General features: G+C 50.1%; 2 protein-coding genes and 1 long non-coding RNA gene across 3 annotated transcripts; 1 reads left to right on the top strand and 2 right to left on the bottom strand.

Annotated features, from left to right (window-relative positions):
• Positions 1–33424: 33424 nt before the first annotated feature.
• Positions 33425–34396, bottom strand: LOC118476896 (uncharacterized). Its single transcript, XR_004857718.1, has 2 exons — positions 34081–34396; positions 33425–33957 (listed from the first exon to the last, which is right to left on the bottom strand). It is a non-coding gene; the product is annotated as an uncharacterized lncRNA (long non-coding RNA).
• A 622-nt stretch (positions 34397–35018) lies between these two features.
• LOC103653128 (uncharacterized) lies at positions 35019–36415 on the top strand. Its single transcript, XM_008680090.2, has one exon. It carries the CDS (start codon positions 35101–35103, stop codon positions 36232–36234), a length of 1134 nt encoding a protein of 377 aa, XP_008678312.1. The 5' UTR covers positions 35019–35100; the 3' UTR covers positions 36235–36415.
• A 3135-nt stretch (positions 36416–39550) lies between these two features.
• Positions 39551–41859, bottom strand: LOC100272255 (ribosomal protein13). Its single transcript, NM_001374568.1, has 5 exons — positions 41722–41859; positions 41553–41625; positions 41307–41445; positions 40882–41068; positions 39551–40027 (listed from the first exon to the last, which is right to left on the bottom strand). Exons 1-5 carry the CDS (start codon positions 41742–41744, stop codon positions 39994–39996), a joined length of 456 nt encoding a protein of 151 aa, NP_001361497.1. The 5' UTR covers positions 41745–41859; the 3' UTR covers positions 39551–39993.
• Positions 41860–71203: the final 29344 nt, after the last annotated feature.

The raw sequence follows: 71203 nt of genomic DNA, 5'->3' as shown, positions 1-71203 counted from the left end.
AGAAAATCTCTTAGGCATTCATACCATGCTCTTGGGGCTTGCTTGAGCCCATAAAGCGCCTTAGAGAGTTTATATACATGGTTAGGGTACTCACTATCTTCAAAGCCGGGAGGTTGCTCAACATAGACCTCTTCCTTGATTGGTCCATTAAGGAAGGCACTTTTCACGTCCATTTTATAAAGCTTAAAGCCATGGTAAGTAGCATAGGCAAGTAAAATGTGAATTGATTCTAGCCTAGCTACGGGTGCATAGGTTTCACCGAAATCCAAACCTTCGACTTGTGAATACCCCTTGGCCACAAGTCGGGCTTTGTTCCTTGTCACCACACCATGCTCATCTTGCTTGTTGCGGAAAACCCACTTGGTTCCTACAACATTTTGGTTAGGACGTGGAACCAAATGCCATACCTCATTCCTAGTGAAGTTGTTGAGCTCCTCTTGCATCGCCACCACCCAATCCGAATCTTGAAGTGCTTCCTCTATCTTGTGTGGCTCAATAGAGGAAACAAAAGAGTAATGTTCACAAAAATGAGCAACACGAGATCGAGTAGTTACCCCCTTTTGAATATCGCCGAGGATGGTGTTCACGGGGTGATCTCATTGGATTGCTTGGTGGACTCTTGGGTGTGGCGGTCTTGGAACTTGTTCATCTTCCTCATCTTGATCATGAGCATCTCCCCCTTGATCATTGCTCTCCTCTTGAGGTGGCTCAACATCTTGATCTTCTCCTTTATTATTTTGAGCCTCATTCTCATCTTGAGTTGGTGGAGATGCTTGTATGGAGGAAGATGGTTGATCTTGTGCATTTGGAGGCTCTTCCGATTCCTTAGGACACACATCCCCAATGGACATATTCCTTAGCGCGACGCACGGAGCCTCTACATCACCTACCTCATCAAGATCAACTTGCTCTATTTGAGAGTCGTTAGTCTCATCAAACACAATGTCACAAGAAACTTCAACCAGTCCAGAGGACTTGTTAAAGACTCTATATGCCCTTGTGTTTGAATCATATCCTAGTAAAAAGCCTTCTACAGCCTTAGGAGCAAATTTGGATTTTCTACCTCTTTTAACAAGAATAAAGCATTTGCTACCAAAGACTCTAAAATATGAAACATTGGGCTTTTTACCGGTTAGGAGTTCATACGATATCTTCTTGAGGATTCGGTGTAGATATAACCGGTTGATGGCGTAGCAAGCAGTGTTGACCGCCTCGGCCCAAAACCGATCCGAAGTCTTGTACTCATCAAGCATGGTTCTTGCCATGTCCAATAGAGTTCTATTCTTCCTCTCCACTACACCATTTTGTTGTGTCGTGTAGGGAGAAGAGAACTCATGCTTGATGCCCTCCTCATCAAGGAAGCCTTCGATTTGTGAGTTCTTGAACTCCGTCCCGTTGTCGCTTCTAATCTTTTTGATCCTTAAGCCAAACTCATTTTGAGCCCGTCTCAAGAATCCCTTCAAAGTTTCTTGGGTGAGAGATTTTTCCTACAAAAAGAATACCTAAGTGAAGCGAGAATAATCATCCACAATAACTAGACAGTACTTACTCCCGTCGATGCTTATGTAAGCTATCGGGCCGAATAGGTCCATGTGTAGGAGCTCGAGTGGCCTGTCAGTCGTCATGATGTTCTTGTGTGGATGATGAACACCAACTTGCTTCCCTGCCTGACATGCGCTACAAATCCTGTCTTTCTCAAAATGAACATTTGTTAGTCCCAAAATGTGTTCTCCCTTTAGAAGCTTGTGAAGATTCTTCATTCCAACATGTGCTAGTCGGCGATGCCAGAGCCAGCCATGTTAGTCTTAGCAATTAAGCAAGTGTCGAGTTCAGCTCTATCAAAATCTACTAAGTATAGCTGACCCTCTAACACTCCCTTAAATGCTACTGAATCATCACTTCTTCTAAAGACAGTAACACCTGTATCCGTAAAAAGACAATTGTAACCCATTTTACACAATTGCGAAACTGAAAGCAAGTTATAATCTAAAGAATCTACAAGAAAAACATTGGAAATAGAGTGGTCAGGTGATATAGCAATTTTACCCAATCCTTTGACCAAACCTTGATTTCCATCCCCGAATGTGATAGCTCGTTGGGGATCTTGGTTTTTCTCGTAGGAGGAGAACATCTTCTTCTCCCCTGTCATGTGGTTTGTGCACCCGCTATCGATGATCCAACTTGAGCCCCCGGATGCATAAACCTACAAAACAAATTTAGTTCTTGATTTTAGGTACCCAAACAGTTTTGGGTCCTTTGACATTAGATACAAGAACTTTGGGTACCCAAACACAAGTCTTTGATCCCTTGTGTTTGCCCCCAACATACTTGGCAACTACTTTGCCGGATTTGTTAGTCAAAACATAAGATGCATCAAAAGTTTTAAATGAAATGTTAGAATCATTTGATGCAATAGGAGTTTTCTTCTTAGGCAATTTAGCACGGTTGATTGCCTAGAGCTAGATGTCTCACCCTTATACATAAAAGCATGATTAGGGTCAGAGTGAGACTTCCTAGAGTGAGTTCTCCTAGTCTTGTGCTCGGGATAACCGGCAGGGTACAAAATGTAACCCTCGTTATCCTGAGGCATGGGAGCCCTGCCCTTAACAAAGTTTGACAATCTTTTAGGAGGGGCATTAAGTTTGACATTGTCCCCCTTTTGGAAGCCAATGCCATCCTTGATGCCAGGGTGTCTCCCACTATAGAGCATGCTTCTAGCAAATTTAAAATTTTCATTTTCTAAGTCATGCTCATTAATTTTAGCATTAAGTTGAGCTATGTGATCATTTTGTTTCTTAATTAAAGCTAGGTGATCATGACTAGCATCAACATTAATGTCTCTACATCTAGTACAAATGGAAACATGCTCAACGGTAGATGTAGAGGGTTTGCAAGATTTTAATTCAACAATCTTAGCATGTAATATATCATTTTCACTTCTAAGGTTAGAAATGGTAACATTGCAAACATCTAAGTCTTTAGCCTTAGCAATTAATTTTTCATTCTCATTTCTAAGGCTAGCAAGAGAGACATTCAATTCTTCAATCTTAGCAAGTAAACTAACATTATCATTTCTAAGATTGGGAATTGAATCATCACAAACATTTGAATCAACCTTAGCAATTAATTTAGCATTCTCATTTCTAAGGTTGGTAACAATATCATGGCACGTGCTTAGCTCACTAGATAGTTTTTTCACATTTCTCTACTTCTAGAGCGTAAGCATTTTTAACCTTAACATGCTTCTTGTTTTCTTTAATTAGGAAGTCCTCTTGAGAGTCCAAGAGTTCATCCTTCTCATGAATAGCACTAATTAATTCATTTAATTTTTCCTTTTGTTGCATGTTAGGTTGGCAAAAAGTGTGCGCAAGTTATCCTCCTCATTTTCACTAGAATTATCTTCATCACTAGAGGAAGCATATTTAGTCGAGGATCTTGATTTTACCTTCTTCCTTTTGTCGTCCTTTGCCATGAGGCACTTGTGGCCGACGTTGGGGAAAAGGAGCCCTTTGGTGACGGCGATGTTGGCGGCGTCCTCGTCGGAGGAGGAGTCGGTGGAGCTCTCGTCGGAGTCCCATTCGCGGCACACATGGGCATCGCCGCCCCTCTTCTTGTGGTACCTCTTCTTTTCTCTCCTCTTTCCCTTCTTGTCGTTATCCCTGTCACTGTCACTTGATAATGGACATTTTGCAATAAAGTGATCGGGCTTACCACACTTGTAGCACACTTTCTTGGAGCGGGACTTGTAGTCCTTCCCTCTCCTTTGCTTGAGGATTTGGCGGAAGCTCTTGATGATGAGCGTCATTTCCTCGTTGTCGAGCTTGGAGGCGTCGATGGGGAGTCTACTTGATGTAGACTCTTCTTTCTTCTCCTCTGTTGCTTTGAAGGCAACGGGTTGCACCTCAGGTGTGGAGGTGGCGCCTCGCTCGATGATTTGTATGGAGCCTTTGATCATCAACTCAAATTTTATTAGCAGTTACTAAGTGTAAGTAAATACCAAACCTTAAATAAAGTAATAGAACAAAATTAATAATAAACCCATGCATATGCAAATGACAAAATTGAATTTAAGTTCCATAATTTAATCATCAGAGAGTTCTGAGCCGCTCATGACCGTGAGCTCGGCAAGTATACCAGTTTTACACTCTGCAGAGGTTGTACCCTTTACCCACAAGTCATGTTACACATCTGCCAAGGGATCGCGACTTCCCATACACCTCTACCAAGGAGGCGAGGCAGGGTAACACTACGAGGCCTTTACAAAGTTCCACTAGCTTCAGAAAACCCGCTACAGTTTATAGGAAGCTCCAATGCAGGGTTCTTGCCTGACCGCCATCGCAGCAAAATCAACCAAGGACCTCCCTACACTGACCACTCCCCTACTGCCCTTGCCCCTTTCGGGTAAGGTAGTCCTCCACTAGCTTTCCTAATTAATCAGCCAAGGGCGTCCATAAACCCTTGTGGTGGCACATGTTTCTCAAGTTAAGCTCTATGTTCCAATTAACATTAATGATCTTGACATGAACATAAATAGAATAACAAAATAACTAGAACATAGATATGATAAATAATTATCCCAAATCCATGTAAAGCAATAGCAAACTACCCAAGTGATTCAGGGGTAAACAAGGTAATGAGATAAACAATCTAGGGTAACCTATTGGGTCCCATCAAAATTAACCTATGCATGAATAAGTGATATTAAGAACATTATTGGGTAAAAAGTGGTCAAGGGCACAACTTGCCTGGCACTTGAGATTCCAGTTACCAACTTGCTTTTCAGATGACACGTGTCTCGCGCTAGTCATAGCAATACAAACAAACATGGTATAGATAAAATTAACATCACACTAAACATAAGTACAAACTGAGTAATAATGATCTACGCGTTACTACGAGACTAACGCAACTTGAACGGATCAAATCAGAGTTAAAACGAAGAAGATACGAATTTCCTAAGGTTTTATGTATTTGATACAAGATTAATTAAGAAATAAATTTTAATACCATTTTTATGTTAAAACAGAGACACAGGGTGATAAATAACATTATTACAAAACTATAGGAACTAAAATGGGTCAATTTAGACAAAATATGAATTTTCTAGGGATTAACTAAGATTCTGTAATTATTTGTGTGCTAACAAATCATTTTCTGATGGAATTTCTGAATTCCCTATGATTCTGGACTGCGCGCATAAAAACAGAGAAACCTAGGGGTCTCTGCGCAAGAAACACCAGACACAGCGCCAAAGCCATGTACGGCGGGTTAAATTTTATGAAGCACAGGGGCTCTTTTGTGAAAACACGCGGCCGAAGGGGTATGGGTTAAACGGAGCCGTTGGATCGACAGCCAACGCATAGGATTAGATCAGTCCGAGTGTAAATCCCGCTTTCACTCCTGACCGCTCGATCACTAATCTACGGTCCTGATTTAAGAAACGACACAGCATAACCTGATATCTAATCGTGGCCACACACTTGGGATCAACGGTTAGGGGCTCATCCACTTCATCATTCTATAGCCACCGCTGATCACCAGATCAATGGACTCCATGCGTCTTCCTGCTCCCGACCGCATGACAGGGCGGCGGAAGGAGAGCTCCGCCCCGCGACGACCGGACACGGTGCCGCAGCGCCATCAATGCGCAACCCCGACGAGCACCGCCCATGCAGCCACAGCGAAGCACGGATCGAATTGCCTAATCGTGAAGGTGACGTCGCTCTACACGGTTGGGAACATACCGGCGCCCAGGTTCGAACAGGTTATCCCTGGGTGGAGCGACGGACGCCTTGTGGTTCAGTGGTGACGACGGTGCGCCGGCCCGCCGTTCTTGCGAAGCACCGGATGAATCCCCCCTGGGCAGAGCGGCGATTCACCCAGGACCGCCCCCCTGACTCCGCCCGACTGCTCTCCTCCACCCACGGCGGCGATCCCACGGCACTCACTCTCGGCCTTCTCTTTTTTTCTGCGTTCCCACTACCGGAATCCGAGGCTTTGCCGAGTGTTGTATTCTTTGCCGAGTGCCTTTTGTCGGGCACTCGGCAAAGAAGGCTTCGCCGAGTGCCGCACTCGGTAAAGTTAGGCTCTCGGCAAAGAGCCCCTTTACCGAGTGCTGAACACTCGGCACAGGACGGCACTCGGCAAAGCCAAGTTTGCCGAGTGTCAAACACTCGGCAAAGGGCCGTCAGCGGCCGTCCCAAAGTTGACGGCCGTCAGTCTTTGCCGAGAGCCAACGGCTGGCACTCGGCAAAGAGGCTTCTTTGCCGAGTGCCACATAGTAGACACTCGGCAAAGCACTCTTTGCCGAGTGTCATCTCTAGACACTCGACAAAGTATATTTTCATTTTTTTAATTTTGTCTCTCAAACTTTTTGTGGTATGTTCCTACACTATGTAGACCTACATGTATCATTTGTGGACAATTATAACATAGTTTCAATCGTTAGTAGATTTAGTTCGTTTATTTGAATTTCTTCGGAAAATTCAAATTTGAACTACAGGTCACTCAAAACTTGGAAAACCGTGCATGAAAAAATGATATTCATGTTACTTAGCATAAGTTACGACCGATTGCAGAAGCGTTCGAGCAACATGCTCACTAAACATGGCTGTGAACTTGGCATCCACATGTTTAAAAATTGTATAAAACACAAACAAAGTCAGAAAATCATGAAACTTGTCCACGTGTCATGATATCATATGTACAGGCTGTGATAAAAATTTTAGAATGTTTGGAGAAAGTTGTGAGACACTATGTGTAGAAACCTAAGAGATCCACATTGAAACTCTTTGATTTCATGTGTAGTCCTCTAGGTTTCTACACATAGTGTCTCACAACTTTCTCCAAACATTCTAAAATTTTTATCACAGCCTGTACATATGATATCATGACACGTGGACAAGTTTCATGATTTTCTGACTTTGTTTGTGTTTTATACAATTTTTAAACATGTGGATGCCAAGTTCACGGCCATGTTTAGTGAGCATGTTGCTCGAAGTTTCCGGTACGCTTCTGCAATCGGTCGTAACTTATGCTAAGTAACATGAATATCATTTTTTCATGCACGGTTTTCCAAGTTTTGAGTGACCTGCAGTTCAAATTTGAATTTTCCGAAGAAATTCAAATAAACGAACTAAATCTACTAACGATTGAAACTATGTTATAATTGTCCACAAATGATACATGTAGGTCTACATAGTGTAGGAACATACCACAAAAAGTTTGGGAGACAAAATAAAAAAATGAAAATATACTTTGCCGAGTGTCAAGAGGTGACACTCGGCAAAGAGTGCTTTGCCGAGTGTCCAAAGGGTGACACTCGACAAAGTGTAATGACAGAATCTTTGCCGAGTGTCCCCCGGATGACACTCGGAAAAGACGCCTTTGCCGAGTGCCGCATCTAGGGCACTTGGCAAAGTGTATTTTAAAATTTTAAAAAAATCTTTGCCGAGTGCCAGATCGCGGGCACTCGGCAAAGACCGTTTAAAAACCGCCAGTTAACCCTTTCTTCCTCACTCTCTCACTCTCACTCTCTCACACCGTCGCCGCCGCCGCGCCCTCGCCGCCCGGTTCGCCGCCGCGCCCTCGCCGCCCGGTTCGCCGCCGCCACGCCGCCGAGCCCCCCACTGCGTCGCCGCCGAGCCCCCCACCGCGCCGCCGCGCGCGCGCTGCTTGCCGCGCCCCTTGCCCTCGCCCTCGCCGCGCCGGGGCCGCCCGCCGTGCCCGCGCCCCTCGCCGCGCCCGCCCGGTTCGCCGCCGTCGCGCCCTCCACGCCCTCGCAAGCCCGTCGTCGCGCCCTCCACGCCGTAGCGACCTCCACGCTGTCACGCCCGTTCGCCGTCGTGCACCGTCCACGCCGAGCAACTAGGTATAAACTCATTTTGAGATTTTAGTTGCTAAATTTTGTCAAATAAATGTTTGATTGTTGTGAAATAGAGTTAGTTTTTTTGTGTGTGATTGTGTATTGTGAAATAGAGTTAGGTTTTTAGTGGTCACTTTGCTTGCATTAGGTAAGTCTTTTAATTGCACAAAATATGTTTATGTGGTTATTTAGGCATTAATGTATATGTGTGGATATGTATATGTGTGGATGTCAGCCATCGTGCTGCTACTTATATTTACAGGCTTTGAAAACCTCCCCGTGCAGGGGAGGTGCTGCCGGATTTTTTTGTTGATAGGCTTTGGTTAAATATGCTATAGGATGGAGGACCGTGAGTGGATGTACACGAGCCATAGAGGAAGGAACGATGTCACCACTGAATGGATTAGGAAGACCGATGATTTCGTGGAACGGGCATATGGCGAAGCTGCTAAAGGAGCGAGTCTAGTCCCATGCCCGTGCAGCAAATGTGACAACCGGAAAAGAAAACCAAAGAAGACCATGATAGAACATATTTGGAAGAATGGATTTATGCGGGGCTATACTCGGTGGATATTTCATGGTGAAGCGCATCGTACGAGAGAGGAGGTGCTGAGACAACGTGTCGAGGATTATGACGCGGATGCGGGGGTAGCGGATATGTTGAACGACTATCAGGAGGCACAGTACACGGGAGGATGTATGGATGACGAGCCAGAGCCGACTGCAAAGGCGTTCTACGACATGTTCGACGCGGCACAGAAGCCCCTTCACGGCCAGACAAAGGTTTCTCAACTGGATGTCATTGGGCGTGTAATGGCGTTCAAGTCACAGTACAGCATGAGTAGAGACGCATTCGATGGCTTGTTGACGGTTATTGGGAGTCTGCTTCCGGATGACCACGTTCTGCCAAAGAGCATGTACGAGGCACAGAAACTACTTCGTGCACTCAAGATGACGTATGAGCAGATTCATGCTTGTCCGAAGGGCTGCGTGCTATTTAGGAAAGAATACGCGGAGGCAAAGTACTGTCCCAAGTGTAATTCGTCTAGGTTTATGGAGGTAGACTCTGGTGATGGACAGAAGAGGCAGCTCGACATCCCCTTGACAATCCTACGACACCTTCCGTTCATACCGAGGATCCAGCGTCTGTACATGACAGAGGAATCCGCGAAACAGATGACATGGCACAAAAATGGAAAACGATACAATCCTGACAAGATGGTGCACGCATCAAATGGTGAAGCATGGAAACACTTTGATGACATTCACCGTGAGAAAGCCGAAGAGGCTCGTAATGTACGTGTTGCGTTGGCCACAGATGGGTTCAATCCCTATGGAATGAGCGCTGCCCCGTACACATGTTGGCCCGTGTTTGTTATCCCAATCAATCTCCCCCCTGGTGTGTGCTTTCAAAGGCAGAATATATTCATGTCGTTGATAATTCCCGGACACCCGGGGAACAAAATGGGTGTGTACATGGAGCCTTTGATCGATGAATTGGTACGTGCCTGGGAGGAAGGGGTATGGATGTATGACCGAGCTACGAAGACAAACTTCAGAATGCATGTTTGGTACCAGTACTCCATGCATGACTTACCGGCCTATGGGCTATTCTGTGCCTGGTGTGTTCACGGTAAGTTCCCATGCCCAGTTTGCAAGGAAGCTCTCAGGTTCATTTGGTTGAAAAAGGGTGGCAAATATTCGTCCTTCGATAAACATCGATAATTTCTTCCTGCTGACCATCCATTCCGCCTAGACATCAAGAACTTTACGAAAGGTGTCGTAGTGACAGACCGCCCACCTGCAACGATGACTGGTGCCGAAATTCGTCAACAGATAGATGGGCTCGTGGCCAATACAGAAGGTGGTTTTGTGGGATATGGTGAGCAGCATATGTGGACACATAAGTCTGGCTTGACTCGGCTCCCCTATTATGACGACCTGCTCCTTCCACACAACATTGACGTGATGCACACTGAAAAGAATGTTGCCGAGGCACTGTGGGCAACAATTATGGACATTCCTGATAAGTCAAAGGATAATGTGAAGGCAAGAGTGGATCTGGCAGCGTTATGTGATAGACCAAAACTAGAGATGAAGCCGCCAAGTGGCGGAAAGACGTGGAGAAGGCCTAAGGCCGAGTTCGTCCTAAGCAGGGCCCAGAGGAAGGAAGTACTTCAGTGGATCAAGATGTTGATGTTCCCTGATGGGTATGCATCTAACCTGAGTAGGGGGGTGAACTTATCTACTATGCGAGTCTTAGGGATGAAGAGTCATTACTTCCACATATGGATTGAACGGATTCTTCCTGCGATGATTCGAGGCTATGTCCCTGAGCATGTCTGGCTAGCGCTTTCAGAGTTGAGCTATTTCTTCCATCAGCTTTGTGCAAAAGAGTTATCTCGGACCGTTGTTGCAGACTTGGAAAGATTGCCCCCGTGTTACTGTGTAAGCTTGAGAAGATATTTCCACCCGGCTTCTTCAATCCAATGCAGCATTTGATTCTTCATCTCCCCTATGAGGCACGAATGGGGGGCCCCGTGCAGGGACGTTGGTGCTATCCAATCGAGAGATGTCTAAAGACTATTCGAAAGAAATGTAGAAATAAATGCAAAATCAAGGCTTCCATTGCAGAGGCATACATTCTAGAGGAGGTCTCAAACTTCACAACAACTTATTATGGTGACAAACTGCCGAGCGTGCATAATCCACCCCCTCGTTACAATGATGGCGACAATGAATCGAACCTTAGCATATTTCGAGGCCAACTCGGAAGCGCAAGTGGCTCGACCACCAAGACCCTGACACATGAAGAGTGGCGGCATATCATGCTATACGTATTGACCAACCTTGAAGAGGTGACGCCATACATGGAACAATTTCTTCATGAATTCTGGCGTCGATCAAGGGATCCCACTCCACAGGAATATGACGCTCTTCTTAGAAAGGGTGCGAGAAATGGGTTGCCCGATTTCATTTCCTGGTTCAAACGTAAGGTACGTGCTTAGTTTGTAAAAGAGATACGTCTTTGAACTCAATTTAGCGTCTTTTAACTTACGAATACTTGCAGGGCCAAAGAGATCCGTCTATGAGTGCCGAGTTGAGACAAGTAGCCAACGACTTTGCTTATAGGGTCAAGAAATATTCTGGGTATGACATCAATGGATACCGTTTTCGCACAACACACTACGACAAAAGTCGGCCCAATCGGAAAACAACGTGTTCTGGAGTCTTTACGCCGGGCCTTGACAATGTCGATTATTTTGGACGAATTGAAGAAATATATGAGCTCAATTTTTATGGTTCCAAACCTCTTACTCTAATGATATTCAAATGTCATTGGTTTGACCCTCAAGTGACGAGACAGACACATTCTAATCTTGGGATAGTCGAAATTCGACAAGATTCCACCTTAGCAGGAGACGATGTCTATATCGTGGCCCAACAGGCCACACAAGTGTATTATCTCCCATATGCGTGTCAAACGAAAGAACATCTTAAGGGTTGGGATGTTGTGTATAAGGTATCGCCGCACGGGAGGTTACCTGTTCCTAACGATGAAGATTACAACTTAGACCCGGACACATATGATGGAGAGTTCTTCCAAGAAGATGGGCTAGAAGGGTGATTTGAGATAGACTTAACTGAAGCTATCGGAATGGACGTAGATATTGAAATGGTTGTAGAAGAGGAGGAGGATGAGGTGCAAAATGATAATGACTTAGTAATCCTTGAAGGCAATGATGAGGTTGCGTCTTCCGATGGTGTTGAGATTGAAATGCTTGATAGTGATGATGAGAGTTATGATCCGGCTAACCCCGACACATATGAAGATTATTTTTAATCGATGTAATGTTATATGACTTTTTATTTCACACCTGTTTTTAAATACATCTTTTTATATGTGCTTATTTGTTTACTCTTAATTGCAGGTTGTTGGACAAATATGGTGGGTGGTTTCCTGAGGAGGAGGAGGGGGAGGAGGAGTAGGACGGCGGACGATGCAGAGCAGGCAGCGCAACAGGACGAGGCAGAGCAGGCAGCGCAGCAGCAGGCGACGCCTCAGGATGACGACGACCAGCAGCAGGACGCCTCAGGTTCAGGCGGCTCTAGTTCGAGGAGCATCTACCTGCGAGGCCCCGCGAGTCTCCCGCCGCGTCCCATACTTTGGGACAGACGGCCGCTGATTCGGCCGGAAGGGGAGAGGTATGTAACTTTATGTTCTTCATTCTTGTTCATATTATGTGTTCAAAATCATAATATAAACTAATACTTTTTATTTATCACTTGGACAGGTCTTGGACGGTTTTGGATTATGCTGGGGGTCATCGTCGCCCCCCCCCAACAACATCCTCGGCCTGCTGTGCAGGGAACACTTCCCTGGACTTGTGGAGTACGCCGGAGTGACGGGCCCAGCCTTCACCTTCGACCACTACGCCGTCGCCCCCGATGCAGTAGACCGGGACAGCACGGAATTCAATAACAAGGCGGAGCGGGTGAAGCAAGAGCTGTGGGTAAGTCTTAGTATAATGTAAAATATGTCGCATTCGTTGCAAATTCTTGAAATAATGTATGGATACATCGTTTTTGTATGCAGGATTTCTTCAGATGCGATGCTGGATACGAGGCTAGGGCGGATGTGGTGGCCACCACGAGCTGTAAGAAGCTCGTTGTGGACATGCACTATGAGGCCCGCATCCAGGCCATCATCACCTACCACGGCTCCGTCCTTGGGGAGAAGGTGACCAAACCTCAAGCCCGAACCATGTCGTTGACCAGGGAGCAGTACTTGCAGGTAAAGTCATGCATGTTTGGTACCAGTACTCAATGCATGAATTTTATTTTATCTTTTGATATGCACTTTATGTGTTTACTTTGCAGGTGATTCCACATTGGTGCGCCGCACATCCTCTGTGCTGGGAGCAGATGGTGGATAGGTGGTGTTCGGCTGAGTGGGACGAGGCGCACACAGCTAGCCGGGAACGGCGTTCGATGATGCAAGGCCCCTCCCACCACTAAGGCAGCCGGAGCCTGGGCCAATATGCCGAAGCATGGGTACGCCACCTTTTTTATTTAGATATATAGCACTAAGTTAGATATTATTTCTAACTAACTCGTTGGTTTTCGTTGCAGTCGGCGTCACATGGTGGCAGGCCTTGCTCCACCTTCTCGGCCTATGCTATGGCCCATAAGGGTAAGGCGACGTCCGACGTCACCTACAACCCGGATGACGGGCCCGAGGCCTACACCAACCCCGCCGTCTACAGCCGCCTCCATGACTACACCGCCATGGCGCAGGAGGTCCATGGCCCAGACTATGATCCGAGCACCGAGCTGATCGACCTCGATGTGCTCATGAGGGTCGGAGGAGGCAAGAGACATGGGCGGTACTGGATTGCCGACGGGGCAATCGACTCGTCCTCCACTCCCACTCTGTCTCAGGTGAGAGCAAGGAGCACGGGCTCGAGTCCAGCCATTCGACCTCGGCACGACAGCTCACAGCATCGCATACAGCAACTCGAGGTTAGTGCTTCTGTAACTCGTCCTTCCTTGAGTTATATACCTATTCTTTGAGTTACTATAACGTTGGCTTGTAATATTACAGACCCAACTAGAAGAAGAGAGGAGGGAACGTCACGAGATGGAGGCGAGGATGATGGCGGAGCGGGAGGCAGAGCGCCGGGCAGATCATCAGAGGATGGCGGAGATGTTCTAGTACATGCAGAGCCTTGGCGCCGCACAGGGCATCGCTCCACCACCTCCATTGTTCCCTCCAGTTGACCCTGCTCTCTTCCACACTCCTGTGAGTATCAAAATTGTAGTTAGATGTTTGTAATGCATCTGGTATAACACATGCAATCTCTTCTCTGTGCAGGGCCAATCTGGAGCGGCATCCAACAACCCTCCGGAAGGGTTCAGCCCAACGCAGCCCCGGTCAAACCGCCCACCTCCATGAGTGTTGTGTTTTCATTGTTTTAGACTTCACAACTTATGTATAGCACTTATGTTTGTGTTTGAGACTTATGTGAGACCTTGCGACGTTTGAGACTTATGTTTGTGTTTGATACTTGTGTTGAACACTTATGTTTGTGATGGATATTTATGTTTGTGGTGACGGTTTTATGTTTGTGTTGGCTATTTATGTATGTGATGTATATATGTGATATATATGTGATATCTTCTGTTTGTGTGGATGGAATACAAAAAACAAATAAAAAAGGTATATACTGGCCACTTTGCCGAGTGTAACACTCGGCAAAGAGGCGCTTTGCCGAGTGTCAGGGTCATAACACTCGGCAAAGAGCACAGACCTGGGCACCGGCTTAGGTTCTTTGCCGAGTGTTATGTCGCTGGCACTCGGCAAAGAGGTCGGCTTTGCCGAGTGCCGCACAGAACACTCGGCAAAGAGCCTGACATGGGGACCCTCTCTGGCGGGCTCTTTGCCGAGTGTCCCAATTGGCACTCGGCAAAGTCGGCGGCTTTGCCGAGTGCTGCCTGGAAGACACTCGGCAAAGATAGCTTCTTTGCCGAGTGTCACCGGGGACACTCGGCAAAGCCGCCGTCTCCGTCACCCGGCGCCGTAACGGCCGCTTTTCTTTGCCGAGTGCTCGCTGGCACTCGGAAAAGAGGTTTGCCGATTGCCCGAGAAAAAGCACTCGGCAAAGAAGGCTTTGCCGATGCACTGTTTGCCGAGCCTTCTTTGTCGAGTGTAACACTCGGCAAAGGCTTTGCCGAGTGTTTTTAAGGCTTCGCCGAGTGCTTCAGGCACTCGGCGAAGCGATTGATTCCGGTAGTGTCCCCATGGTGGCGCCTTCGAGTGCTAATCAGATGAGCGAGGGAGAATAAAGGTTGACGAGTGCGTTTATAGAGGCATGGGAGAAGAAGTCTGTGCCGAGAAGGTCGGTAGATCGGCGACGTAGAATCAGGTGTTTCTGTTACGGTGCCCACGATCCCGGCGAGGAAGACGGATGCCGGCCTGACCAGGTGCCCCACCATGCAGTCCCACGCGCACGCAACCAGGGGGACTGGCCATGCGGCCCACGCGGCAGTGCCCAAACGCGCTGACGCACAGAGGCTGACCGAGGGAACGTGGGCTGACCGCAGGACCCGTTCATCAGTGGGCGCGATGCGTGCGTAAGAGGAAGAGCAGATGCGAAGGAAACCAAGGGTGGCGGCTAGGGTTTGGGCAAGCGCACGCGTTAATGGGCCAGGCGATGGGCCAGCGATTGAAGCTAGGGTGGCCGGTTGAGGGAGGAGGCCCAACAGAAAACTGTTTCCTTTAACTTTTCTTTTCTGTTTTGTTTGCTCTTTTATTTCAAATCTGAAATTCGAATTTCAAATTTTTTTGTATCAAATTTGTACTCCAATTAAATATTAAATTTTAAACATGCCATCATGGAATGAGTGTATTTATTCATAAATTTATTTTGTAATTTATAGTATTTCTTCTTCTAAAATCCAAATTCTAATTTATGTTTTAATCCAGATCTTCGACTCTTTATTATATTTTTATTGGTATTATTGTTATCATTGTTAGATGCACAAACAAATAAAACCCCACTTGATGCAACTTTTCTTTATTTAGTATTCTTATTGGTAGTCAGGGTTAATCCCAGGATTTGTTGTATGCAAAAATGAGAATAACAACACAAGTGGTCAAATGGTCTTTTTATATCCCTCATCTCATTATTTGGGTATTACATTTTGTGGAGTGAGGTTAGGTGATATCTCATCATATCACTCCACCTAGAATAATCTTCACCGTCAAATGTCGGTGGTTTGCCTAATGGGATGGAAAGTAATGGAGTATGCTTAGAAATGCGAGGATAACATAGGGGGATCTTACTATACTTCTTTCACTCTTGGCGCTTAGAAGTGACGGACGCGGCGTCGGATCCAGATGTAGAGGGCGAGGAAGAATCGGTCTCGTAGTAGACCACTTTCCTCATTTTTTTCTTCTTCTCGTCACTCTTGTGCGATCGAATGCGTGAAGGGGATCCATCCTTCTTGTTGTTGGCGGACTCCCTTGATGGAGCCTTCCCGTGGCTTGTAGCGGACTTCTCACCGCCGATCACCATCTTCTTGGCGTGATCTCCCGACATCACTTCGAGCGGTTAAGCTCTAATGAAGCACCGACTTTGATACCAATTGAAAGTCGCCTAGAGGGGGTGAATAGGGCGAATCTGAAATTTATAAACTTAAGCACAACTACAAGCCGGGTTAGCGTTAGAATTATGAACGAGTCCGAGAGAGAGGGCGAAAAACAAATCGCAAGCAAATAAAGAGTAAGACACAAGGATTTGTTTTACCGAGGTTCGGTTCTTGCAAACCTACTCCCTGTTGAGGTGGTCACAAAGACCGGGTCTCTTTCAACCCTTTCCCTCTCTCAAACGGTCACTTAGACCGAGTGAGCTTCTCTTCTCAATCAAACGGGACACAAAGTCCCCGCAAGGACCACCACACAATTGGTGTCTCTTGCCTCGGTTACAATTGAGTTGATCTCAAGAAAGAATGAGAAAAAGAAGCAATCCAAGCGCAAGAGCTCAAATGGACACAAGTCACTCTCTCACTAGTTACCATTTGATTTGGAATGAACTAAGGACTTGGGAGAGGAATTGATCTCTTTGGTGTGTCTTGTATTGAATGCTATAGCTCTTGTAAGGTGTAGGAAGTTGGAAAACATGGATGCAATGAATGGTGGGGTGGTTGGGGTATTTATAACCCCAACCACCAAAAGTGGTCGTTGGGAGGCTGTCTGTCGCATGGCGCATCAGACAGTCCGATGCGCCACCGGACACTGTCCGGTGCGCCAGCCACGTCAGCCGGTCGTTGGGTTCTGACCGTTGGAGCTCTGACTGGTGGGGCCTCTAGGCTGTCCGGTGGTGCACCGGACAGGTCCTGTAGACTGTCTGGTGCCCCTTCTGCGCGTGCTCTGACTCTGGCGCGCACTGTAGCGCATTTAATGTGGTTGCAGTCGACCGTTGGCGCAAAGTTGTCGTTGCTCCGCTGGCACACCGGACAGTCCGGTGTGACACCGGACAGTCCGATGAATTATAGCGGAGCGGCCTCCCATTTTCCCGAAGGTAGCGAGTTCAGCGTCAAGTTCCCTGGTGCACCGGACACTGTCCGGTGGCACACCGGACAGTCCAGTGCGCCAGACCAGGGTGCCTTTGGGATGTCTTTATCTCTCTTTATTTGAACCCATCTTTGGTCTTTTTATTGGCTTGTTGTGAACCTTTGGCACCTGTAAAACTTATAGACTAGAGCAAACTAGTTAGTCCAATTATTTGTGTTGGGCAATTCAACCACCAAAATCAATTAGGAAAAAGGTGTAAGCCTAATTCCCTTTCACGCACTTCTCGGGGTTGAGGCGAAGTCGTGCGTCCCGCATGTTTGCGAACGTCTCTGCGAGGTCAGCCAGGTGATCTTCTTTATTTTTGCTTGCGACGACGATGTCGTCCACGTACGTGAAAATGTTGCGGCCCACTTGGCTCTCGAGTACCATCTTGGTGAGGCGAGAGAAGGTTGATCCGGCGTTCTTGAGTCCCTCTAGCATCTTGATGAAGCAGTACGTGCCGAAGGGGGCGATGAAGCTGGTGCTGGCCTTGTCTTCCTCCTTCATGTGTATCTGGTGGTAGCCGGAGAAGCAGTCGAGAAGTGACATGACTTCGCATCCGGCTGCACTATCGACTATCTTGTCGATCCGTGGTAGCGGGAAATTGTCCTTGGGACAGGCCTTATTGAGGTTAGTGAAGTCGATGCACATGCGCCACTTGCCGCTTTTCTTTTGTACCATGACTACGTTGGCAAGCCACATAGGGTAGGTGATGGGTTTGATGAAATTGGCCTCCAGCAGGCGGTGCACTTCGGCTTTGGCGGCTTTCGTCTTTTCGTCGTACATTTTGCGCAGCCGCTGCTTTTTTGGGTGCACCGAAGGGTCGATGCCCAGACTGTGCTCGATGACGGTGCGGCTGACTCTGACCAGGTCGAGGGCGGACCAGGCGAAGACGTCCTTATTTCTGGAGAGACAGGAGATGAGTTTCTCCTTGTCTTGCGAAGTCAGGTCTTCGCTTATTACGACCGTTTGCTTGGGTGTCGCTGGGTCGAGGGGAACTGTCTTCGTTCCGTCGTTGCTCTGCAGCTGCGCTTTCACTTTTTCGTCGGTGGCTGGGCGGGTTGCCTCGGAGACTTCGCGTTGTGTTGTAAGGCAGTGTACATTCCGTTGACCTAGAATGAAGTCTCTTTCAATGTTGCACGCAGTCTGCTGGTTACCGTAAACCATTATCACGCCTTGCGGACCCGGAATTTTCATGCAGAGGTACAGTCCGTGGATGGCCGCTTCAAATTTATTGATAGAGCCCCGACCCATTATAGCGTTGTAGGGATAGACCATGTCGACGATGTCGAAGGTGACCTGTTTCGCTTCGCGCATTGGGTGCTACGCCAAATGACAGGGGTAGTTCTATCTTGCCCACAGGAAAAGTGCCCTTGCCGCCAAAGCCATATAGGGGGTTGTACGAAGGCTTGAGTAAACTGTGGCTGATGCCCATGCGGTCGAAGGCGTGCAGGAAGATGATGTCCGCTTGGCTGCCGTTGTCGACTAGGACTTTTGTAACGCCCTGAATTTGGGGGTAGAATTTTTTATTCTTTTCTCTCACCAAATTCGGGCGTTGCTCTTTTTTCTCTTCTTGTTTCGCTCCTCCTTCCCAATTTCAAACCAGTATGGTGACAGGTGTCTGTGTCATGTATGAACAAAACCTAAGTGTCATGAGTGTTGCATCATGCCGAAGCGCACTTCTTTGTCTGATGTCGCGTGTTCGTCTCGTTCCGTTTTAGATTTCGGTTGGCGATTGATTTCCTTTAATGGTCGTGCATGTCGTGGGTTTCGATCCGCGAAGTGGCCCGGCCCAACCCAGCCCAGCCCAGCCCGGCCCGCGCGCCCCTGGCGCCCCTGCCCTCTCCCTGTGCGCCCCCCTCCTCCTCTCCCTCTCTCATTTGGATTTCCCGCACTGCAACCTTCCTCTCCCTCTCCCACCTCTCTCTCCCTGTGGTGCCCTAGGGATTGGAGACGGCGATCACCGGAATTTGGACCCTGAGGTGAGCTCCCCTCCCTTCTTCTCTCTCTCCCTCTCCCTCTTCTTCTCTCCCCCTGCGCGCGCCCCCTCTTCTCTCCCCCTGCGCGCGCCCCCTCTTCTCTCCCCTGCGCGCGTGCGTCCCTGCGCGGCGGCGTGCCCCTGCTCCCCCGTGGCAGCGCCCGCCCCTCCCCTTCCCCGCGGCGGCACGGCCCCGGCGCGGCGTCCGGCCCCCGGCGCGGCGTCCGGCCCCCGGCGCGGCGGACCCGGTCCCGGCGCGGCCTCCCCGGCACCCGGCACGGCGTCCCGACCCCTCGGCGCGGTCCCCTGCCCCCGGCGCGGCCCCTGCCCCGGCGCGCAGCCCTCTGCGCGTGGCCCTCGCCCCCTGTGCGCGCCGTCCCGGCCCCGGCGCGACTCGCGTGGCCTCCTTTACCCCCCTAACGCGTTCCCGCGTGCGCAAACCCACGTGCGCGGTGATTATTTTTGGGTTTGTAGTTAATTTCAAACTCCGTAAGTTAGCGTGCTGCGTCGCGCGCTTCGTCGCGTGACGAATTTGTCTAATTTCAGATCCTATTAATGTGTTGCGTCGCGCGACGATCCATTTTAATTTTAGGTTGTTTAATGTGTGACGTCGCGCATGTAGTCACGCGACGTTCCACTTTAAACTCAGTTCAGTTGACGTATGTCGTCGTGCGTTTCGTCGCGCGAAGCTTAACGTCTCTTTATAATTAATGCAAGTGTCTCGTTGTGCGCTCTGTCGCGCGACGAGTCGTCGATTTCTTAATTCAATTTAAAGTGTTATGTCGCGCGTCTCGCCGCGCGACAATCCTGTTAATTCAATTTAATGATTAGACATGAAACATGACTTTACTTTATGCTAAATGTAGTGTCCACATTAATGCCCTTCAATTGAACGAGTGGTTTAATTTATAATAATGTAACGTGATCGTTTCTCGACTGTCTTTTCCTCTTTCTCTCTTAACCGTAATTGCGAGCTCGCGTGTAACATCTGTTTACTTACTGCATTCTACTGTATGGTGTAATGTTCTTTGTATTAAATGTGTGGATGTATGTATGTTTGCGCTCGCAAAGAGAACCATCTGGTTGAAGAGCTCGAGGAACTCGCAGGAGAAGCCCCTGAGCAGCAGTCGGTTGTTGGAGGCAAGTGTCCCTTGACCTATCTCTGTCCTATACATTATTTAATTCACCTCCCGCATTACACAGTTATACCTAAGGATTGACTAGCTTTTGTTATCCATGTCCTTGTTTACCTATTTGGGTTGGATTATTATTGTTTAGCTTTATGCTAATGATCAACGCTAATCAATGAACATGATGAGAATTATCAATGATACACTGTTTTCCCCTCTTTTATTATGATGTTATACTTGTGTCCTTCAAGGGGGCTCGAGCGGTTTCTCGAGTGCCTCTCCGTAAGGACCTGTTCGTTGGATGACCACCCGGGAAAACGGTGCAACCATGAGGGTGGAATGGGGTGCCCTTAGCTGAATAATTAGAGGATCCAGGGTGTAGTTCGCTTAGCCATCGTGCCGTCAATGGGGCTCGGTGTATGCGGCTCGCTCTGCCAAGCTGGGGTTTGACCCTTGGGGAGGAGTGCGGTGCATTTAGGAAACCTAACGGGCGGCTACAGCCCGAGGAATCTTTGTAAAGGCTACGTAGTGATGCCCTGCTAGACCACCTAGGTAGTGGTCAATGGGGAGTAGCTCTCTCCAGGCAGAAAGGGAATCACGGCTTGTGGGTAAAGTGCACAACCTCTGCAGAGTGTTTGAAAACTGATATATCAGCCGTGCTCGCGGTTATGAGCGGCCAAGGGAGCTCCAGTGATTAGTGGTACTTGATCAGAGATGTTCGGTTTGTAGGTGGCAATGAGATTGATGGTTCTTGGTTTTGACTCTGGTAATGGTAAGTGGTACTCTTTCCATTTGGAAAGGAGTACGTTTGGGTTAATAACGTGGGTTAATTCTAAAACTTGGCTTTCTCTACTAGTAATAATAATCTGACCAACTAAAAGCAACTGCTTGACTTACCCCCACATAAAGCTAGTCCACTACAGCCAAACAGGATACTTGCTGAGTGTGTTGATGTGTACTCACCCTTGCTCTACACACCAAACCACCCCCCCATCCCCAGGTTGCCAGCATTGCAACCACTGCTCAGGAGAAGATGAAGCCGTGGAAGGAGACTTCCAGGAGTTCCAAGACTACGATGAGTTCTAGGCATGGGTTAGCGGCAACCCCCAGTCGGCTGCCTGTGTAGGCCGTGTGTATCTATGTTTCTTTCCGCACTTTGATTTATTGTAAAGACTATGTGGATGTCTCAGACATATGATGTAATCGACTATTATTTCCCTTTTAATACTATTTGAGCATTGTGTGATGATGTCCATGTTATGTAACTGTTGTGTACGTGAATTGCTGATCCTGGCACGTACATGGTTCGCATTCGGTTTGCCTTCTAAAACCGGGTGTGACATAGGTGGTATCAGAGCCGTGCTGACTGTAGGACCGCTAACCTAGAGTAGAATGGTCGTTCTAAGGATTATAGACCTATGTCCCTGCCTTGACTTTGGTATCCCTTCAAAAGTTGGTCATATCGACCAAACCTATGTTCTACTATATATTATACCTTGCTAAAAATTGTGTTTTATTCTAATCCTTCATTTATTTATGGTTCATTACTTGCTGGTCATATTAGTTCTGTTCTCACTCTTATGCTTGCGGTGTCTTTTATAGATGGCTCGTCTTAGACACACCGCACAGAAGTCTGTCATCCCCTTCTTACCCTCTCGTCTCGCGGAGCGTTCGCTTCGTCGTCCCGTGGCCAACTTGGAGAGGCTGCACCACCGCCTGCATGAGGAGCAGGAGCGTCGACGACAGGAGCAGGAGCAGCAGGGCTCTTCTTTCTCGCTCCAGCAGGAGATAGAGTCTGTGAGGAGCTGCTCCCCCTGGAGGCGCCCCCTGCACCACCACTGGGCGCCCCAGCCTCTGGAGCAGCTGCTGGAGGAGACCCAGACGACGGAGGTGGCGACAGCAGCTCGAACCACGACACCGACTTTTCTGCTGACCAGGAACCGGAAGGATGGGTTGCTCGACCCATCACTCGCGACACTGCTCGCGGGTGTCACTTCCACGATGCGCTCGACACCCTGCTACGTCAGGCACTTGACCGGCATACTTGGTCCATCGAGTATCATTGTGTGGTCTACCAGCATAGTCACGGGGTCTACCCGGGCCGCTGGGAGGCGACCTGCTTGGTGCGCCGTCCGGAGAACAGTCTCTGGGGTGCGGAGGTCTGCTCAGAGCACTATTCCATCTTTTAGCGGGACTCAGCTGAGGCGGCCATGCAAGATGCCGCACGGCGTGCGCTTTCGCACTACTGCACAGTGCTCGATGGGGTAGCTGACGGTCTCAACCTGAAGTATTACCCCCGCCGTCCATCTGGCAGCACAGGAGGCGTGATTGTTTCACCTGTCGGTGAGGACAATCCTAGGTTGAGCAGCACAGTCAACCTAGCCACCGTGCTAAACACGGAGCTGGACCATGCACTAGACGAGCTGAGTAGGGCTCGTGCTGAGATCGCCCAGCTGCGGGCTGAGCGCGCGGAGCATCGTCACCTGGACGATGGTTCCCCCGCTCCCGTCGGGACTCAGCACCCGTACCGCTCACCTCGGCGTGGACACCAGTCTTATGGCAATCCCAACTGTAATACCAAGATAGACTTAGAATCATAGATCGTCAGAGTCGGATCTTGTAATTAATACGAAAATATACATACGTAGAAGCTATAGTCTTAGTGTTAGTCTCGCTCTTAGTTAGTCTTAGTTAGACAGGGTAGTTTGCTTATCCTGTGCATTTATGTTTGTCATGATGAATTATGTTTGCTTTGGATCTTTGTAATGACTGTCACCAGAGTGTGGGTATCCCCTGCATTTTGGTTTACCTGTTATGTTAATGGAGTTAGTTATCTAGTTGGGAAGCCTTTGATTCCACTTTCCTCTTTATCTGAGAAGCTGTGTTGGTCTGTGTTGGAGATCAGTGAAGATGCTCGTCTGTTCAGTGTTGTGGAGAATTCTATACTCTTTTCTTATGCTGCAAGATTTGCAAGACCAGTTCTGATGTGTGGTTGCATTCTGCAGATGTCAGAAAACAGTCGCAGAGGAGGAAGGCGTGCTTAGCAGGAGCAAGCAGCTCAGCAGGAATAGGTACCTCAGCAACAGCAGCTGCCGCCCCCGCCCCCGATGTCCATCGAGCATATGTTCCTGATGCAGACTCAGGCAGTTCAAGCCATTGGTCAGACTCTGGCCGCCATTCAACAGCAGCAGCAACAGCCACCCCCTCAACCTCAGCCTCAGATGCCCAGAGACAAGCGTGCTGAATTCATGAGAGGTCATCCCCCAATGTTTGCTCACTCTTCTGACCCCATGGATGCTGAAGACTGGCTGCACACTATGGAGCGGGAGTTGCATATCGCTCAGTACGATGACAGGGAGAAAGTCCTGTATGGTCCCCGTCTGTTGAGAGGAGCAGCTCAGTCATAGTGGGAGTCTTATCTCGCCACCCATGCCAACCCCGACACCATCACCTAGGAAGAATTCAGAGGTAGCTTTCGTCAGTACCATGTTCCTGCAGGTCTGATGACCGTGAAGAAGGAGGAGTTCCTGGCCCTCAAGCAAGGGTCATCGTCTATCAGTGAGTACCGTGATAGGTTTCTACAGCTGTCTCGCTATGCTACTGAAGATGTCAACACTGACGCCAAGCGACAGTACCGTTTCCTAAGAGGCTTGGTTGACCCTCTGTAGTATCAGCTGATGAATCATACCTTCCCGACGTTCCAGCACCTGATTGATAGAGCAATCATGACAGAGAGGAAGCGCAAGGAAATGGAGGATCGCAAGCGCAATCGTCCTCGTTTCTCAGGCAATCAACCTCAGCAGTTCAGGCAGAACCAGCGTCCACCTCCGCAGCAGCAATTCCAAAGGCAGTATCCTCAGCACCAGTATCAGAATCGCCAGAACAATCAGTCAGGAGGAGGTCAGTTTCAGAGGTAGAATCAGCAGGCACCTCGTCTTCCTGCCCCAGCAAACCAGCAGAACAATCAGGCAGCACCAGCTCAGGTTGGAAACAGAGCATGTTTCCACTGTGGAGAGAAAGGCCATTGGGTGATGCAATGTCTGAAGAAGGCAGCTCAGCAGCAGTCAGGCCCCAATGCCCCAGCAAAGCAGAATGTGTCTCAGCCTGGAGCAGGCAACCGCTCTCAGCCGCGCTATAACCATGGGAGACTGAACCACTTGGAGGCTGAAGCAGTTCAGGAGATCCCCGGCATGATAGTAGGTATGTTCCCAGTCGACTCCCATATTGCAGAAGTGTTATTTGATACTAGAGCAACGCATTCATTCATTACTGCATCATGGGTAGAAGCACATAATCTTCCAATAACTACCATGTCAACCCCCATTCAAATTGACTCAGCCGGTGGTAGAATTCGAGCCGATAGCATTTGTTTGAATGTAAGTGTGGAAATAAGGGGGATAGCGTTTCCCGCTAACCTCATAGTAATGGGTACTCAGGGAATAGATGTCATCCTAGGGATGAATTGGCTAGATAAGTATCAGGCAGTTATCAGTTGTGATAAGAGGACAATCAAGTTGGTGTCCCCACTAGGAGAGGAAGTGGTGACCGAGTTAGTCCCGCCTGAATCAAAGAAAGGAAGTTGTTATCAGATGGCTGTTGATAGCAGTGAAGCAAACCCAATTGAGAGTATCAAGGTTGTGTTTGAGTTCCCAGATGTGTTTCCAAAGGACTTACCAGGTATGCCACCAGAGCGGAAAGTTGAATTTTCCATAGAGCTTCTTCCTGGAACCGCCCCCATCTTTAAGAGAGCTTATAGAGTATCTGGACCAGAGTTGGTTGAACTCAAAAAGCAAATTGATGAGCTGTTAGAGAAAGGTTACATCCGGCCAAGCACCTCGCCTTGGGCCGCCCCTATCTTGTTCGTGGAGAAGAAAGATGGCACCAGAAGGATGTGTATCGATTATCGAGCTCTGAATGAGGTCACCATCAAGAACAAGTACCCCTTGCCCAGAATAGAAGATCTGTTCGACCAGTTGAGAGGAGCCAGCGTGTTCTCCAAGATAGATCTGAGGTCAGGTTATCATCAGCTCAGGATCCGACCTTCGGACATTCCGAAGACGGCATTCATTACCAAGTATGGGTTGTATGAGTTCACTGTGATGTCTTTCGGTCTAACCAATGCACCGGCCTTCTTCATGAACTTGATGAACAGTGTATTCATGGATTATCTTGATAAGTTTGTGGTGGTATTTATTGATGACATTCTGATATATTCACTGAGCGAAGAAGAACATGCAAGTCATTTGAGGATGGTATTGCAGATATTGCGAGAGCACCAGTTGTATGCAAAGTTAAGCAAGTGTGAGTTCTAGATCAGTGAAGTCCTGTTCTTGGGTCACATAATCAACAAAGAAGGATTGGCTGTGGATCCAAAGAAGGTGGCAGACATTCTGAACTGGAAAGTGCCAACAGATGCTCGAGGAATCAAGAGCTTTATTGGGATGACCGGATATTATCGGTGATTCATTGAAGGGTTTTCGAAGATTGCGAAACCAATGACATTCTTGCTAGGCAACAAGGTTGAGTTCAAGTGGACCCAGAAATGCCAGGAGGCCTTCGAAACGCTGAAAGAGAAGTTGACTACAGCGCCTGTCTTAGTCTTGCCTGATGTGCACAAGCCCTTCTCGGTGTATTGCGATGCTTGTTACACCGGTTTGGGATGTGTGTTGATGCAAGAGGGAAGAGTTGTGGCTTACTCATCCCGACAGCTGAAGGTTCATGAGAAGAATTACCCAATCCATGATCTAGAGTTGGCAGCAGTGGTTCACGCATTGAAGACATGGAGGCACTATCTGTATGGACAGAAATGTGATGTCTACACAGACCACAAGAGTATGAAGTACATATTCACTCAGTCAGAGCTAAATATGAGGCAGCGAAGATGGCTAGAGTTGATCAAAGACTATGAGTTGGAGATTCATTACCATCCAGGCAAAGCGAAAATAGTAGCAGATGCTTTGAGTAGGAAGAGTCAAGTCAATCTGATGGTCGCTTGTCCGATGCCTTATGAGTTGGCCAAAGAGTTTGACAGGTTGAGTCTCGGATTTCTGAACAACACACGAGGAGTCAATGTTGAGTTGGAACCTACCTTGGAGCGGGAAATCAAAGAAGCACAGAAGAATGATGAGAAGATCGGTGAGATCCGGCGACTGATTCTAGATGGTAGAGGCAAAGATTTCCGGAAAGATGCAGAAGGTGTGATATGGTTTAAAGACCGCTTGTGTGTTCCCAATGTCCAGTCTATTTGGGAATTGATTCTCAAGGAAGCTCATGAGACAGCCTATTCGATTCACCCTGGCAGTGAGAAGATGTATCAGGATCTGAAGAAGAAATTCTGGTGGTACGGAATGAAGAGAGAAATTGCAGAGCATGTGGCTATGTGTGATAGTTGTCGACGGATCAAGGCAGAGCACCAGAGACCAGCTGGATTGTTGCAACTGTTGCAAATCCCTCAGTGGAAATGGGATGAAATCGGTATGGACTTCATAGTCGGATTGCCTCGCACCCGAGCCGGCTACGATTCCATTTGGGTAGTAGTGGACCGCTTGACCAAGTCAGCCCAATTCATACCAGTCAAGACCAATTACAACAGTGCAGTATTGGCAGAGTTGTACATGTCTCGGATCGTTTGTCTTCATGGTGTGCCAAAGAAGATAGTGTCAGACAGAGGAACGCAGTTCACCTCTCATTTCTGGCAGCAGTTGCATGAAGCTTTGGGTACACATCTGAATTTCAGTTCAGCCTATCATCCGCAGACATACGGTCAGACTGAAAGGACCAATCAAATCCTTGAAGACATGTTGAGAGCCTGTGCGTTGCAGGATCAGTCCGGATGGGACAAGAGATTGCCTTATGCAGAGTTCTCCTATAACAACAGTTACCAGGCCAGCTTGAAGATGTCACCATTTCAGGCGCTTTATGGAAGGAGCTGTAGAACTCCGTTGCAATGGGATCAGCCTGGAGAAAAGCAAGTGTTCGGGCCAGACATTCTGCTTGAAGCTGAAGAGAACATCAAGATGGTCCGAGAAAATTTGAAGATAGCGCAATCGAGACAGCGAAGCTATGCAGACACCAGAAGAAGAGATCTGAGTTTTGAGGTTAGAGACTTTGTCTATCTGAAAGTGTCACCGATCAGAGGAGTCAGAAGATTCGGAGTCAAAGGCAAGCTAGCACCCCGCTACATTGGTCCGTATCAGATTCTCGCAAGGCGTGGAGAAGTGGCCTATCAGCTCAGCCTGCCAGAAAATTTGTCTGTTGTGCATGATGTCTTTCATGTGTCTCAGTTGAAGAAGTGCTTGCGTGTGCCAGAAGAGCAGTTGCCAGTGGAAGGTCTGGAATTCCAGGAGGACTTGACCTACACGGAGAAACCAGCACAGATCCTTGAGACTGTAGATAGAGTCACCCAAAGGAAGACCATCAGAATGTGCAAAGTCAGATGGAATCATCACTGTGAGGAAGAAGCAACCTGGGAGTGTGAAGATGATCTGATGGCTAAATACCCTGAGCTCTTTGCTAGCCAACCCTGAATCTCGAGGGCGAGATTCTTTTAAGGGGGATAGGTTTGTAACGCCCTGAATTTGGGGGTAGAATTTTTTCTTCTTTTCTCTCACCAAATTTGGGCGTTACTCTTTTTTCCTCTTCCTGTTTCGCTCCTCCTTCCCAAATTCAAACCAGTATGGTGACAGGTGTCCGTGTCGTGTATGAACAAAACCTAAGTGTCATGAGTGTTGCATCATGTCGAAGCGCACTTCTTTGTCTGATGTCGCGTGTTCGTCTCGTCCCGTTTCGGATTTTGGTTGGCGATTGATTTCCTTTAATGGTCGTGCGTGTCGTGGGTTTCGATCCGCGAAGTGGCCCGGCCCAACCCAGCCCAGCCTGCGCGCCCCTGGCGCCCCTGCCCTCTCCCTGTGCGCCCCCCTCCTCCTCTCCCTCTCTCATTTGGATTTCCCGCGCAGCAACCTCCCTCTCCCTCTCCCACCTCTCTCTCTCCGTGGTGCCCTAGGGATTGGAGACGGCGATCACCGAAATTTGGACCCCGAGGTGAGCTCCCCTCCCCTCCCTTCTCCTCTCTCTCCCTCTCCCTCCTCTTCTCTCCCCCTGCGCGTGCCCCCTCTTCTCTCCCCTGCGCGCGCGTCCCTGCGCAGCGGTGCGCCCCTGCTCCCCCGCGGCAGCGCCCGCCCCTCCCCTTCCCCCCGCGGCGGCCCGGCCCCGGCGCGGCCTCCCCGGCCCCCGACGCAGCGTCCGGCCCTCGGCGCGGTCCCCTACCCCCGGCGCGGCCCCTGCCCCGGCGCGCAGCCCCCTGCGCGCGGCCTTCGGTCCCTGCGCGCGGCGTCCCGGCCCCGGCGCGACTCTTGTGGCCTCGTTTACCCCCCTAACGCGTTCCCGCGTGCGCAAACCCACGTGCGCGGTGATTTTTTTTGGGTTTGTAGTTAATTTCAAACTCCGTAAGTTAGCGTTCTATGTCGCGTGCTACGTCGCGCGCTTCGTCGCGCGACGAATTTGTCTAATTTTAGATCCTATTAATGTGCTGCGTCGCGCGCTTCGTCGCGCGACGATCCATTTTAATTTCAGGTTGTTTAATGTGTGACATCGCGCGTGTAGTCACGCGACGTTCCACTTTAAACTCAGTTCAGTTGATGTATGCCGTCGTGCGTTTCGTCGCGCGAAACTTAATGTCTCTTTATAATTAATGCAAGTGTGTCGTTGTGCGCTCTGTCGTGCGACGAGTCATCGATTTCTTAATTCAATTTAAAGTGTTATGTCGCACGTCTCGCCGCGCGACAATCCTGTTAATTCAATTTAATGATTAGACATAAAACATGACTTTACTTTATGCTAAACGTAGTGTCCACATTAATGCCCTTCAATTGAATGAGTGGTTTAATTTATAATAATGTAACGTGATCGTTTCTCGACTGTCTTTTCCTCTTTCTCTCTTAACCGTAATTGCGAGCCCGCGTGGAACGTCAGTTTACTTAATGCATTCTATTGTATGGTGTAATGTTCTTTGTATTAAATGTGTGGATGTATGTATGTTTGCGCTCGCATAGAGAACGCTCTGGTTGAAGAGCCCGAGGAACTCGCAAGGAGAAGCCCCTAAGCAGCAGTCGGTTGGTGGAGGCAAGTGTCCCTTGACCTATCTCTGTCCTATACATTCTTTAATTCACCTCCCGCATTACACAGTTATACCTAAGGATTGACTAGCTTTTGTTATCCATATCCTTGTTTACCTATTTGGGTTGGATTATTATTGTTTAGCTTTATGCTAATGCTCAACGCTAATCAATGAACATGATGAGAATTATCAATGATACGCTGTTTTCCCCTCTTTTATTATGATGTTATACTTGTGTCCTTCAAGGGGGCTCGAGCGGTTTCTCGAGTGCCTCTCCGTAAGGACCTGTTCGTTGGATGACCGCCCGGGAAAACAGTGCAACCATGAGGGTGGAATGGGGTGCCCTTAGCTGAATAATTAGAGGATCCGGGGTGTAGTTCGCTTAGCCATCGTGCCGTCAATGGGGCTCGGTGTATGCGGCTCGCTCTGCCAAGCTTGGGTTTGCCCCTTGGGGAGGAGTGTGGTGCATTTAGGAAACCTAACGGGCGGCTACAGCCCCGGGGAATCTTTGTAAAGGCTACGTAGTGATGCCCTCCTGGATCACCTAGGTAGTTGTCAATGGGGAGTAGCTCTCTCCGGGCAGAAAGGGAATCACGGCTTGTGGGTAAAGTGCACAACCTCTGCAGAGTGTTTGAAAACTAATATATCAGCCGTGCTCGCGGTTATGAGCGGCCAAGGGAGCTCCAGTGATTAGTGGTACTTGATCAGAGATGTTCGGTTTGTAGGTGGCAATGAGATTGATGGTTCTTGGTTTTGACTCTGGTAATGGTAAGTGGTACTCTTTCCGTTTGGAAAGGAGTACGTTTGGGTTAATAACGTGGGTTAATTGTAAAACTTGGATTTCTCTACTAGTAATAATAATCTGACCAATTAAAAGCAACTGCTTGACTTACCCCCACATAAAGCTAGTCCACTACAGCCAAACATGATACTTGCTGAGTATGTTGATGTGTACTCACCCTTGATCTACACACCAAACCCCCCCCATCCCCAGGTTGCCAGCATTGCAACCACTGCTCAGGAGAAGATGAAGCCGTGGAAGGAGACTTCCAGGAGTTCCAAGACTACGACGAGTTCTAGGCGTGGGTTAGCGGCAACCCCCAGTCGGCTGCCTGTGTAGGCCGTGTGTATCTACGTTTCTTTCCGCACTTTGATTTATTGTAAAGACTATGTGGATGTCTCAGACATATGATGTAATCGACTATTATTTCCCTTTTAATACTATTTGAGCACTTTGTGATGATGTCCATGTTATGTAACTGCTGTGTACGTGAATTGCTGATCCTGGAACGTACATGATTCGCATTCGGTTTGCCTTCTAAAACCGGGTGTGACAACTTTGTGCAGGTCCCAGCCTGCCACGCTGTAGTTGATCACCATAGCGTCGATGTGGGGCGCGCTGCGTAGATCAACATCTCTGGCGTCGAAGGTTAGTGGCACATGTGACCACTTCGTTTGTACGACTGGGCCGGTGAGGGTGACGTGGTTGACACTTCGGTAATGATCCCTCTTTTACTGCTTCGTCTCGAAGTCGACGCTGGACCCTCTGGTGATCATGTGGATGACTCTGCGATATGGCTGATCGGCAAAGTCTTCTTGTTTTGGTGCTTGGGGGTGATTTTGGTGGTGTGGATTCGGTTGATGCGGAGGCGGGAGCGAGGGTGGTACAATTTGTACCTCCTGATGGTGCTGATATGCGTTGGGTGGATGTTGGGCGTGGTCGCCGTTGTATGGTTGTGGGTGGTGGTGGTGATATGTGTGCGCGACAACTCTCTGATTGTCGGCTGGTTGCGCTCGAGACATCATGTCCCTGGTGGCCTTTGTTTCCGGGCAATCCCTTGTTGGGTGTGCGCAATCCTCGCCATGGAACAGGCAGTAATATATGCGCGGTTGCTGCGCCCGTCCCCGGCCCGGCCTCGCGCGCCATTTCCGCGGCCCTAGGGGGATATTCCTGGCAGCGAGCGGCCTCACCGGCGGGGTGCTGGTTGGCTATGTTGTGCACCTGCTGCTGACTGTGGCTGTCCCGTCCGGAGTCTGACTGCGAAGGCCTTGTCCAGGTTCGGCTGGACTGCCACTACTAGAAATATGCTTATTTAAGACATACATCTTAAGACAAATATCAGTGCATTTTATAGAAGCGTCTTTTATCATATGGTGCTGAGTAAGGTAAGACGGTTTGTTGGATATCCGTCTTAACTGAAGAAGGTTTTTGAGACAGATATATGGGAGGAAATTTCTTATATTGATTTAATACAGTTTGATTTTGAAAACCGTCTTAAATAAATATAGCTTTTGAGGCATTAAGTTTACAAGAATTGTCTTATATTTTGGTTAGTATATTAGACACTTATATGTATGAAACCATCTCAAATAAAGATATTATTAGAGTCATCTAGACTATTCAAACTGCCTTAGATGTTAGTGAGTATACTAGAAACTTGTAAACATAATATCGTTTTCTTATGATATTTCTGATAAGACATATTGTGAAAAAAACGTAGTAAATAGTAAATTTTGCTTAAAGTGACTCCAAATAAAACTATACGTTTGAAATATGGATATTTTTTTATTTTCTCATTAACAATATATTCATATTTATAATATCGTCTATTTGTACGGTATAAGTAACCTAATAAGAAGTGGTTAATGTCATGGATATTTCTCTTTCTATGCGTTTTGCACATATATACAATATTTCTTAATGATATCTCAAAACCGCCCTTGTATCGTAGTGGTTAAAGACTGAGACTGCTCTTGGTAAGATCTTGGGTTTGATTATTCCAATCGCCTTCAATTTACTGAGTTTTTTTTGCAGGTGCCCACGCGGAGTCGCGGAGTCCGAGCGTAGCGTGGAGTCCTTCCGTGCGTTGGCCCACGCGGAGTCCGAGCGTCCAGCCCACGGTCTGCTCGGCGGCTAGGACGGAACTATAAATACATGTAAAACTTTCCTTTAATAATGCGGAGGGTCCTTGGGCTTCCTCTGAGACTCGATCTTGCGCTGATGGAGCTCTTCGGATCTAGCGTATTTCTCGAACGGCTGATAGAGCTCTTGGAGATTTTTTAGTGGGTCCCTGATGCAGTGACTGTATAGGACGCCAGCCTGAAGGCCACTGATGGCGTAGTGTATGGCGATGTGGTCGTCGACCGAAGGCAATTGTGACTTGAGAGTCAGGAACTTGCGGTAGTACTCCCGTAGGGTTTCCTTCTCTTGCTGTTTGCAGAGTGATAGCTCGGCCAAAGCATCGGTGTCGGGTCGGTATCCTTGGAAGTTGAGCAGAAACTTGTCCCGGAGTCCTTTCCAGGAGTCGATGGACAATGGGGGCAACCTGGTGTACCAGGTCAAGGCCGGACCCTCGAGGGCGATGATGAAAGACTTGGCCATTGTGGCGTTGTCCCCTCTGGATGATGCGACGACGATTTGGTAGCTCATGATATATTGTGCTGGGTCGGTGCAGCCGTTGTACTTGGGTAGGTCCCTGCCCTGAAGTTGGCGGGCCACGGTGACACTTGGAGTTGCAGAGCCAGGGGGCTTCGCTTATCAAGGTAGTTGATGCCTTGGAAAGCTACGGCGTGCGGGATGAAGGGCCCGCGCTGGGGTATGAATAAGTCTCCGGCTCGCACGCGCTATTGGAGGGCGGGCCGTGCTGCAGATCGTGCTGGCCTTCGCTCTGCATGAGCGCAATCTCTTGCTCGAGTTCCCGGGCTCTCTGCTCCTCGTCTCGTATCATCTGGCGCACCTTGGCTTGCGCGGTGACACGTTGGCGCTTGGCCTCGAGGATGTCTTTCTGTTTTTGGAGGTTGCGGTTCTTGATGCGCAGGGCCCATAGTTGTAGCTGTTCTTCAGCTGAGACGCCGATGACTTCGCTGTCCTCTGTTGCGTCTTCGCCCTCTGGTGGAGCGAAGCCTGGGGGTGGTGCTTGTGGTTCTCCGGAGCTACAGGTGCGTAGGGTGCATTCGAGAGTGGGTTGTTCGTGGCGCTGTCTCTTGTTGAGAACTTCGTCTTCGCAGGCTTCTTGGGGGTGTTGTCTGCGAGGGCCTTGCCTTTTTTCTCGGCTAGCAGCGCTGCCTTCGCTGCTTCGGCGACGGATGGGGCTGCCTTCGAACTAGCTCTCTTGGGTGCCATCGCGGGTAGTTTGTTCGTAGCACGAACGATGTGCGCCAAATGTAGGAACTTGCTCTCCTGGGCAAGTAGATCCAACGGGGAAGTGGAAAGAGTGCAAGCAAAGTTTAATGTGGGATGGTAATTGCTCTGTTAATCTGGCCTCTCAAGGGCACTGTACGGGGGTATTTATAGGTACCCGAGTGTCCAACGTCCCAAGACAAGGATGTTTATGCCCTCGGATACCCGGACTATCCCTATAATATTCTCATAAAAGGAGGTTACAGACCGTTATTACAGAAAAGCTATTACAGATGAGGCCCGTAATATGCTTGTCCACGCGGGGCCCGTTACAGACTTACAGTGGGCCAAATTCCGCGTGGGCCTCCGGGCGAGACGAGGACGCGGGACTAACAGACTACGTCGGAGTCTGAATCTGGCCTTCGTCTTGCGATGGAGATGACAAAGGGCAACTGCGCCGACCATCTCGCCTTCGTTGGTGCAGCGAAACGACGAAGGCTTCGCGTGAAGGGTAGCGTCTTCGCCTTCGCCTCAACAGACTCCATCCTCAATTATATTTCATAAGAATAGATCTACTTCGTTATTCAGCTTCCAAAGGAGGATGACTGCTGTCAAGTACCTGAATACACGTAGACCTGGTTTGATAGACTGAAAAAATGAGTTGACATACCAACTTAAAGTAGTCTACACAAACCTGGGGCACACAACTAACAGGATTGAACATGGGGATTTCGTGTCATGACAGAGAAGAGACTCACCCACCGTATCTCGGCGGAAGGTGCCACCTTTCAGCTCCAGAACGCCCAAGGAGACCGTAGATCTATGAGAAGTCTGGTGCGCATGCCAATCATGAGATCTAAGGCGCAGGCATGGCACGCGCTGTCTCTGATCCGGGAGGAGATGAGGAACGCCGCCGCCTTCGTCTTTGCTCTCTGTGGCACAGAAACATGGCACGCCCTGACTCTGGCTCTGGCGCTGGCTCTGGCTCTGACTCTGACTCTTGCTCTGGTCGGGGAAGAGGAACCCCCGTCGCCATTTTCGTCTTTGCGCGGTTAGGGGGAAGAAGTATCTATCTTGTTGTCGTTCCTGTTTCGCTTGCTAGGATGACGTAGCATACAGACACGTGGGCCCGTCACCGTCTCACGGTACGTCGGTCTCAGGTTTGGGCTTCCCTGCTCCTTTTGTCTACATCCGTAATGGGCCCACGGATCCACGTCAATCTGGCCCTGGGCCGGCAAATATTTGGCTATACGAAAGCCGAAGCCGCCGGCGCATGCGCTGCGCCACCACCTTCCTCGCTCGGTCCAGCGCGAGCTTGAGCTCCAGCTCGAACACTCCTCGTTCACGATGGACGCGACCCACTGCGGCAGACAGGTCCATGCCCGTCAGCAGCTCCAGGACGATAACGCCCAGGCTTTGATTTCAGAGTTGTTATTTTATTAGGTGGTTAATTACAAACAAACCGCTCCTAATTTGTTGGATGGTAGTTTCGCGCGGTTGTTTGGGCGAACCAGCTACCTGGCTCCGATTCGAGCGGAGGAGCCAGATAGCCTCTCATCTCATCGCCCAGGCTCATGATTATATTATATTATATATAAGCGAGCCAGATAGCCTCTCATCTCATCCCGTGCTATCTCATCTCATCTCGTAGCACAGGCACAGCACCTCTGCGTCTCAAGATTAGAGATCGATTAGCAGGGCGAGACGGCGAGTTGATAGTGCTTATTATTCGATTCGACGACCCAATCTGATCTAGCTGGTGACCACCTACCACCATCATGTGCATCATGTTGATGAACGACGGCCACAGCGGCAGGGCTAGCATCCAGCCACCGCCGCAGGTCCTCGCCTCTGTTCCCTTGCTCGTCTACGAGTACGAGGATGCTGCCGCTGTTGATCCAGCAGACGACTCTGCTCCTACCGCCTTCAAGATGCTCATGTATAGCCTGCCTGAGCGGAGCATCGTCTACACGCACGACAATAGGCCTCCCATGATGATGGAGGGCAACTTCTGCTTCACCACGCCTCAAGGATGGCTGGTCATCCTTGGACAAGAGTCGGAGGCCTCTATGTGGCATCCGCTCACCGGGGAGACCATCACCCTGCCACCCATACACGACATCCCCGTCACCTGTAAGTGCCTCCTCACCCACAGCTCCGTCGCCCACCCGGACTGCGCCGTCGTTCTCCTCGACGTCACCGACCCTCTCATGTGGTTCTGCCGTGTCAATGGAGAGGCTGATCGGAGGAGGTGGGGGCAGCACGCCTACGACATTGGTGACTACTTCTTCCCCGAGGAGTTCCGCACCCCCACTACGCCCACCAAGAACGTCATCCATGACGTCGCCGCGCTCGGAGGGAAGCTGTACTTTCGCTTCACGGAATCAGATCAGCACAAGATGGGCGTCGTCGACTTGGACTTCCCGTCTGATCCTGGCCATCCTCCCACCGCAGTGTTCGATGAGTTTGATGTCTGTGCAGAGTTCGACCTCGTTCCCGAGGGCATTTGCGCTGCTTGCATCCACTTGGTAGAGTCCATGGGCGAGCTTTTGGCTATCTGCTACTACTACGTGGATTTCGATCCCACCAATATTAGCTCAGCTCGTATCTTCAAGATGGAGAAAACCTACGACGACGAGGACGAGGAACTTGTGGCCTGGCGCCCGGTGGATGATGTTGGGGACAGGGCTTTCCTATTGACAGGCACCAACATGGCAACTTGGTGCTATGCAAGCACCAATAATCTTAGAGGGAACACCTTCTACTTTCTGGCCCACTTAGTATCTGGTCACAGGGATCTATGCATCTATGATGTCCAGAAGCAGACTATGGAGGTTGTCCAGGTTCATGATTATGAAGATATGGAGATCGTGCGCACAATGCCATACTGGATTAATGTACCTCCATGTTAGTATTAGCCCATTAGATTATATTTTATTTTAATTACTATAGCTTGCTCCTACTATTACATAGTACCTTTTTATTTAGTATACCTTGCTGCTACTACTTAGTATATTTGATTCAATAAAAATGTAATTTGCTCCGATTTTTAGCACTGTTCGTGTATGGATGGCTGAGTTGGATGTATGGATGACCCGAATATATGGTTGACATTATTACTTCTAAAATATTGTTGAATGGATGTTCACAATAAAATTTTCTTATGATTCAATGTATTAATATGTCTAATACCGCTTGAATCCAATAAAGATACAATTCGTCCTGGAATTGGCGTGTTTCAAATCAGATTAGTAAAAGGGTGCTCTGAAATCATGCATTCTCCTCTAGAACGAGCAACTAAGGTTCGGTCAGGCACCTAAAAGTGAATCCATACCCATACCCAAGAAAGATTCAATATAGAAAAATACAATCCTTTTCTTTTCTGTATCTCATACCAAAACATAATCAAATATATTTTTTCTTATCTTTTTATCGTTCCTGTCAATGTCACCATGTTTTTTTACGTCATGAACCCCCCATCATATCCCATATAGAAAAACACAATCAAATTACACGCAACTATACCATTCATAAATGTGCCTTGAAATAAAATTCTCATCATGTTTTTTTCCTATGTCATAAAAAAGCCCATCATATTCAATATAGAAAACACAAAGTCCATGCAAGTATAACTTTTCCAAGTGTGAGTTGAAACAAAATTCTCGATGCTTAGAAGTTCACATACTGTATATTGCTAAGATATATTTTTCCTCGCGAGGTCATCCGATTTCCATTCCACAAAAAGGAAGTACAAGAGAGTTTTAGAACGGCAAAAGAAGAGGAGGTTTAAACAGAAATGCTATCCTATTACATCAACTAATGCTCTGCGGCGTCACAGTCCAGTCGTCGACAACATTAAAATAGAGAAAAGCGGCAGATAAGTTTAAACCTGAAACAACCTCGATATGCCTCCTAGCGATCCACTCATGTTGGTTGATTCTTGTCCTCCTCCAGTAGGTTGCCACTAGTCTTCTCCTACTGCACATTCTCTTCATGTTGTAGTGCTACCAGTATTTCCTGTTCTACCTTCAATAAACGCTTCACGCTCCATTTCTTTGAAGAGACATGTACAATATCTTATCAAAGCACATGCCAGACGAAGAATCGCAATAGAATTTGACACTTCTTTTCACACCACACCATTTTTAACACTAGGACACCAACTTCAAGTGTTCATCTTCCACAGAGCTTATACATAGATTAGGCACTTACATGTAACCAAATGGTGTGTCCATTGGTATGGATGCGTCGTACAATTGTCTCCTAGGATTAGATACTCATTCGTTGCACCCCTTCCCGTGTATAAATATGTACAAAGATCAATAGAAATGACACTTTTTCCATTCTCTACTTTTCACTTTACATTCTAGCTTTCTACACGTTATCATGCACGTAATTGAACACCAAAAGTGGCGACGGTATCATGCAGAGTTCGACCTCATTCCCGAGGGCATTTGTGCTGCCTCCATCCACTTGGTAGAGTCCATGGACGAGCTTTTGGCTATCTGCTACTTATACATGGATTTCGATCCTACCAACATTAGCTCAGCTCGTATCTTCAAGATGGAGAAAACTTGTGGTGACGAGGAACTTGTGGCCTGGCACCTGGTGGATGATGTTGGGGACAGGGTTTTCCTCTTGACGGGCACCAACATGGCAACTTGGTGCTATGCATGCACCAATAACCCAAGAGGGAGCACCCTCTACTTTCTGGTCCACTTAGTAGCTGGTCATAGGGATCTATGCATCTATGATGTCCAGAAGCAGACTATGGAGGTTGGTCAGGTTCACGACCACGAAGATCTGGAGATCATGCACACACAGTCATACTGGATTAATGTACCTCCGTGTTAGCCTTAGCTCATTGCATTTTATTTAATATAGCTTGCTGCTACTATTACTTAGTATATTGATTCAATAAAAAATGTAATTTGCTCCGGTTTTTGGCACTGTTCGTATATGGATGGCTGAGTTGGATGTATCATGTATGGATGACCTGAATGTATGGTTGAGATTATTACTTCTAAAATATTGTTGAATGGATGTTCACAATAAAATTTGTTATGAGTCAATGTATTAATATGCTAATATTGCTTGAATCCAGTAAAGATACAATTGGTCCTGCATTGGCATGTTTGAAATCATATTAGTAAAAGGGTGCTCCGAAATCATACATTCTCCTCTACGGTCAGGCACCTAAAAGTGAAACCATACCCATATGCAAGATAGATTCAATATAGAAAAATATAATCGTTTTCTTTTTCCTGTCTCATACCAAAACATAATCAAATCAATTTTTCTTATCCTTTTATCTTTTCTGGCAATGTCATCATGTTTTTTACGTCATGAACCCCCCCCCCCCCCCCCCAATAATATCCCATATAGAAAAACACAATTAAATTGCATGCAACTATACCATTGACAAATGTGCGTTGAAACAAAATTCTCATCATGTTTCTTTCCTACGTCATAAAAAAGCCCATCAATTCAATATAGAAAAACAACGTCCATGCAAGTATAATTTTTTTGCCACACTAGCTACCATGCCATCTTATTTATGACGAACATATTCGTCACAAAACTACCACGTGACAATGATATAATGCTATACTCTATGATGATTTGGGCCTTGTTTATGACGATTAAGAGTGTCATAGATTTTATGATCAATACATTTTTCGTCACTACATTTTAACATTTTTTCTCTTTCGTGACAAAAATTCCTTTAACACATACCTTATGTGACGATGATATTTTCGTCATCAAGTCGTCACACAACAAAGATTATGATAAAAAAATCTTATTTATGATGCAATGAGAATGTCATAGAACATATCGGATGTGTTTGGCAGCACTCTCCGCCAGCTCTGCTCCACTTCGCTCCTTGCTTCCGGCTGCTCTCACTCCTACCTCCTCCCATCTACTTTGTCAGTGCATGGAGTGGGTATTGTTATGACAAAGGGCATGTTTGGTATATCTTTTTTCTGAAGTGCTTTTCTAAAAATCTGAATTCTTGAATAATCTAGCTGTCACAAGAATCTAGACATCACAGGCCTTCGTGTGGAGGAAGATGAAAGAGTTCATATGATTTTAGGAAGCGGAATCGACGAATTCCTTCCTCTGAAACGACTCAGCACATGAAGTGTTCTTAGATAAATAGGCTGAGAAGCAAAACGTTTGGCTACCAGTAACTGATTCTGACATCAAGAATCCGGACAGAAACCGAAATAAACAGGCTCATAGGCCGCAACATGGCTTTTAAATACTGTTGATCATGTCAGGGGTGTCCAACGGAAAGGTCCTGCCCTGGATGATGTCACACGAACACTGCTGCAGGCACAAGCTACACAGCCACGTACATGTATACGAAGCAACTGACAGATCTAGGGGTGCGCTTTTGACATCATACATTTAGGAGTCCCTCTGCCCGACAGCCCAAGGCTAAAAGCTTCTCGCATAGCAGGTGTTAATGGAGGCAAGCAATCAACTGCCTTCGCCAAGTAGCAAAAGTTTAACAGCAGGGCAGTTCTATGTAAACAAAAAGGGTCCATGGCATCCTCCAGAGGAGGGACATTCACCATCTCTAGTTCACTCCAAACTCTTAAAACGGTACATAAAAATGATTTCCAACAATGCCCTCGGCTTCAAGCGCCGTACGCTGAGCTCCTCGCTTAGGCCACCAGAGTGCTTGCAGTGGTTGACTCGCTGCAGTAGAGCAAGAGTTGTCAGCTACATTACAAGTAAAAGCATCAAAATAGCAAGCCACTTGACAGAAACGCAGGCGCACACAACATAACACAAGAAGTCAAGAACTATGCAGGGATTAACCCATGCAGTGTATTAATACAACTTAATGCTGATGGCAGCTCATTTGGTCACACGGGCCAGATTTTCATAACATTGCTATTGCGTGCCAAAGGCAACAAACACACTGCACACTAGTAATACCCTGCATGGCAAGCCTCCATATTCCAGCTGTGCATCGGATATGGAGTATGCAGGCGAAACTAAGTGATTGAAGCCTCTACTTTTAGTCCAAAATGGAATATGGGCATACCGAAACATCATCAACATAGCAAGTCCACAAACTCATGGAGCTGGGGATACATCTTATGCACTCTATGAAATTGCACCAAGATGGACATACTACAGCTAGCTATATGGAACAATACCGTGCAAAATATAGCTCACAGATGCATTTCATATAAGAGTGTTCTTTATCAAACACTACCTAATTCTAGCAGCTTCACAATTACTTCCAGCACCAAAAGACCATGGCTCAAATCATCTATAATTTTAACCAGCCTTATAATATCAAGCTTCACACACGGAATTGTAGTGATTACATGATTAGGTAGCAAACAATCAGTAGCATCTGAATACAATCAACAATACACTGACATTAAAAAATTACTACAATACTACACATCTCCTCTGTAGAGATCACCAGACACAGCAGATCAACAATTAACAAGTTAACCAAGCTAATGCCACTTACTTCAGTAGTCATGCTAGTACAAACAAGAACAAACTACAATGCATGGGTTTGAGTGACTTACTACTTCCACGTGGGTGGAAGCTTCTTTGTGCGCTTGTAGTAGCGGGCAAGGCGGTGGATCCTGCTCTCGACAAGAATGAGCCTGAATTTAGAGTCTTTGTCCTTCCTGTTCCTCTCAAGGTGCTTCCTTATCGCCACCGCCTTCTTGATGAGGAAGTACAGGTCCTCCGGGATTTCGGGTGCCAGCCCTACACGAGCACATGAAACATGAATACAGTACAAATCACAAAATGCCAACAAGCCGAGGTGGAGCTTCATTAGGGCCATGGCCCCTCCTAGTTTTGCAATTCTATAAAGGATGCTTCAGTATCTTGGTATATTTTCCTGATGAAGCTTTAGATTTGCTAGCCTCACACTCCATGTACATCAGGCTCCGCCACTGGCAACATGTGAATCGAGCGATAGGGATGTAAATGTAATTCTCACCATGGGCCTTGAGGATGCGGAGGATTTTGCTGCCGGTGACACTCTTGACAAGGGGGATACCGTGCTGGTCACGGAGCAGGACGCCGATCTGCGACGGCATCTGTCCCTTCTTCGCTGCCTTTGTGATCATCTCCTCCACCTACCAGGCGACAACACACGTCAACGAACCAAATCCGCATTCCCAACAATAACGAACCAGACGACGGCCGAATGGAATGGAGTCGAAGGAGAGGAGAAGGCTCTCACGTCGGAGGCGGCGGTCTTCAGCCAGGTAGGAGGCGTCCTCTTGTACGGCAGCGCCGACGACGAGATACCCTTCCTGCGTCACGGAGCCACGCAGCCGCCATCAGCACACAGATTCACCACACTAGAAGCAATACCACCAGTGCTACGAGGAAGAGGACAGGAGGGTTACCCGCGGCTGTGCATACGCCCCATGGCGGCGTTAGAGTGTACTATTCGGACGACGGCGAGCTGGCGCTTGCAGCAGCGGCGGCGGCGCGAATAGGAAAGAGACGCGAGTGCGATAGGAGGGAGACGGATTAGGGTTTTCGATACTATTCAACTTATCTGAGAGATTTTCATCTCGACCCTTATGAATACTATTATTGACAGATATCATGGCAAAAACCGCTTCTACCCTTCTAGGCCGTGACCGTGAGATAGCAATTTTACTTATAGATCCGAAACCCGACCGGTGCACGGGTGAAGATTTTGACCCGTGGTTGCACCGCATCGACCTAAAGTTTTACGGGGTTAACCCATGATGACTCACATACACCCAAAATTTAATTTATTCTTTATTTTATAAAAAAATAATATACAATAGCAGTTATTTGAATAAGTAAATTGGCTAATAATTAATGAAATGTTTTATTCATGCTCAACATGAGAAGACTTAAAATTTGTAGATTTAACTCACTTATTGTTGTTACTTAATTACTTATAGCTAATTTATTGTTTCTAAGTAAAAAACAAATGGGTGACCTCAAAACCACCCGAAACACGATGAGTTCATATGCGGGTTTGGAATTGCACCCGCATGTGCGATAGCAGGCGGTTTCATGTAGACTTCTCAGGTATGATTGCAAACAGGTTTTTGGTCCACCCGACCCAAACCCCACTCGTTATCACCCAGTCGGGAAAATGATCATCGTGGGCCCCGGGGCCCACTAGTCAGTAGAAGTGCGTGGGAAAGGTCCACCCTGAAAAGGACCCGCCTCGTATAAAACCCATGGCACCGAGCCAAGGATCGGGCGAGGCAGAGACACAAAGGGGGTCGGCGGATCTAGAGGAAGCCACTCGGGTGGATTCCATGCCGGACCAGGACTAACCCGATGTGCTGCATTAGCTGCGCCTAGCGCCGAGCCACAGAGGGTGAGTCGGACCACTTCCCACTCATAACCTATGGGCTCCTAGGCCTGTGGCCCATTCATGACCTATTGACCTAGGTCTAAGTGTCATGGCCGCCTACAGGCCCCGCAACATGATGAGTCGCGCCGAGACCTAGGCTACGACGGGCAGGGGTCGGTGCGGCACAGAGATGGTGAAAGGGTGGGCCATTTCCAATTATTTTGGTGATTAAATGCTCAACACATTACTCAGAACTAAAACTCCTCTTATGAGCATGAGCACAAGTGTTTATAAAGCAAATTGAAACAATCAAGTCCAAAAGATTAAGGAAAATAAGAAAGCACTTTTGGGCTTGAAATTGGACATATTGCAAACCTCTATGAATAAAAAAGATAAAGGTATGTTTCTAGCACTTAGTCATTTGTTTTAGGTGCTAACAATGTTCATCTAAGTATTAGGGAACTTCTCAAGTCGAGCCAACATATAGTAAAGAATTTTGGCTAAGTATGGCCAGTCTCGGCCTCACAGGACAGTCACCCGAGACGCGCTCGGGCGAATCATGACTGCGCTCGGACGAGTCGGAGATGCGCTCGGGCGAGTCGTGACTGCGCTCGAACAAGTCGGAGATGCGCTCGAGCGAACCGTGACTACATCTCCCGCCAAGGTCGATCTCGGGCGAATCGGAACCGTGTCTCCCGCCGAGGTTGGCTTCGGTCGAATCGGAATTGCGTCTCTCGCCGAGATTGGTCTCGGGCGAATCAAAACTATGTCTCCTGTCATGGTTGGTTTCGGGGCGAATCGAAACTGCGTATCCCGCCCGAAGTTGACCTCGGGCGAATCGTGACTGCCTCGGGCAAGTCGTGACTACCTCGGGGTGAGTCGTGAATGCCTCTAGAGAGTTGTGGCCTCGGGTGAGGTGTGGTCTCGGGCGAGCTATGGCCTCGGGCGAGTCGGTGTGCCAGACGATCGAAGGCGTACAACGATCGGCTCGGCGGATGAAGGAAACAGATCATTGATTGTTCAATCCTATGCACATAGACAAAGAAGCCAGATTGCTTCCCTAATGAAGAACCAATGGCTGCTAGGCTCCCTAGGGCTATAAAAGGACCCCCTTGACGCCATAGAGCGGTACCCCATGCAACACAACATAACATCATAAGAGCATACAATAAACTCTGAGACTCTGATCATGTTTTGGTTCATTCAAGAGAGATTTGAGCACGTTTTGAGTTGAAACTCTATCGGTTTTCATTCGTGCGCTCTTTTTCTCACTTGTGTGCGTGGTTTTGCTGCATTTGTGCTCTTGTGTGTATTGCTACTCTCTCCCTTACTCTTGTTCTTGATTGTGATCATACTGTGTAAGGTGTGAGAGACTCCAACTTGTAGAGATTCCTCACAAACGGGAATATAGTATAAGGAAGACAATCGTGATACTCAAGTTTGGTCTCTAGATCACTTAGAGGGCTTGAGTGCAACCCTCGTCCAATAGGACGCCACAACGTGGAGGTAGGCATCAGTGGAACCACTGGATAAATCGCTGTGTCTCATTGTCTACTTTCTTTCATTGTGATTTTGTTTTTCCGAGCTCTCCAATTCACTTTCATTATTGCTCTAGTTTCAATACACATCTTGCGAGAGCAATTAAGTGAAGAAATCCTCCTTCTATTCTCCATTGAACTTGGTTGTAGATTTCACTAACCCCATCTATAGACAAAGTTTATCGTTAGTTAAGTTTTCGCAGGATCACATATTCACCCCCCCCCCCCCCGCTCTAGGTGCTCTCAGACGGCATTGATGGTGCTGAGACTCTTCGCCACCCACGTCGACCACCATAAAGAGGACAATCAGGGAAACCTGGATGGCTATGACATGTATGGACAAACGCAACCTTACCACAGGTATTGAAAGTCGCCTAGAGGGGGTGAATAGGCGAAACCTGAAATTTACAAACTTTAAACACACACTAAGGCCGGGGTTAGCGTTAGAATTAAATCGGAGTGCGGAAGATAGTTCTCCTTGCTTAGAGTTGCTCAATCAATGCGGATAACGTTTGGGAGCAAACTCAAATCAATATGAGCAAGGGAACTTTAGAGAGAGGAATGAGGGGAAACAAATCAAGTGAAGATCAATGCAAGTGAACACGGTGATTTGTTTACCGAGGTTCGGTTCCAAAGAACCTAGTCCTCGTTGAGGAGGCCACAAAGCCGGGTCTATTCCAACCCTTTCCCTCTCTTAATCGGTTACACAGACCGGTCGAGGCTTCTCCTTAATCAATTGGGTCACTAAGACCCTGTAAGGATCACCACACACTTAGGTGTCTCTTGTTAGCTTTACAAAGCACTTAGAGAATGAGAATAAGAAAGGAGAAAGCAATCCAAGCAACAAGAGCAACAAAAGAACACAAAACACCCTCTCTCAAGTCACTAATGAATTGAGTTGATTTGGAGGCTTGGAGAGGATTTGGTCTATTGAATGTGTCTTGGAGTGAATGCTATTGCTCTTGTATTGAATGTGAAGTTCATAATTCTTGGATGGTTTGAATGGAGGTGGCTGGGGGTATTTATAGCCTCCAACCACTACCTAGCTGTTGGCTGAATTTGCTGTCGATAGGCACACCGGACAGTCCGGTGGTGCACCGGACAGGACACTGTTCAGTGTCTGGTGCGTGCCACGTCAGCGACTTGTTGGGGTTTGGAGCGGTTGACCGTTGGAGTCCTTTGTACTGTAGCTGCACCGGTGGAGATATAAACAGTTGATGGAGTACCAGGTGGTGTTAATCGCCTCCACCCAAAACCGATCCGGGTGTCTTGTATTCATCAAGCATGGTCCTTGCCATGTCTAATAGAGTTCTATTCTTCCTCTCCATTACACCATTTTGTTGAGGTGTGTAGGGAGAAGAAAACTCATGCTTGATGCCCTCCTCCTCAAGAAATCCTTCAATTTGAGAGTTCTTGAACTCTTTTCGATTGTCGCTTCTAATCTTTTTGATTCTCAATCCGAACTCATTTTGAGCTCGTCTCAAGAATCTCTTTAGGGTCTCTTGGGTTTGAGATTTTTCCTGCAAAAAGAATACCCAAGTGAAGCGAGAATAATCATCCACAATTATAAGACAATACTTACTCCCGCCGATGCTTATATAAGCGCTCGGACCGAATAGGTCCATGTGGAGTAGCTCAAGCGGCCTGTGGGTCGTTATGATGTTCTTGTGTGGATGATGAACTTCAGCTTGCTTTCCTGCTTGACATGCGCTACAAATTCTGTCTTTCTCAAAATGAACATTTGTTAGTCCTAAAATGTGCTCTCTGTTTAGAAGTTTGTGAAGATTCTTCATCCCAACATGAGCAAGTCGACGATGCCAGAGCCAACCCATATTAGTCTTAGCAATTAAGCAAGTGTCTAGTTTAGCATTGTTATCATTAAAATCGACTAAATATAGCTGACCATTTAACACTCCCTTAAATGCTACCGAATCATCACTTCTTCTAAAGACAGTAACACCAATATCAGTAAAAAGACAGTTGTCGGCGTTTCGACCCCGGGGGGGTCCCTGGACCGATGAGTAAATTGTCGCCGCGTGCCCCAGCCCAGATGGGTCGGCGCGAGACGGAGCGCGAAGGGGGGAGACAGGCGTAAAAGGGGAAACCCACGGCCTTCGTGTTTGTCCCGCGCCCAGGTCGGGTGCGCTTGCAGTAGGGGGTTACAAGCATCCACGCGGGAGGGAGCGAGAGGCTTACGCGAGCGCTGTCCCGTCCTTCCCCGCGCGGCCAACCCTCTGTAAGAGGGCCCTGGACCTTCCTTTTATAGGCGTAAGGAGAGGATCCATGTGTACAATGAGAGGTGTAGCAGTGTGCTAACGTGTCTAGCAGAGAAGAGCTAGTGCCCTAAGTACATGCCGTCGTGGCAGCCGGAGAGGTTTTGGCACCCAGTTCATGTGGTGTCGTGGTGTAACACCCAGTTTGTAACATATAATAAATGAGGAGAAATTAATTCCTTTATCTATATGTGTGTGTTATTTCTACTCACCATCACATGTGGACACCTCACTTATATAAATGAATAAGTAACAAAAGGCACTCAAACAAATTATGCATCATGCTGGCATCTTCTTTTATGTGCATTTTGGTGACAATATAAAAATAATATGACAGGAAATATATTAAAGTTCAAAAAAGTGGAATGTAATATCTAAAAGAAATTTTGGGAATATGAGAAAAGAGAAGAAAAGTACTATAAATATAAACATATATAAGTTTAATTAGATAATTGTACTTGAGAATAATAGATTGTGAACCTACATTTTTGGTTCATGAGTAAACTTCACCATAACACTTGAAATTCAAAATTTGAAGGCATAAACTTTGGGAAGAAAAGAAAAAAAAGAAAAGAAACCTAACTGGGCCTAATCTCTCTAATCTGGCCCATCTCTCCACTTTCCCCTACGCGCGGTCAGCCCAACTCCGCTGCCCTGAGGAGCCCAAATGGCACATCTGCGCCTTGCCACTGCCCGGTGGACCTGACCCTCAGCGATTTCGGTCGCACCTCCATTTCTTGCGTGGCTCAGTCTCACTGGCCGGTGGGGCTGCCTTGTCGGGCCGTCGGCTACCTCGCGAATGTCGCGAGTCTTCCTCGCTGAACTGAAACCCGCCGTTCATGCGTGGATATCACGGCCGGATCCCGGGGCCATTCCGCCCGCCGAACCCGCGGCAACTAGCTCCGCTTCTTGCTCCGTAATGGACGCTGCGAGTTCGCCGTTGGGACTAAGCCCACGTAGGTCCGCACACTTACCAATGGTGCTCGTCGACCGATCGGGTCTGCAGGTGGAGATCTCTGGTCAACAGAAGCCGCAGCCATTGAACCACCTCCGCGGCAATCGGGGGCAGTTGCAACCACCCCACCGCCTCGGCCTCCTACCCTCTCCCCTTCTTATCCCCTCAGCTGCGACTCCAAATCGAAGGAACTATTGCCGACAGGGGATATCAAGCACGGCGATGCTCGGGGTGCCGCTGTGGGGGAATCCTCAACGTAGTCGTCGTCTGCGCCTTCGGTGGTGTCGTGGGTCTTCCTTAAGCCGTGGAGAGGGCAATCGTGTCCGTGTTTCACGAGTTCGGCCACCAGCGTCGTCAGAATCCTTCACCGCCGCCGCAGATCCGCCCCGTGCCGCTGCCGGTCACCCTGCGACTCTAATCACCGGTGAGAACCTAACTAGCATGTCCTGATTGTCCTTCTCATAGCGTTGCGAGGCTTAGATTATGGGTTAGCGCATGCAAACGCCGATGGACTATACGCCGGCCATGCCGCCGCCGCACTGGCTGGCGCTGCCGCCGTGTAGGGCGCCGTGGGAAGGAGGACTCGTGGACGGTAGATGCACGGATCTACGGCCCTGATCGCACCAAGTCTGGAAGGAAATCAGAACCATTGGATTAACAGTATCCGGTTCGGATCCGTGTTAGGAGATTTTGAATCCGGATCATCGAAACTCAATCGGACGGCTCGGGGTTATAGGGGAATCATCGTCGATCGATATAATCTGGACCGCACTCTTTAGATCTAACGGCCCAGATACAACCATACCCCTTCGCGGGTACATTTTTCTAAAGAGACCCTAGAAAACCTTTCTATCAACCCGCGGTCCACTGGGTTGTTCTCTGTGTCTCAAGAATTATTACACTAGAGCCCTTGACCTTTCTGATTATTGAGGCGCAATCCAGGGAGAGGAAAATCAGATTAAATAAATTAGAAAATGTATTTTTAATACAAAAACAACTCCTAGAACTTATTTATTCCATAGAAAATTCATTTGAACTCCAAATTACTTCATTCCAGTTCCTAAAATTTTGTAACTTTATTCTTTAGCACTTAGTGTCTCTGTTTTGTCATGACAACAGTAAGAAAATTAATCTCACACTTAATCCTATTTTAAACACATAAAACCTTTGAAAATTCATAACTTAAATTCTATAACTCCAAAAATTATGATTTCTGTTCCTAGGATTTTATTTTAATGTGTAAATTATTACTGTGTATTTTATGTATAAGTTTGGTGTATTGTTAATTTCTCTATATGCACTGTGCTTGTTTGTATTGTGGCGAGTAGAAGAGCCCGTGACCGAGGATCCTGGTGAGCAGCAGGTTGAAGTAGCTGAGCAGGAGCTCATTGAAGGCAAGTTGTGCCCTTGACCACTTTTTACCCAACAATGTTCTTTAATATCACTTATCCATGCATAGGTTAATTTTGATGGGACCCAATAGGTCACCCTAGATTGTTTATCTCAGTACCTTGTTTACCCCTGAATCACTTGGGTAGTTTGCTATTGCTTTATATGGTTTTGGGATAATCATTTATTACCTCTATGTTCCAATACTTTTTGTTATTCTATTTATGTTCATGTTGAGATCATTAATGTTAATTGGAACATAGAGCTTAACTTGAGAACCACGTGCCACCACAAGGGTTTAATGGGACGCCCTTGGCTGATTAATTAGGAAAGCTAGTGGAAGACTACCTTACCCGAAAGGGGCAAGGGCAGTAGGGGAGTGGTCAGTGTAGGGAGGTCCCTGGTTGATTTTGCTGCGATGGCGGTCAGCCAGGAACCCTGCATTGGAACTTCCTATAAACTGTAGCGGGTTTTTGGAAGCTAGTGGAACTTTGTAAAGGCCTCGTAGTGTTGCCCTGCCGCGCTTCCTAGGTAGAGGTGTATGGGATTCGCGACCCCTTGGCAGATGGGTAGCATGACTTGTGGGTAAAGGGTACAACCTCTGCAGAGTGTAAAACTGGTATACTAGCCGAGCTCACGGTCATGAGCAGCTCAGGACTCTCTGATGTTTAAATTATGGAACTTAAATTCAATTTTGTCATTTGCATTGCATGGGTTTATTATTAATTTGTTCTATTACTTTATTTAAGGTTTGGTATTTACTTACACTTAGTAATTGCTAATAAAATTTTGATCAACTACTTAAAAGCAATGCTCAGCTTTAACTATTCTCTTTGATAAGCCTTACACTCCATGAGCTCCCACCTTTGGTGAGTTCATGTCACATTATTCCCCACGACTTGTTGAGCGACGAACGTATGTGAGCTCACCCTTGCTGTCTCACACCCCCTCACAGGAGAAGAGCAGGTGGTTCAGGAGGAGCCACAAGGCGAGGAGTTTGATCTGATCTAGGTGGCGTTTCTCAGTTGACATTTGGCGCCAACGATCCTTAGTTCGTTTTACTTTTACCTTTTATTTTGTAATAAGTCTTCCGCTATGTAATAAGTACTCTGATGTTTTATGACATTTATCTCTATACACTCTGTTATTATATATGTTGTCTTCTTGGCGCATGTATGAGATGCACCTGGCTTTGTTCCTTAAAACCGGGTGTGACAGAAGTGGTATCAGAGGAAATGTTGACTATAGGACGAAACCTAGATAGAAATGGACAACCCTTATCTACTTACCTTACTCTGATTCATTCTATACTTACCTTATCTTGATCCTATCTCACCTTTTGCTGTCATACTCTGATTACTCTTATCTTTTCAACTCTAAGACAAGATGGATTTCACACCTTGGAATCCTACATTTATGACCTTCTTAAGAGATAGGACACCTAAGACAAAAAAATTTCTTTATAAAAAATGTTGGTTGATTGTTCTGATGAGAAAATGCTTGATTTGCTTCTTTGATTGATTGAAACATTACAGACGGGCATCTTAGCATGTACCATCATAAGGTAATGTATTAGCTTTAGTGGATAACACACTAATATACTTAGCTAATAAATCCCCCGCAGTAACATTCCTCGTAATTGCTCGCCTTATCTACAATTCTTCCTTTCTTACCCTATATTTCTAACCCAGATGGGCTACCCCTATAGTGTTAGAAGAGAGCACTATAGGCGTGATCCTTGGTATTTCATGGTTAAGAAAGGCAAAGGCAGTTTATACACTATGCTAAAGGAACCATAGAACTCACAAGCCTTAAAGGAGAAAGATTTCAAGTTCTAATTGCAGTAACCACCTCATCCAAACGTGCGATGTTCTTCATACCTGAGGGGTTTGATGGTGACAACATCCGTGTGGATAGAGATTTTCCGGATGTCTTTCAGAGGAGTTACCAGGGATGTCACCAGATAGGGAAGTTGAGTTTGTTATTGATCTCTTACCTAGAACTGCCCCTACTTTCAAACGGCCATACAGGATGTCTGAAGAAGAGTTAAAGGGACTGAAGAAGCAGTTAACGGAATTACAAGAGGTTGGGTACATTCGTTCGAATTCTTCACCTTAGGGAGCGCCAGTTCTATTTGAACAGAAGAAAGATGGATCGCAAGGGATGTATGTGGATTATAGGACCCTTAATGATGTTACAGTGAAGAACAAGTATCCGTTGCCCCGTATTGAGGATCTATTTGATCAGATGAGAGGTGCAAGAGTATTTTCGAAGATTGATCTCCGATCGGGATACCATCAGATGAGGATTAGACCATCGGATATTCCCAAGACGGCTTTCTCGACTCGATATGGATTATATGAGTTTACTGTTATGTCGTTTGGATTAACCAATGCACCAGCGTATTTTATGAACTTAATGAACAAGGTGTTTATGGAGTACTTGGACAGATTCGTCGTGGTGTTCATCGACGACATTCTTATTTATTCACAGAGTGAAAGTGATCATGAACAACATCTAAGGTTGGTGCTACAGAAGCTACGAGATAACCAGCTATATGCCAAGTTCAGCAAGTGCGAGTTTTGGATTGGCGAGGTGCCATTTCTTGGTCATATTATTTCTAATGGAGGAATTTCAGTGGATCCTGCTAAAGTCATGGAGATAGTGGCGTGGAGCATACCCACTACAGTTACTGAGGTCAAGAGTTTTTTTGGGACTTGCAGGATACTATCGGAGATTTATTGAAGGATTTCCTAAGATTGCCAAACCTATGACTTCGCTTTTGGAGAAAGGAAGAGAATTTAAGTGGGACGAGAAGTGCCAAGACAGCTTTGATCAACTGAAGTTGAGATTGATGTCACACCAGTATTGGTTATGCCAGACCTACAGAAAGGATTTGATATCTATTGCGATGCCTGTGGCCAAGGCTTGGGATGTGTGCTCATGCAAGAAGGACATGTGATTGCTTACGCGTCTCGTCAGTTAAGGAAACATGGATTGAATTACCCCACTCATGACTTGGAATTGGCAGCCGTTGTGCATGCGCTTAAGATATGGGTGCATTATATCATGGGAACCAAGAGCCAAGTGTACACGGATCATTAAAGTTTGAAGTATATATTCACTCAGAAGGATCTCAACCTTAGGCAACACCGCTGGTTGGAGCTTATTAAGGATTATGATTTGGAGATTCACTATCACCCAGGCAAGGCAAATTTGGTTGCAGATGCCTTGAGTTGAAAGGAGCATGTTCATTCAGCTGTTGTTGCCCAGCTACCCGATGAGATTGTTGAGGATTTCAGGAGACTTAACCTGGGATAGTTGCTCATACTGAAGGAGTTACTATTGATGTGGAACCTACTTTGGAGCAAGAGATCCGCAAAGGACAAATTGGTGATGCTAAAATAAAAGAGATCAAGGATCTGATTACTGAAGGTCGAGTTCCGGAATTTACGGAAGATGAGCAAGGCACCATATGGTTCAAGGACAGGATGTGTGTTCCTAATATTAAAAGCCTTCGAGAGACTATTTTAAAGGAGGCCCATGACTCAGATTATTCTAATCATTCTGGAAGTAGCAAGATGTATTAGGAATTGAAGCGGAAGTATTGGTGGTATGGATTGAAGGTAGATGTGGCTACACATGTGGTTATGTGCGATGTATGTCAAAGAGTTAAGGCTGAACACCAGAGGCCAGTTGGACTACTGCACCCACTGAAGATACCTGAGTGGAAGTGGGAAGAGATTGATATGGATTTTATTACTGGATTGCCTCGCACCCGGAAAGGATATGATGCTATATGGGTGATTGTGGATAGATTGACTAAAGTGGCTCACTTTATTCCTGTCAAGACTACTTATAAAGGTTCTCAGCTAGCAGAGTTATATATGATTCGGATTGTATGTTTACGTGGAGTACCAAAGAAAATCGTGTCTGATCGAGGTTCGCAGTTTACCTCAAGATTTTGGAGAAGCTTTCATGAGAACATGAGTACGAAGTTGAATTTCAGTACAACTTATCACCCTCAGACTGATGGACAGACTGAAAGGACAAATCAAGTATTGGAAGATATGTTGAGAGCATGTGCCCTTCAGCATGGAGGAAGTTGGGATAAGAGTCTACCTTATACTGAGTTCTCTTATAATAATAGCTATCAGGCCAGTCTGAAGATGTCACCTTTTAAAGCTTTATATGGGAGGAAGTGCAGGACTCCTTTGTATTGGGATCAAACTGGAGAAAGACAATTCTTTGGGCCTGAACTGATTCAAGAGGCAGAAGAACAAGTCCGTATAATCCGAGAGAATTTGAGAGTGGCTCAAACCAGGCAAAAGAGCTATGCTGATAATAGAAGAAGACCACTTGAATTTGAGGAAGGTGATTGTGTGTACCCCAAGGTATCACCACTTCGCGGAATGAGGAGATTCAAAGTTAAGGGCAAATTGTCCCCTCGCTATATTGGACCATTCTTGATCTTTAGGCGAATTGGGGAGATGGCATACCAACTCGAGTTACCGGATAGTCTATCGGATGTGCATAACGTGTTCCACGTATCTCAACTAAAGAAGTGTCTCCGTGTCCCTGAGGAACAGTTACCGATGGAAGAGCTTAGTGTTCAGGGTGATTTGACTTACACGGAGTACCCGATCAAGATTTTGGATACCTTGACTCGAGTTACGAGAAATAAGGTGATAAAGATATGCAAAGTGCAATGGAGTCACCACGGTGAAGATGAAGCAACTTGGGAAAGAGAAGAAGAGCTTCGCATAGATTTTCCCCACCTTTTCCCTAGATCTTCTTAAATCTCGAGGACGAGATTCTTTTAAGGGGGGTAGGATTTGTAACACCCAGTTTGTAACATATAATAAATGAGGAGAAATTAATTCCTTTATCTATATGTGTGTGTTATTTCTACTCACCATCACATGTGGACACCTCACTTATATAAATGAATAAGTAACAAAAGGCACTCAAACAAATTATGCATCATGCTGGCATCTTCTTTTATGTGCATTTTGGTGACAATATAAAAATAATATGACAGGAAATATATTAAAGTTCAAAAAAGTGGAATGTAATATCTAAAAGAAATTTTGGGAATATGAGAAAAGAGAAGAAAAGTACTATAAATATAAATATATATAAGTTTAATTAGATAATTGTACTTGAGAATAATAGATTGTGAACCTACATTTTTGGTTCATGAGTAAACTTCACCATAACACTTGAAATTCAAAATTTGAAGGCATAAACTTTGGGAAGAAAAGAAAAAAAAGAAAAGAAACCTAACTGGGCCTAATCTCTCTAATCTGGCCCATCTCTCCACTTTCCCCTACGCGCGGTCAGCCCAACTCCGCTGCCCTGAGGAGCCCAAATGGCACATCTGCGCCTTGCCACTGCCCGGTGGACCTGACCCTCAGCGATTTCGGTCGCACCTCCATTTCTTGCGTGGCTCAGTCTCACTGGCCGGTGGGGCTGCCTTGTCGGGCCGTCGGCTACCTCGCGAATGTCGCGAGTCTTCCTCGCTGAACTGAAACCCGCCGTTCATGCGTGGATATCACGGCCGGATCCCGGGGCCATTCCGCCCGCCGAACCCGCGGCAACTAGCTCCGCTTCTTGCTCCGTAATGGACGCTGCGAGTTCGCCGTTGGGACTAAGCCCACGTAGGTCCGCACACTTACCAATGGTGCTCGTCGACCGATCGGGTCTGCAGGTGGAGATCTCCGGTCAACAGAAGCCGCAGCCATTGAACCACCTCCACGGCAATCGGGGGCAGTTGCAACCACCCCACTGCCTCGGCCTCCTACCCTCTCCCCTTCTTATCCCCTCAGCTGCGACTCCAAATCGAAGGAACTATTGCCGACAGGGGATATCAAGCACGGCGATGCTCGGGGTGCCGCTGTGGGGGAATCCTCAACGTAGTCGTCGTCTGCGCCTTCGGTGGTGTCGTGGGTCTTCCTTAGGCCGTGGAGAGGGCAATCGTGTCCGTGTTTCACGAGTTCGGCCACCAGCGTCGTCAGAATCCTTCACCGCCGCCGCAGATCCGCCCCGTGCCGCTGCCGGTCACCCTGCGACTCTAATCACCGGTGAGAACCTAACTAGCATGTCCTGATTGTCCTTCTCATAGCGTTGCGAGGCTTAGATTATGGGTTAGCGCATGCAAACGCCGATGGACTATACGCCGGCCATGCCGCCGCCGCACTGGCTGGCGCTGCCGCCGTGTAGGGCGCCGTGGGAAGGAGGACTCGTGGACGGTAGATGCACGGATCTACGGCCCTGATCGCACCAAGTCTGGAAGGAAATCAGAACCATTGGATTAACAGTATCCGGTTCGGATCCGTGTTAGGAGATTTTGAATCCGGATCATCGAAACTCAATCGGACGGCTCGGGGTTATAGGGGAATCATCGTCGATCGATATAATCTGGACCGCACTCTTTAGATCTAACGGCCCAGATACAACCATACCCCTTCGCGGGTACATTTTTCTAAAGAGACCCTAGAAAACCTTTCTATCAACCCGCGGTCCACTGGGTTGTTCTCTGTGTCTCAAGAATTATTACACTAGAGCCCTTGACCTTTCTGATTATTGAGGCGCAATCCAGGGAGAGGAAAATCAGATTAAATAAATTAGAAAATGTATTTTTAATACAAAAACAACTCCTAGAACTTATTTATTCCATAGAAAATTCATTTGAACTCCAAATTACTTCATTCCAGTTCCTAAAATTTGTAACTTTATTCTTTAGCACTTAGTGTCTCTGTTTTGTCATGACAACAGTAAGAAAATTAATCTCACACTTAATCCTATTTTAAACACATAAAACCTTTGAAAATTCATAACTTAAATTCTATAACTCCAAAAATTATGATTTCTGTTCCTAGGATTTTATTTTAATGTGTAGATTATTACTGTGTATTTTATGTATAAGTTTGGTGTATTGTTAATTTCTCTATATGCACTATGCTTGTTTGTATTGTGGCGAGTAGAAGAGCCCGTGACTGAGGATCCTGGTGAGCAGCAGGTTGAAGTAGCTGAGCAGGAGCTCATTGAAGGCAAGTTGTGCCCTTGACCACTTTTTACCCAACAATGTTCTTTAATATCACTTATCCATGCATAGGTTAATTTTGATGGGACCCAATAGGTCACCCTAGATTGTTTATCTCAGTACCTTGTTTACCCCTGAGTCACTTGGGTAGTTTGCTATTGCTTTATATGGTTTTGGGATAATCATTTATTACCTCTATGTTCCAATACTTTTTGTTATTCTATTTATGTTCATGTTGAGATCATTAATGTTAATTGGAACATAGAGCTTAACTTGAGAACCACGTGCCACCACAAGGGTTTAATGGGACGCCCTTGGCTGATTAATTAGGAAAGCTAGTGGAAGACTACCTTACCCGAAAGGGGCAAGGGCAGTAGGGGAGTGGTCAGTGTAGGGAGGTCCCTGGTTGATTTTGCTGCGATGGCGGTCAGCCAGGAACCCTGCATTGGAACTTCCTATAAACTGTAGCGGGTTTTTGGAAGCTAGTGGAACTTTGTAAAGGCCTCGTAGTGTTGCCCTGCCGCGCTTCCTAGGTAGAGGTGTATGGGATTCGCGACCCCTTGGCAGATGGGTAGCATGACTTGTGGGTAAAGGGTACAACCTCTGCAGAGTGTAAAACTGGTATACTAGCCGAGCTCACGGTCATGAGCAGCTCAGGACTCTCTGATGTTTAAATTATGGAACTTAAATTCAATTTTGTCATTTGCATTGCATGGGTTTATTATTAATTTGTTCTATTACTTTATTTAAGGTTTGATATTTACTTACACTTAGTAATTGCTAATAAAATTTTGATCAACTACTTAAAAGCAATGCTCAGCTTTAACTATTCTCTTTGATAAGCCTTACACTCCATGAGCTCCCACCTTTGGTGAGTTCATGTCACATTATTCCCCACGACTTGTTGAGCGACGAACGTATGTGAGCTCACCCTTGCTGTCTCACACCCCCCCACAGGAGAAGAGCAGGTGGTTCAGGAGGAGCCACAAGGCGAGGAGTTTGATCTGATCTAGGTGGCGTTTCTCAGTTGACATTTGGCGCCAACGATCCTTAGTTCGTTTTACTTTTACCTTTTATTTTGTAATAAGTCTTCCGCTATGTAATAAGTACTCTGATGTTTTATGACATTTATCTCTATACACTCTGTTATTATATATGTTGTCTTCTTGGCGCATGTATGAGATGCACCTGGCTTTGTTCCTTAAAACCGGGTGTGACACGTGGCCGTCGGAGGAGCGCTGGAGCATGGCGGAAGGACAGCTGTCGGGGCTGTCGAGTCCATGCTGACGTCTTCTTGCTTCCGTAAGGGGGCTGAGAGCTGCCGTCGTCATGGAGCATGCGGGGCGCCATCATTACTTGTTTACCGGGGCGAGCCAGATGGGACGCCGGTCTTGTTCCCCGTAGCCTGAGTTAGCTTGAGGTAGGGTAATGATGGTGCCTCCTGTGACGTGGTTGGTCCGAGCCCTGGGTTGGGCGAGGTGGAGGCTCCTCCGAGGTCGAGGTCGAGTCTGTCTTCCGAGGCCGAGGTCGAGTCCGAGCCCCTGGGTCGGGCGAGGCGGAGACCGTCGGCTGAGGCCAAGGCTGAGTCCGAGCCCTGGGGTCGGGCGAGGCGGAGTTCGTCGTCTTCCGGGGCTGAGCCCGAGTCCGAGCCCTGGGATCGGGCGAGGCGGAGTTCATCGTCTTCCGAGGCTGAGCCCGAGTCCGAGCCCTAGGGTCGGGCGAGGCGGAGTTCGTCGTCTTCCGGGGCCGAGCCCGAGCCCTGGGATCGGGCGAGGCGGAGTTCGTCGTCTTCCGGGGCTGAGCCCGAGTCCGAGCCCTGGGGTCGAGCGATGCGGAGTTCGTCGTCTTCCGGGGCTGAGCCCGAGTCCGAGCCCTGGGGTCGGGTGATGCGGAGTTTCCTATGGCGCCTGAGGCCGGACTTGGCTGCTATCAGCCTCACTCTATCGAGTGGCACAGCAGTCGGAGCGGCGCAGGCGACGCTGTCCTCTTGTCAGGCCGGTCAGTGGAGCGGCGAAGTGACTGCGATCACTTCGGCTCTGTCGACTGAAGGGCGCGCGTCAGGATAAGGTGTCAGGCCACCTTTGCATTAAATGCTCCTGCGATACGGTCGATCGGCGTGGCGACTTGGCCAAGGTTGCTTCTTGGCGAAGACTGGGCCTCGGGCGAGACGTAAATCCTCCGGGGTCGGCTACCCTCGCCCGAGGCTGGGCTCGGGCGAGGTGAGATCGTGTCCCTTGAGTGGACCGAGCCTTGACTTAATCGCACCCATCAGGCCTTTGCAGCTTTGTGCTGATGGGGGTTACCAGCTGAGATTAGGAGTCTTGAGGGTACCCCTAATTATGGTCCCCGACAGTAGCCCCCGAGCCTCGAAGGGAGTGTTAATACTCGCTTGGAGGCTTTTGTCGCACTTTTTTGCAAGGGGACCGGCCTTTCTCGGTTGCATTTTGTTCCGGTGGGTGCGCGCGAGCGCACCCGCCGGGTGTAGCCCCCGAGGCCTCGGAGGAGTGGTTTGACTCTTTCGAGGTCTTAATGCGTTTCGCGATGCTTCGGCCGGTCTGGTTGTTCCCTTATGCGAGCTGGCCGTAGCCCGGGTGCACGGTCGGGTCCCAAGTTCTCGGGCTGGTATGTTGATGCTGTCAACGGTTTGGCCGGAGCCGGGTTTTGCGAGAGCAGCCCCCGAGCCTCCGCACAGAGCGAGAGGACGGTCAAGGACAAACTCGACTTTTTTACATACGCCCCTGCATCGCCTTTCCGCAAGGAGGAGGGGGGGAGCGCCATGTTGCCCTTGGAGGGCGCCGAACATGGTGTCTCCAGTGAGCTGCTAACGGGTAATCCGAGTGGACGCCCGTGCCCCATTTGTTAGGGGTCGGCTAGAGGCCCGGAGGCGCGCTCCAAAAGTACCTGCGGGTGATTTGCCGGACCCGGTCCCCTTTTGACGGGGTCCGAGGGCTCGATGCCTCCCTCTGATGGGATTCCGTTACAAGATCGTTCCCGCTGGTCTCGAAAATGTCCTAGGGTACCTCGGGAGCGTAGCTCGAGCCTTGGTTATGTATCGAACGTACCCAGGGTCATCCCTCGCTCTGCGTCTGAGGCAGCTGTGAACCCTTCGAGGGCCAGCCTACGAACCCCTGATCAGTAGTGGGCGCGGAGCCCGAGTGGCCTGAGGCGGCCGTTGAACCCTTCCGAGGGGCCGGCCTTCGAACCTCTGACCAGTAGTGGGCGCGGAGCCCAAGCGCTCTGAGGTGGCTGTTGAACCCCTCCGAGGGGCCACCCTTCGAACCTCTGATCAGTAGGGGGGCTCGGGGCCCGTTTCCTTCGCGGAGGAGGATCCCTTTCGGGGTATCCCCTTTCCCGGTCCCTGTTGTAAGAGAAAGAAAGAGGAAAAGGAAAAGGATACGAAATCGAATGACGTGGCGCACCTTTTTTGACGCGGTCATTATGGCGAAGGCGAAGCGTCGCTCGCTTCTCCTGCCAAAGGTGCCGCCTGTCCCGCCGCAAAGTTAATGCGATGGGACGAGTGGTTCGCGGGGCAGCCGTTGCGCGTGCACGAGTCGTTCGAGGAACGGGACACGGGTGCGCCGTCTTCCCGCCGTGGGAGAGGGCTCTCCCGCTGTCCCAGGAGGGGACGTGAGCTTGGCTGTCGACTTGACCGCTGCCTTCGCTCACCTACCACCGCCATTACTGTCGGCCCATTTCTGGCCGTATCGACCATCGCGCCTTCTCCCGCGGTTGACTGGCTCGTGACCGATGTGCCTGGTTGGCACTGTTGGGTCATGCGTAGGGTTGCCTCGAGTCGTGATACTGGTTCCGCAGTCGAGGAGGCGCGATAGTGGCGCGAGTGGCGGTGCAGTTTCTTGCACGTAGCAACCGGCGCGCTGGTTATATGACGTGTGGGCCTGAGCCTCCATGCTGGACGCGTAAAAGTCGAAAAGGTGCGCCCCTTTGGTGCGGTTGCATGCCGCCTGCATGGCGGTCCGCCCTTTCACCCGCTGGTCTGGGCGAAAGTGGAGGATTGCTCGTAACCGCTGGGCAGTTGCGCGTACCGCGCGCGCGGCGGTTTGGCTTCTTCTGCCCCTGACCAGCTTTCATGACGCATGGGACCCAGCCCCCGTGTCGTAGGGGGAGGACCTTGGAGCGTATTGGAGAAGACTTAGCCCGCGATGGCTGAGGACGCAAGTGGGGAGAGTTGCCTTTAAAAGGAGGGTGACCCCCTTGAAAGGCAACCATGTCTTCGCGCTCCCCTTATGCATCGCGTCTTTCCACCTTCCGAGCCCCCGGATGGGGGACACTCGCAGTCTTTCCACCTTCCGAGCCCCCGGATGAGCGTGTCGGAGGAACGCAACTTCGCGGAAGTTGGTACCTTTTAGCCATCGTTCGGCTTCAAGGATTTTCATCAGGCAGCCCGACCGCATCCCCTCACCGGTGGTCACCCAAGACGGTGACCACCAGCTCCTGGGTGGGGAGAAGCAAGCCGCGCTGCGGCCTCTGCCCCTCCCTCAGCTTCAAGGATGTTCATCATCAGTGCTGGGGAGGGGAGTGCGCCGAGTTGGGGTCGGTCTCCGCGCGGGCAGCGGCCCGCTCCTTCCCTCAGTGATCGGGGGGAAGGGCGTTCGCCGTTCGTGGCGCTGGCAGCTGCCGCGTGTCCGGCTCTCCGGTCCGGGCGGCTTCAGCGCTGCTCCCGGTGCCACCTTCCGCCGCGGCAGCCGGAAGAGGTTTCTCCGCCGACGAGATAGTCGGTGCCGCCCGCGGACTGACCTCCAACTCTACGGCCTTCTGCTCGTCCTCGCCCCTCGAGTGGGGATGTGGGCGAGGGCTTTATGGCAGCAACATCCGCCCTGAGGTCATCGCTGCTGCTGTTTGGCCGCTCGGAGCAGAAGTCGTCGTCGCCGCTGCTGGAGCGGGCGGCGGCGAGCCATCCGTCGGCCTTCTGTTGCTTCGCAGGCCCTCCAATCGTGGGGGGTTGTTCGTACCTGCGGAGGCGGAACCGGAGTTCCGTTTGTAATGGCACCTTGAGTGCCGGTGTCTGTTCATTGTGGCTGTCGGGGCCTGAACATGTATGTATTTTGGCATGGAGCCGTGTTTTTTCCTCATTTCGAGCACTAAGACTCACCTATCGGCTAACTGAACCGCTTAACCAAGTGTGAGTTGCCTCGTGCGAAGGTGACGAGTGAGGTATCCGTATCCCGGATGCGTAGGAGTCCCTCGGCTCGGTCGGCCTTGCTGCCCGAGGCTTCTCTTGCTTAGTTAAAGGAACCCTCGGCCGCTCTTCGATGAGCCGAAGCCGGAGGTAGCAGTGTCTGCGTGGACAGAGGCAGAGTTGGCTCGAAAAGAAGACTTCGTCGGCCGGAGCCTGGCCGGGTCGTCCGCTGGCGGGACCGACGCCGGAGTCGAGTTGCCGAGGCCACGAGCCGGGCTGATGTCCTCGGGGGACAGCTGGCTGAGGCTTCGAGGTGGCCGGCCGAGCTGTCTGCTCAAGCCGGATTCCTGGATAAGACCCCACCGGCGATGGTCCAGGCGCGGTGCTGATGTCGTCCTTCGGAGTGGAGATCCTCCGACCGCGTCGCCGTCCGAGGCTAGGTCGGACTTCGCCGAAGGTGTAGTTGACGCCAAGGGTGCCGCTGCTCCCTTCGACTGTCAAGGTCCGAGCCTACAGGATCGGTTTATCTTGTAGTGTGCATATGTTTTCTGCGGCCGCCGAGGCCCAAACACACTGTCGTCGTGTTGTAAAGCTGCGTTTCTTTTCCTCTTGTTTCGAGTATCTGGACTTATTTGTCGGTAACAGAATTGTTTGTCCAAGCGAGAGTTACTTTTCACGGAAGGTGATGAGTGAGGTATCCGTATCCCGGAGGCGTAGGAGTCCCTCGGCTCGGTCGGCCTTGCCGCTTACGTGTACTCTTACTCGTCCGTAGGGTTCTGCCATCGATATAGTCGAGAAGGCCCGAAAAATCGTTTCGGCAGAAGAGTTTTCGAGCGTGAAGACTTGTTCGGTCCGCGGAATCACCTATCCGAGCGTGAGTTACTTACCGCAGAAGGTGATGAGTGAGGTATCCGTATCCCGGAGGCGTGGGAGTCCCTCGGCTCGGTCATCCTTGGCTGCTTACGTGTACTCCGTCGTTTTCAGGATCCCACTTTCGAAGTAGTCGAAAAGCACGAAAGACATTCTGGCAGAAAAGATCTTTTTCCGAGGAAAATTTTGACGCAGAGGGGGTTCCCCCCTTCTAGCCCCCGAGGGAGGGTCGGGCTTTGCCGAGGCAAGGCTGACCCTTCCTTGATGGTTAGACTTCGTGTGTGAACGAGGTGTATGAACGACTTGAAAGCATCTTAAGGGTAGAAGCGACGTAGCTGTCGGATGTTCCAAGCGTTGCTGTAGACCTCGCCTTGACTGTTGGCCAGCTTGTACGTCCCAGGCTTCAGAACTTTGGCGATGACGAACGGCCCTTCCCAGGGAGGCGTGAGCTTGTGCCGCCCTCGGGCGTCTTGTCGCAGCCGAAGCACCAAGTTGCCCACCTAGAGGTCTCGGGACCGAACCCCTCGGGCGTGGTAGCGTCGCAGGGACTGCTGATACCGCGCCGAGTGTAGCAGGGCCATGTCCCGAGCCTCTTCCAGCTGGTCCAGTGAGTCTTCTCGGTTAGCTTGATTGCTTTGGTCGTCGTAGGCCCTCGTCCTCGGGGAACCGTATTCTAAGTCTGTGGGCAAGATGGCCTCGGCCCCATAGACTAGAAAGAACGGTGTGAAGCACGTGGCTCGGCTCGGCGTTGTCCTCAGACTCCAGACCACCGAGGGGAGCTCCTTCATCCATCGCTTGCCGAACTTGTTGAGGTCGTGGTAGATCCGCGGCTTGAGTCCTTGCAGGATCATGCCATTGGCACGCTCTACTTGCCCATTCGTCATGGGGTGAGCCACGGCGGCCCAGTCCACCCGGATGTGGTGATCCTCGCAGAAGTCCAGGAACTTTCTGCCGGTGAACTGGGTGCCGTTGTCGGTGATGATGGAGTTCGGGACCCAAAGCGATGGATGATGTTGGTGAAGAACGCCACCGCCTGTTCGGACCTGATGCTGTTTAGGGGTCGGACCTCGATCCACTTGGAGAATTTGTCGATGGCGACCAGTAGGTGCGTGTAGCCCCCGGGTGCCTTCTGCAAGGGGCCGACGAGGTCCAGACCCCACACAGCAAACGACCAGGTGATGGGTATGGTCTGCAGAGCCTGAGCGGGCAGGTGGGTCTGCCTTGCGTAGAATTGACACCCCTGGCAGGTGCAGACAATTCTAGTGGCGTCGGCCACCGTGGTCGGCTAGTAGAAACCTTGTCGGAAGGCGTTTCCAACAAGGGCTCGGGGCGCCGCGTGATGCCCGCAAGCCCCCGAGTATATTTCTTGTAAGAGCTCCTGGCCTTCGGCGATGGATATGCATCGCTGGAGGATGCCTGAGGGGCTGCGGTGGTAGAGCTCCTTCCCGTCCCCCAGCAAGACGAACGACTTGGCGCGCCGCGCCAACCGCCAAGCTTTGGCTCGGTCAAGGGGTAGCTCTCCTCGGTGGAGATATTGCAGGTATGGGGTCTGCCAGTTTCGATTAGGCGTGACCCCGCTCCACTCCTCCTCGACGCGCAGTGCCTCACCTTCGGGGCCGAGGGTGCCTCGGGCTGGGCCGAGGCCTTCTCGGGCTCGGGCGTGTCGTCGGTCTTGACGGAGGGTTGATGCAGGTCTCGGGAGAAGACGTCCGGGGGAACCATTGTTCGCCCCGAGGCTATCTTAGCCAGCTCGTTTGCAGTCTCATTGTAGCGTCGGCCGATGTGGTTGAGCTCGAGCCCGTAGAACTTGTCCTCCAGGCGCCGAACCTCATCGCAGTAGGCTTCCATCTTCGGGTCGCGGCAGTGGGAGTTCTTCATGACTTGGTCAATGATGAGCTGCGAGTCACCGCGAGCGTCGAGGCGTCGGACCCCTAGCTCGATGGCGATGCGCAACCCGTTGACTAGAGCCTCGTACTCGGCCACATTGTTGGACGCCGGGAAGTGGAGGCGTAGCACGTAGCGTAGGTGCTTCCGGAGGGGCGAGATGAAGAGCAGGCCCGCGCCTGCCCCTGTCTTCATCAGCGACCCATCGAAAGACATGGTCCAGAGTTCCGGTTGGATCGGAGCTGTTGGGAGCTGGGTATCGACCCATTCAGCCACAAAGTCCGCCAAGACTTGGGACTTGATGGCCTTACGAGGGGCGAACGAGATTGTCTCGCCCATGATTTCCACCGCCCACTTTGCAATCCTACTCGAGGCCTCTCGGCACTGGATGATCTCCCCCAGGGGGAAAGATGACACCACAGTCACCGGATGAGACTCGAAGTAGTGTCGCAACTTCCGCCGCGTCAGGATCACCGCGTACAACAACTTCTGAATTTGTGGGTAGCGGATCTTGGTCTCGGACAGTACCTCACTGACGAAGTAGACTGGCCTCTGGACGGGCAATGCATGTCCCTCTTCTCGTCTCTCAACCACGATCGCGGCGCTGACCACCTGAGTGGTAGCGGTGGCGTAGATCAAGAGGGCTTCTTCGGCCGCGGGGGGCACCAAGATGGGCGCGTTCGTGAGGAGCGCCTTCAGGTTCCCGAGGGCTTCCTCGGCCTCAGGGATCCAAGTGAAGCACTCGGCCTTCCTTAAGAGGCGGTACAGAGGCAGGCCTCTTTCGCTGAGGCGTGAGATGAAACGGCTAAGAGCCGCAAGGCATCCCGTGACCCTCTGTACGCCTTTCAAGTCCTTGATGGGCCCCATGTTGGTGATGGCCGTGATTTTCTCTGGGTTGGCCTCGATGCCCCGCTCGGAGACGATGAACCCCAAGAGCATGCCTCGGGGGACCCCGAAGACGCACTTCTCAGGATTGAGTTTTACGCCTTTCGCCTTGAGACATCAGAATGTCACTTCAAGGTCGGAAAGGAGGTCAGAGGCTTTCCTCGTCTTGACTATGATGTCATCGACGTAAGCCTCGATCGTTCGACTAATGTGTTCGCCGAACACGTGGTTCATGCACCTTTGGTATGTCGCACCCGCATTCCTCAAACCAAACGGCATGGTAACATAGCAGTACATGCCGAAAGGTGTGATGAAAGAAGTCGCGAGCTGGTCGGACTCTTTCATCCTAATTTGGTGATACCCTGAGTAGGCATCGAGGAAAGACAGGGTTTCGCACCCAGCAGTGGAATCCACGATTTGATCGATGCGAGGCAGAGGGTAGGGAACTTTCGGACATGCTTTGTTTAGACCAGTGTAGTCTACACACATCTGCCATTTCCCTCCTTTCTTTCTCACAAGCACAGGGTTGGCAAGCCACTCGGGATGGAATACCTCTTTGATGAACCCTGCCGCCATTAGCTTGTGGATCTCCTCGCCTATGGCTCTGCGCTTTTCTTCGTCGAATCGGCGCAGAGACTGCTTCACGGGTCGGGCTCCAGCTCGGATATCCAGCGAGTGCTCGGCGACATCCCTCGGTATGCCGGGCATGTCCGAGGGACTCCACGCGAAAACGTTGGTGTTTGCGCGGAGAAAGTCGACGAGCACTGCTTCCTATTTGGGGTCAAGTTCGGAGCCGATCCGGATCAACTTGGAGGCGTCGTTGCTGGTGTCGAGAGGGACGGACTTAACCGTCTCCGCTGGCTCGAAGTTGCCGGCGTGGCGCTTCATGTCTGACGCCTCCTTGGAGAGGCTCTCCAGGTCGGCGATGAGGGCCTCGGATTCGGCGAGGGCCTCGACGTACTCCACGCACTCCACGTCGCATTCGTACGCGTGTCGGTACGTGGGGCCGACGATGATGACCCCGTTGGGGCCCGACATCTTGAGCTTGAGGTAGGTGTAGTTGGGGACGGCCATGAACTTGGCGTAGCATGGCCTCCCCAGCACTGCATGGTAGGTTCCTCGAAACCCGACCACCTCGAACGTGAGGGTCTCCCTTCGGAAGTTGGAGGGTGTCCAAAGCAGACGGGTAGATCGAGTTGTCCGAGGGGCTGGACGCGCTTCCCGGGGATGATCCCGTGAAAAGGCACAGCGCCTGCCCGGACCGAGGACAGATCGATCCGCAGGAGCTTGAGGGTCTCGGCGTAGATGATGTTGAGGCTGCTGCCTTCGTCCATGAGGACCTTGGTGAGCCTGACGTTGCCGATGACGGGGTCGACAACGAGCGGGTATTTCCCCGGGCTCGGCACGCGGTCGGGATGGTCGCCCTGGTCGAAGGTGATGGGCTTGTCGGACCAGTCTAGGTAGACTGGCACCGCCACCTTTACCGAGCAGACCTCCTGACGCTCTTGCTTGCGGTGCCGAGCCGAAGCGTTCGCCACTTGCCCACCATAGATCATGAAGCAGTCGTGGACCTCGGGGAACTCTCCTGCCTTGTGATCCTCCTTATCATCGTCGCGGGCCCTGCCACCTTCCGCAGGTGGCCCGGCCTTGTGAAAGTGGCGCCGAAGCATGGTGCACTCCTCAAGGGTGTGCTTGACGGGCCCCTGATGATAGGGGCACGGTTCCTTGAGCATCTTGTCGAAGAGATTGGCACCTCCGGGAGGTTTCCGAGGGTTCTTGTACTCGGCGGCGGCGACAAGGTCCGCGTCAGCGGCGTCGCGTTTTGCTTGCGACTTCTTCTTGCCTTTCTTCTTGGTGCCGCGCTGAGTTGACGCCTCGGGGACATCTTCCGGTGGGCGGCCCTGGGGCTGCTTGTCCTTCCGGAAGATGGCCTCAACCGCCTCCTGGCCAGAGGCGAACTTGGTGGCGATGTCCATCAGCTCGCTCGCCCTGGTGGGGGTCTTGCGGCCCAGCTTGCTCACTAGGTCGCGGCAGGTGGTGCCGGCGAGGAACGCGCCGATGACATCCGAGTCGGTGACGTTGGGCAGCTCGGTGCGCTGCTTCGAGAATCGCCGGATGTAGTCCTGGAGAGACTCCCCCGGCTGCTGGCGGCAGCTTCGAAGATCCCAGGAGTTCCCAGGGCGCACGTACGTGCCCTGGAAGTTGCCGGCGAAGGCTTGGACCAGGTCGTCCCAGTTGGAGATCTGCTCCGGAGGCAGGTGCCCCAGCCAGGCTCGAGCGGTGTCGGAGAGGAACAGGGGGAGGTTGCGGATGATGAGGTTGTCATCGTCTGTTCCACCCAGGTGGCAGGCCAGCCGGTAGTCCGCGAGCCACAGTTCCGGCCTCGTCTCCCCCGAGTACTTTGTGATAGTAGTCGGGGTTCGGAACTGGGTCGAGAACAGCGCCCGTCGTATGGCCCGGCTGAAAGCCTGCGGACCGGGTGGTTCGGGCGAGGGACTCCGATCCTCCCCACTGTCGTAGCGTCCCCCATGCCTGGGGTGGTAGCCTCGGCGCACCCTCTCGTCGAGGTGGGTTCGACGGTTGCGGTGAGGGTGTTTGTTGCCGAGGCGACCCGGGGCCGCAGGCGCTGTGTTGCGCGTGCGCCCGATGTGGACCGAGGCTTCCCGCATGAATCGGAAAGTCGCGACGCGATGTTCCGAGGGGTACCCCTGCCTTCAGGAGGCAGAGCTTTCGGCCCGTCGGACCGCGGCATCCTCCAGGAGATTCTTGAGCTCTCCCTGGATACGCCGCCCCTCGGTGGTTGATGGCTCCGACATCACGTGGAGAAGTATTGCCGCTGCAGCCAGGTTCTGGCCGACCCCACTGGAAGTCGGTGGCGGCCTTGCCCTGACGTCATCGGCGATGCGGTGCTGGATGCCCTAGGGTAGATGAAGCGCTTCTCCGGCCGGAGGTTGGCCTGCCCATTCCTGTCCGATGTCCCGGCGGAATGGCTCAAGTGTTCCTGCCCCCCGTCGAGCCTGGCCAACATCTCGCGAATTTGCTCGAGCTGTGCGTCCTGACCCCCCGCAGGGACTGGGACCACGACTAGCTCCCGAAGGATGTCAACGCGAGGCGCAGGCCTAGGGGGATCACCGTTTTCCGGTATACCAGGATGGTTGCCTTCGCCAGGACCCCCTAGATCGATGTGGAAACATTCACGACTTGGGCCGCAGTCCTCGTCGCCAAGGCTGCGGCTACCGTCGGAACAGTCGGAAAGGCAGTAGTCGCATGCGGTCATGAAGTCCCGCATGGCACTGGGGTTACCAAGTCCAGAGAAATCCCAACAGAAGTCGGGCTCGTCATCTTCCTCGGAACCCGAGGGCTCGTAGGTCGAGTCGGCTGTCAGCCGGTCACAGGGTGACCGCATACCGTACCTCGGAGGGTTTGGACTCGCCTCTACGAAAGCGTCCACCAAAGCGAAGTCGCTTGGTGGGTCGAGGCTGAATCCAAAAGGCACGAGATGGGAATCGGTCGGTACCTCTTGGTCGACGGGCGGTGACGAAGTCACGTCAGGGGTAGACCGCACCGTCGTCTCAGGTACGAGGGTGACGCCCAGCAAGTCCTTTGCGAGCGTGCTGGCGTCGTCCGTCCGCTTGGAGTTGGCGTGTTGTGGGGAGACGGCGCTCGTCTTCGTCTCAGACGCGAAGTCGATGCCCGTCGTGTCCCCCGTTGGGGCGCCGACACCGTCGACTCGCTCGAAAGCCGACGAGGTGCCGCCTCCTGCTTGGCCTTGGTTGCCCCGCCTCCCCCTTCGTCGGCGGGGGAGGCGACAGGACAAACCCGAAAGTCGTTCTTCCGCCACGTGGGGAAGACGTCGTCGATTCCGCCGTCGGCGAGCGGGTTGTCGGCCGCCATTGTCGCCGTCGCGCGGTGGAGGAAGGAGTATCATGTCGTAGCTGTCGTCGAGGGACATGAACTCAAGACTCCCGAAACGGAGCACCGTCCCGGGCTGGAAAGGTTGCTGGAGACTACCCATCTGGAGCTTGACGGGAAGCTGTTCGTCAACACGCAACAGGCCCCTACCTGGCACGCCAACTATCGGCGTTTCGACCCCGGGGGGTCCCTGGACCGACGAGTAAATTGTCGCCGCGTGCCCCAGCCCAGATGGGTCGGCGCGAGACGGAGCGCGAAGGGGGGAGACAGGCGTAAAAGGGGAAACCCACGGCCTTCGTGTTTGTCCCGCGCCTAGGTCGGGTGCGCTTGCAGTAGGGGGTTACAAGCGTCAACGCGGGAGGGAGCGAGAGGCTTACGCGAGCGCCGTCCCGTCCTTCCCTGCGCGGCCAACCCTATGTAAGAGGGCCCTGGACCTTCCTTTTATAGGCGTAAGGAGAGGATCCAGGTGTACAATGGGAGGTGTAGCAGTGTGCTAACGTGTCTAGCAGAGAAGAGCTAGTGCCCTAAGTACATGCCGTCGTGGCAGCCGGAGAGGTTTTGGCACCCAGTTCGTGTGGTGTCGTGGCCGTCGGAGGAGCGCTGGAGCCTAGCGGAAGGACAGCTATCGGGGCTGTCGAGTCCTTGCTGACGTCTCCTTGCTTCCGTAAGGGGGCTGAGAGCTGCCGTCGTCATGGAGCATGCGGGGCGCCATCATTACTTGTTTACCGGGGCGAGCCAGATGGGACGCCGGTCTTGTTCCCCGTAGCCTGAGTTAGCTTGGGGTAGGGTAATGATGGCGCCTCCTGTGACGTGGTCGGTCCGAGCCCTGGGTTGGGCGAGGTGGAGGCTCCTCCGAGGTCGAGGTCGAGTCTGTCTTCCGAGGCCGATGTTGAGTCCGAGCCCCTGGGTCGGGTGAGGCGGAGACCGTCGGCTGAGGCCAAGGCTGAGTCCGAGCCCTGGGGTCGGGCGAGGCGGAGTTCGTCGTCTTCCGGGGCTGAGCCCGAGTCCGAGCCCTAGGATCGGACGAGGCGGAGTTCATTGTCTTCCGGGGCTGAGCCCGAGTCCGAGCCCTAGGGTCGGGCGAGGCGGAGTTCGTCGTCTTCTGGGGCCGAGCCCGAGCCCTGGGATCGGGCGAGGCGGAGTTCGTCGTTTTCTGGGGCTGAGCCCGAGTCCGAGCCCTGGGGTTGGGCGATGCGGAGTTCGTCGTCTTCCGGGGCTGAGCCCGAGTCCGAGCCCTGGGGTCGTGCGATGCGGAGTTTCCTATGGCGCCTGAGGCCGGACTTGGCTGCTGTCAGCCTCACTCTGTCGAGTGGCACAACAGTCGAAGCGGCACAGGCGGCGCTGTCCTCTTGTCAGGCCGGTCAGTGGAGCGGCGAAGTGACTGCGGTCACTTCGGCTCTGTCGACTGAAGGGCGCGTGTCAGGATAAGGTGTCAGGCCACCTTTGCATTAAATGCTCCTGCTGTTGGCGTTTCGACCCCGGGGGGTCCCTGGACCGACGAGTAAATTGTCGCCGCGTGCCCCAGCCCAGATGGGTCGGCGCGAGACGGAGCGCGAAGGGGGGAAGAAGCCGGAGAGAGACAGGCATAAAAGGGGAAACCCACGGCCTTCGTGTTTGTCCCGCGCCCAGGTCAGGTGCGCTTGCAGTAGGGGGTTACAAGCGTCCGCGAGGGAGGGAGCGAGAGGCCTGTGCGCGCGCTGTCCCGTCCTTCCCCGCGCGGCCAACCCTCTGTAAGAGGGCCTGGACCTTCCTTTTATAGGCGTAAGGAGAGGATCCAGGTGTACAATGGGAGGTGTAGCAGTGTGCTAACGTGTCTAGCAGAGAAGAGCTAGTGCCCTAAGTACATGCCGTCGTGGCAGCCGGAGAGGTTTTGGCACCCAGTTCGTGTGGTGTCGTGGCCATCGGAGGAGCGCTGGAGCCTGGCGGAAGGACAGCTGTCGGGGCTGTCGAGTCCTTGCTGACGTCTCCTTGCTTCCGTAAGGGGGCTGAGAGCTGCCGTCGTCATGGAGCATGCGGGGCGCCATCATTACTTGTTTACCGGGGCGAGCCAGATGGGACGCCGGTCTTGTTCCCCATAGCCTGAGTTAGCTTGGGGTAGGGTAATGATGGCGCCTCCTGTGACGTGGTCGGTCCGAGCCCTGGGTTGGGCGAGGTGGAGGCTCCTCTGAGGTCGAGGTCAAGTCTGTCTTCCGAGGCCGAGGTCGAGTCCGAGCCCCTGGGTCGGGCGAGGCGGAGACCGTCGGCTGAGTCCAAGCCCTGGGGTCGGGCGAGGCGGAGTTCGTCGTCTTCCGGGGCTGAGCCCGAGTCCGAGCCCTGGGATCGGGCGAGGCGGAGTTCGTCGTCTTCCGGGGCTGAGCCCGAGTCCGAGCCCTGGGGTCGGGCGAGGCGGAGTTCGTCGTCTTCCGGGGCCGAGGCCGAGTCCGAGCCCTGGGATCGGGTGAGGCGGAGTTCGTCGTCTTCCGGGGCTGAGCCCGAGTCCGAGCCCTGGGGTCAGGCGATGCGGAGTTCGTCGTCTTCCGGGGATGAGCCCGAGTCCGAGCCCTGGGGTCGGGCGATGTGGAGTTTCCTATGGCGCCTGAGGCCGGACTTGGCTGCTGTCAGCCTCACTCTGTCGATTGGCACAGCAGTCGGAGCGGCGCAGGCGGCGCTGTCCTCT

The sequence above is a fragment of the Zea mays genome, chromosome 4 (assembly GCF_902167145.1).
Source record: "Zea mays cultivar B73 chromosome 4, Zm-B73-REFERENCE-NAM-5.0, whole genome shotgun sequence".
NCBI classification, from domain to species: Eukaryota; Viridiplantae; Streptophyta; class Magnoliopsida; order Poales; family Poaceae; genus Zea; species Zea mays.
This window is presented reverse-complemented; position numbering and strand designations above follow the sequence as displayed.

Bases quoted from the DNA above. Each gene is read 5' to 3' on its own strand.
- LOC103653128 (XM_008680090.2), top strand. From the start codon at position 35,101: ATGTGCATCATGTTGATGAACGACGGCCACAGCGGCAGGGCTAGCATC.
- LOC100272255 (NM_001374568.1), bottom strand. From the start codon at position 41,744: ATGGGGCGTATGCACAGCCGCGG. The intron at 41,446-41,552 runs GTGAGAGCCTTC...GTCGCCTGGTAG, and splicing joins TGAAGACCGCCGCCTCCGAC to GTGGAGGAGATGATCACAAA. The intron at 41,069-41,306 runs GTGAGAATTACA...GTGCTCGTGTAG, and splicing joins CCGCATCCTCAAGGCCCATG to GGCTGGCACCCGAAATCCCG.